This window comes from Nelumbo lutea, chromosome 1 (genome assembly GCF_056320005.1).
Source record: "Nelumbo lutea isolate HS-2025 chromosome 1, American lotus-T2T, whole genome shotgun sequence".
NCBI classification, from domain to species: domain Eukaryota; kingdom Viridiplantae; phylum Streptophyta; class Magnoliopsida; order Proteales; family Nelumbonaceae; genus Nelumbo; species Nelumbo lutea.
The window spans coordinates 181,679,931-181,738,132 of NC_142684.1; the positions used below are offsets into that span (position 1 = coordinate 181,679,931).

Sequence of the window (58,202 nt, forward strand, 5' to 3'; positions counted from 1 at the left end):
ATACAGAGAATGGCTAGTGAGTGAGAAATTAGGCCTTCGGGGGTTAAGGATGTTAAGGCAATGTATCAAAGTGAGAGCGAGTGACTGAGTGCCGGATGCCAAATGCTAAGAGTCGAATAAATTTCAATATGAGGAGAATCTTTATTTATGGGGGGGAGATCCTGATATCATAAAATGTAGGAAATAAAGATGCTTATCTCTTACCGGGAAAGGGAATATTATATTTGTTGTCAATCATTAAGTGTACCATTGGGGTTTCGTCACGTGTTTCATGAAAATTTCCTAATGATCGATTTTCCTTTTCCTCAAGATCCTTCATCACTTACGTATGCTGCTACCTCTTGCGTGGTTTAACTCCACGTGGCGTCTTGCTATGTCTTTTGTTATTGTAGATTTCATGTGCCTCCGGGCGCATGCGGGCCTCACCATGGGCTCGGCTTAGGCTTCTCTTAATCTAGATCACGAGTGAATTTATAAGTCATTGGTTTACCACATGTTTTAGTAGGCATAGGTTCATCGCACGTTCGAATAGGCTTGGGGCCCTTGAATGGATTTGGTCATCGTTTCCTTTCGTTCAGGCACTGAGTAGGCCCGATGGACCACGGGATTATCGTGATTTTGCGATAAATGTTGAAGTTTATCGTAAGGTTTATGTGCATTGCCGGTTTATTGCAGCACGGAGGTTGATTATGGATTGTTCGCACGTAACTTTGTAGTATTAGTTTTGATGTTTGATATTCTATTAAGGTCAGCACCATATACATACAATGAGAAATAGCAAAGAAGAAAGAGGAAAGAGGGAAGAGAGAGAGAGAGAGAGGACAAAGAAGAGAAGATACACAGCCGCTCTATTCGTTTGTTTGTGGCATTCGAATGCAGAAGATGATGAACAGTGTCCATTTCAATTAAATTAAAGGTATTTTTTAGTAATTGTAGTGACAAAGTGTTAAATCTGAAAGTTTAAGGGGAATAAGTGTAACTATCCCAAAGAATACGGTGGTAATCTGTTATTCACCCTAAATTAAATTATAAATACTAGTTTAGGCTTTTTCATTCCCCACTGTTCCTCCGTCTGGGAACGGAAAGGAGTAATAGCGATAGAAAGGCTCTAAACAGAGTCTTCCCGACGCTTTCTCTCTTTATTTTTCCACGCCCGCAACCACTCCGTCTCAGAAACTCTATCGCGATTAATATCAGGTAAGGAACTTCTTCTTCATTTTCCCTCCATTCTTCTCTGCAACTCACAATCCAAATGCGTCGTGTGTTTGTTTCTCATGTTGCTTCTTTCGTTTCCCTTTTTTTCAAGATAAACCCAGAGAGAAAGCTAGGTCCTTTAAACTTCGAGTTCATTCTCTGTTCATTAAAACCCTAAGTAAGACCTTTCTGTTCCCCTTCATTCTCTCGTGCAATCTCCGGGTTGTTTGCCTCTCTGCAGCTTGTAAACGAAATGCTTCTCCCATTCCCTACCTTTCAAGCAGAGGAAGAGGATAAACCTTTTAAGGTTATTGATAATGTTTGGATTACACGGTTTCCTTATCTTTCTCTATCTTTCTGTTAACCTTGTCAGTTCAGTTTCTTTTGAAACAGTTTCGTATCTTCGCCTTTCTTTGGAGGCCTATTGATGCAAGTGTTCCTCTGGTTTTGACGGGTTTGTGATGAAATTTTTGTAGTATTCATTTATTTATCTATCGATCCTAGTTGAGTTTCATTACTGGAAGCGGGATACATTTCATGTTTGTCTAAATTTCGTTTACTCCAACGAGAGTTGGTTTTACATGCCGTGTTTCCTTTCACCACAGGCAAACGAATATATTTTTATTCTAAATATGATACACTTTCTTTTTTTTTCTTCCTTGTTTCCTTTCCTGAATTTACCATTTGGGGGGGGGGGGTGTAAGCGTTTATTTAGCTTGTAAATTCTTTCGTGAGGATTCTTCTTTAAGTTGAGTTTGTACTTTTTTTTTATGTACGAATTTTATAAATATGGACTTATGCACAGAAAAATATGTACAAGTATAGCATCCCATGGGTTTTTCGGAGCCCCGTTTCAATTTACAATTGATCCCTATTAACTCTTTGCTTGGCTAGTGAATGAGCTGGTCCATTTGCAGATCTTTGTGTTGGGAGCTGGAATGATCAATCTTCAGCCTACCAAACACCACCTTATAGTCTCCTTCAATGATCAATTTATCCAGATTAATTTCTTTCGCCTTTTGTACTCCCTGAAGAAAGGCATAGAGTTCAGACCCTGGTGGAGTTCCCAAAGGCAATAGGACCTAAAAACAAAGCTCTGATATGACCATCCTTGTCTCTGAAAAACCCTTCTACTTCTGATGGACCTGGATTACCATTGCTACTTCCATCAGAGTTCAGATTAATGAAACAACCCTCGGGTGGTTCCCATTTCTTTTGAAGAGGTTGCAGCAACTTATGAGCTATACTTACGTTTGTTTTCCTTTTCACCATTCCATTCTTTTGTTTATTGTTATGATCTTTTTTTTTTTTTTTGCAATTTTCTCTAGTGCTGGTCAACGTGACAATTAGGAACAACATGTAGTTCTCTAAAATAGTATATTAAAGCAATAATGGTATGTTTGTCTTTAATTGAACTTTGGCACTGTTATTTTCTGCAAGAAAAAGAAATCATCAAAGAAAGCTTGAGATTTTGATATTTAATTATTAATTTCTCCTAATCATTGGGTGGGCATTAAATTTTAATTAAGAGCAATTGATAAAACTGTCTATTCCTCTCACTATCTAGTTTTTCTTCCCAGGTGATTAGAGACTGGAGACGGAGAAGAAAAGAATAATCTATGGAGGGAGACGCAGGAAAAGATTTGGAATGCCAGAAGATTATGGATGGGAAGGTGACTAGAAACAATGGCCCAGCAAAAACTATTCCTTCTTGTTGTATGAAGGCAATGACTTCGGCTCCTGAGCTTGAAGCAAAATGCCATGCAACAGTAGTTTCAGGGTGGTTCTCTGAATCTCCATCACGTGAGGCTTCTTTTTGTCGCTTATGGCTTTCCCTTTTGGCAAACATATTTTTTAAGCATGATAATTTGTGGAGGCATGGTTGTTTTCTTGATTTTTGTCACCCTTTTGCTTGATTGTTACAGGGGAGGCTGGAAATTTGCTTTATTTCAACAACCCCATGTGGCCTGGTATGAATTTTTTCCATGATGATGTTCTTAACTAGTGTCACACAGTTATATTTTCATATGCATTGTTTTGGTTATTTGCTCAAAAGAATAGTTTTTCTGTATTATATTTTAGATTTTCAATATAGTTGCTAGTTAAATCTTCCATCAGTGCATGATTTTATTCCTATGATGTCTGTATGCCTGTAAGACCTCTGTTGAAGTTAATGTTACTTTGTTGCAAAGAATTCCAGTTTTCATGTTGTGGTGTCCTCCATGTGTTGTGACTTGTGAGATTTGTCTGTAACCAGAAGCAACCTTTCCTGAACATGTAAAATGCTTGATACTAATATGTTTCTTTGTAGTTTTTTCTCTTTCCTGGGGAAGGAAGGAGATGAGTGACATGTTCTTCATGTGATTATGGTCACTTATTTCCTGAATATTGTTCGCTGACCTGAATTTGATGAAACAGTAATTTGTTTGCTATTTCCCCTTATTCCTTTCTTATCATTTGCAGGGGAAGCACATTCTCTAAAAGTAGAAAAGGTTTTGTACACTGGGAAGTCAGAATTCCAAGAGATTTTGGTTTTTGAGGTTTGCTCTTCTCAGTCTTGAGTAGCTGAACGTGCATGTTTTATTTTGACTCTTGTGAGAATTCCTTTTGTGGTCTGTTTTCTTGTTATCTCTGCTAATTCTGATTCTCTCTACTGCAGTCGTCAACATATGGGAAAGTGCTTGTGCTTGATGGGATTGTTCAGTTGACTGAGAAAGATGAATGTGCTTACCAAGAGATGATTGCCCACCTTCCCCTTTGTTCAATTCCATCCCCCAAAACTGTAATTTTACTGATTTTAGAACCATAGGCTTTTTTGTTCTTTAGTGATGTTTATGGGAGTATGAATTTTAGGCTGTTTCCTTCTGTTAAATATTTGTTTAGAGAATTAATTATTTTTTATTAGTAACAAACCTAGAGAATTAATTATTGATATTTTTTAGATCTGTAGCATTTAATGAAGTATCATTGAAAGATTTGTCCAGATAATTAATTATCTATTGTTTTTTAGATTTCTTGCATCTAGCAACATGTCATTGAATAATTCCGATCAATTATTATTTAGTATTGCTTATTCTGTTGTAAAACTGGTGGTGAATAAGTAGACAAATGGTGCAAGGTGCCAGCCGGCTGGTTGGTAAGGTCTCCTGCTGGTTGTAGCGGAGACTTTGGATTGAATCCTGCCTGCACCTGGGTTGGGGGGTTTATGGGTTTCGGGGATGGGCTACCCCCGTTGTATAGCCCCTTGAATAATCTTCTGTAGAAATCAAACCTCAAGTTTCTAAGAATATATAAGGTAAAACAAGAGATGTTGTGTACAGTTAAGATGGGTTTTAAGGCTGTATTTGCAAATCAATATGGAGTGAAGGGCGTTTTGGTAATGGCTAAAGTAGCTTAATTGATGACTTATTGCTTTGTTTTGTATTTGCAAATCAATCTGAATTTTGGTGTTTTCAAGCTATTTCAAATTTATTTTATAGCTTGTTTGTTTTTTATGAATAAGGTTAATCTTTTTGAAGGGTCAATTTGGTCCATGGAGTCTTCTTATTAGAGAGCTTTTAGAAATTTGAGAAGTTAAAGATGAAATCACACAATTTTTCTGTCGGCCAATTTTTCAACGACCAAAATATGTCTTTGCATGATTTTGGTGTCATTGGATAGGTTATTGAGTTTATCCAATTAGAACACTATCATATACATCCAACATGCTTTGAGAGAGTTGTAGCCATCTTATTGTCACTGATAGAGTGTCATTCTATTGCTTTATTTAATTGTAGTAAGTTTAGTGCAGTATTACTAGAGTTATTTGAAGAGTTAGAGACTTGGAGTCCTTATTTAAGCACTCCAATGTGTTACCCAATGTTTTAAAAGGCATGGGAGGCATACGCCTGGAGGCGCTCCCAAAACGCCCTAAGGCGTATGCTAGAGAGGCATGAACACCGATGAGGTATATGCCTCATATGCTTTTTTCATGAGGCGTGCTAGAGGCGCACGCCTCATGCACCTCATGCACATCTTATATAAAAAGACAAAGAAAAAAGAAAAAAAGGAAAGGAAAGGAAAAGAAAAGAAAGGGAAGGGAAAGAATAAGAAAGAGAAGAAAAAATGAGAAAAGAAAAGGAAAGGGAAGGGAAGAAAAGATAAGGAGAAAGAAAGTGGTTTGTCCCCCTTTCAACTAATGTTATGCATCTTTATTCTTCTTATTATAAAATATTTTTAATAAAAATAAAGAAAAAATAGATCCCCCCTTCCTCCTAACCTCCCTGCTCTTAAGGAGGCTTACGCCTCCTTGTGTTCGGGAGGCTTATGCCTCTTGCGTTCTGAACTACGCCTCACACCTCTAGGTAGTGGAATGCCTCGCGTCACGCCTCCGTGTTTTAAAACATTGGTGTTACCTATTGTTTTCTCTTAGCTTTAAAGTAATTAGAAGTTGTTTTGGGTCATTTTTTGGTCTAAATTGGATTATATGAAGAGATTTCCAAGCCTTTGTTTTGAATCTATAAATAGGGTTATCGTAATTGGAATTAAGAGTTGATTTAGTGGAATGAAAAGTTTGTTTTGAACTTACCTGTGCATAAGAGGGTGGTGTTATTTTTATCTCTTTCTCTATAATGATGCAATTTCTTCCCTCGTGCATGGCTCATAATTTGATCCTTAGGTCCCCTTTTTTGACCCACTATGTTTGTCTTAGTAGAATTTTTCTCCTACATGTCATGCATCACTTATATCAAGTGCACCTAGCAAATTTGGCTAGGAAAAACTTGAGACAGTTGCAAAGATTAAGAGAACAAGATGAATGAGTCTCAGCTTTGCAGTTTAAAGACTGTAGAAACGTAATAACGGAAACAAGTAGATAAAGGAAGAGAGTGAGAGATTAATAATAATAATAATAATAATAATAATAATAATAATAATAAAGTAAAAGCCAAGGAGAAGGTTCAGCAATGCAGATGGGAAAAAACAATTGGAATAAACAATTTGAAAATTGCAACAAGGACAATGGGACCATTATTCATGACAATGGAATGAACCAACCTATAAATTAAAAAAGGATAACTATGATTCTTCTTTATTATGCTAAGAAAAAAATAAAAATACAAAATAGAAATTATCAATACTGTAAAATGTTTAAAAAATTGTCAAACTCTTTTTATACACTCTCGTAGCCCTAACTGAAGCTCCAGAGTCCCAGCCATCCGTCGTTTGCCCATGAATACTTAAGACCACTTGAGCCCATAATTTATCCCTTTCCAAAGTCAATCTCCAAAGCCATTTCCCCAACAGAGCTTCAATTTTTTTTCTTGCAAATTACCTAAAGCAAGCCCACCATCATTTTTGGTTTTGGTAACTATATTCCACCTGGCCCTATGATCTTTTTTCTCCTCTCCTGGTTCCCATAAGAAGTCTCTCATTAATTTCTCCAAAATCCCTCAAATTCCTCCAGGCATTTTAAACACCAACAAAAGGTACACTGGCAGATTTGCCAATGTAGATTTGATCAGAGTTATTCTGCCTCCCTTGAATAGGTAATTTTTCTTCCAAGATGCTAACCTCTTAGTGAATCTCTCAATCATCGGGTTCCAGAAACTCTTTTTACTTGGGTTATCCCCTAGTGGTAGCCCCAGATAGATCAACGGCCATTGTGCGATCTCACATCCCAAAGTGTGGGCCCTATCCTCCACCTCACTTTCACTCAAATTAATGCCAATCACACAACTCTTGTCCAAATTAACTTTAAGATTAGTCACCTTTTCAAAAACATTGATCACTTGCTTTAGGTTACTCACCCTTCTCATCTCCTCCCCACTACAAAAAAGAATTGTGTCATCAACAAACTGTAAATGTGTTACTGGGACCTTATTCCTTTCTACCCTCCAACCTTTCACCAAATTTCTAGAGTCTGCTCTCTCAATGAGTTTTCCTAGGACTTCAGCAATTAGAGTAAATAGGAAAGGAGAAAGGGGGTCTCCTTGCCTGATACCCCTGGTAGCCTGGAAATGATCTATCACCCTCCCATTCACTAAGATGGAATAGTGGCAAGTTCTAATACATCCTTTCACCCACTTGCACCATTTCTGCCCAAATCCAAAAGACTCTAAGACTTCCAATAAAAGTGACCAATCCACCATATCATATGCCTTTTCAAGATCCATTTTGCACACTAACCCCTTCTTCCCACTTCTTTTGAAGTCGTCCACACTTTCGTCTGCAATCAAGATTTGATCCACAATTTGTCTACTCTTCACAAAGGCACCCTGATTTGGGGAAATTATCAAGGGTAGGACTTCTCTAATCCTCTGAGAAAGCACCTTAGTAATGATTTTATAAAGGCTATGTACCAAGCTATTGGGTCTGAACTCTATGGGTGATAGGCATCTCCCATTTTTGGGATTAGAGCCAAGAATGTGGAATTGAGGCCTGGATTAATCACGCCCTTTCAAAGAATTCAAAAAACACTTTTTGGATGTCATCCTTCAGAATCTCCCAGCAGTCTTGATAGAAAGCCATCGTAAAACCCTTAGGACCAGGTGCTTTAGATCCATTCATTGAAAACATGGCTACCCTTATTTCTTCCAATTCAAAGCTTCTCTCTAACCACACCCTTTGACTCTTCCGGTAGTCTTGGCCATTCCAAACCCTCAATCTGTAATCTGCTCGACATAGGCCTTCTAAAGATTGATTTAAAATGGTCCACAAAGGCCCCTTCAATCTCTTCCTGCTGAGTCAATATTGCATCATTTATCACTAGCTTGGATATCAAGTTCTTCCTCCTGCCATTGGCTACAACATGAAAAAATTTTGTGTTACTATTTCCCTCCTTTACCCACTTATGTCTGGACTTCTGTCTCCACCTAATGTTGTTTTCTTTCCTCAAGCCTCCCAAATTGGAGAATATTCCCTTCTTTGATTTTGATTTTCAACTCCTTTAGCTTCTACTGAAATTTCATACCCTCCCAATTAGCCCTTGGACCACTTGCTACCCACCATTCTTTCACTTCTCCTTAAAACCTGGATGGGATAACCACATGTTCTCAAATCTGAATGGGATAGGTCCTCTATTCCTAGGGTCCACCTTATTAATCAAAACTGGCTAATGATCAGAGATGACCCTAGGCAGTGTCCTTGACATTAGATCTCCCCAATATTCTTCCCAATTAGTAGTAAACAAAATTCTGTCTAATTTTGAACAAATTGGATCAACTTGGAGATTTGACCAAGTAAAATGTGACAAATTCAGTTCTTTGAGCTCAAACACATTGACAAACTCATTGAATTTCCTCGTACTTGTAGTGTTTCTTTGCCGCATCTTGTTACAATACTCAGTGAATCTAATTACATTAAAATCCCCTCCTAAGCACCAAGGACCTTCCCATAATCCTCTTATGTCTCCTAGCTCTTCCCACAACTCACTCCTCTGCTTGTATCCATTGGGGCCATATACATTAGTTAATACCCATTCAAAACCATTGCCCACCTGTTTGAATTTAACATAAACTGAAAATTTTCCAATCAATTCTTCAACTCCTTCAACAACTTCAGTTTTCAACAAAGTCACTATTCCTCCAGAAGTTCCCCATGAGGGACTCATTGCTCAACTTATGTTGTTTGCTCTCCATACACTTCTGGCCCACTTACTATTAAATGTCATGAGCTTAGATTCCTGAATTAGGTGTATATCTGGATTTTCTTTTCTCAGTAGCTCCTTTTTTAGCACCCTCTTTCTTGCATTCCCCTCACATTCCAACTCACGATCTTCATATTGCCTTCTTATTCTGTCCCTAACCTGATTTCTTCCTATTTTTCTCCTTTTCTACCCCTACCCTTTCTCTCACTAATTTTCTTATCCTCTTCCACATCTTGCCTCAGCCTTTCAACTTCACTCATCTTTCTTTTTCTCACCTTCCCTTCTTCTTTTCTATTATGAAGGTATATTTTCAGCTCATTCAGATTTCTTATTTTACATCCCAATTTTCCCAAAAAATTCAGTCAACGACTCTTCTTTTGCTTCTTCCAATTCAAACTCCTTTGATTCCTTCTCTTCTGTCCCTTCACTCTTTCTGTAATCCATCTCGTCTTCAATATCTTTATACCCTCTATCCCCACTTTCACTTTCCTTCTTTTTATCCCCTCTCTGCTCTTTCTCTTGTATCTCAATTTCATCATGGGCAAACGGTAAGGAAGCAGCACCGGAACCTGGAGTACAAGCAGCAAGACCAGAGCTAGAGTTAGTATCAAAACCCAAAGGCACAGACATACTTGGACCTGATTTGAAGTAGATTCGACACTGGTCTGGACTTCACAATTCACTCCCAGAATATAATTTTGTGAGGAATTTTCTGAACCTGATTTGGACTCACAACTACTTCCATCGCTCTGTCGTTTATCCCCCTCTGTTACGCCTTTGTTCAAAGTTTGGATATTGATTGATATTATCTTTACCCATTCCTTGCTCATCGTTTATCCCTCTCTTCATCTTTCAGCATTCCACCATTATTAGGATATTTTTTATTAGAGTTTAAATCCTTATGTTCTCCAACGAACAATTCAACAGCTGCACTAAGCATGTCCTCCATGTCTTTTTTCTCCATCATATCTTTCCCAAAGCTGTCACTCTCTGTCTCAGATTCTGGTTCGTATTCATCGTCTGAGGATTTGCATTGAACCCAGCCAATGTCCTCTTCATTCTCCTCTCTTCCGCCTCTGAAATACCTCGGATTTGGGCATTCTTCTCCCAACTTTCCTTGGTTCGCTGCATCAGATTTGGATACTGGGATCCATTGTAATTTTCTCTTCACGTCAACATTGTTTCTTCGGTTGAAACAAGAATCCTTCTTTTGTTTTTTTCTGTGAGGACGAAGATAGATCATCCATAGTCTCCAGTTGCACCCAAGTGGACCCGACTCACGTGACCTTTAAAGGTGTCACATGAGTCGAGTAAAATATATGGACCACTTCCCCGGTTGGACCTCAATTGACCCACTAGGACGCCAGTTGGGTTAGACCGAGACCTATAAACAAGTTTTTCTCCTTTGGGTGGACCTAACCCTTGGTCCGACCGGGTCACCCCTTTGACTACCTTTGCGAAAGAATGGCCCTCAAATTTTCTGGATTCAAAAAAATTTGAATACTTTTCTTCAAATGGCCGAATATTTGGCTCTGGCCGTTCAGCTTCCAAAGTGGGAATGTCTTCATTCCCAGAAAAGTTTTCCTTCCCAAATCCGCACACGTGTCCACTTTTCTTTCCTTGTTCATCGACAATTGTAACCCACTTTGCCACGTCACAATCGTCTCCAAGCTTCGACCTTCCATACCAGAGCGACGCTTCAAGTTCTGATGCTACCCAGATTTTGTACCAGTAGCCGTCCGCATATAGATTGATGGATCTTGGAACCTTCTTGGGTTTCACACCAGCGACTTTCAAGTTCACTGCTCTCAAGTCCACCGTCTCGAAGGATAGGAAAGCACCAACCAAAGCTGTTGCTATTTTTTGGAGAGTGGTTTTTTGCCATAGATGAAAAGGCAAACCTAGAAGCTTCATCTTGAAGCTCCCGTCACCCATTGTTACTTCCTTAGCCGATGGGCACCAGTTTTTAATTGTTACAGGTCCCTCACTTGTTTCTACAGTTTTGAAGTCCAATATCTCCCTTCCCCCCACTTCCATTACAGCCTTTTTTTCATTGAAGGGGATTAGTATCACAATATGAGGAGTACCAATTTTGGAATTTACCTCCTCGAGTAAGCCTTTCCAGTCGTTTACTTCCTTCTTTGCCGACAAGATTAGTCTTCGCTCCCAACTTTTTTTCTCCCCCTCCAATGAGATCTTTGGTTCTGGTATTGTTAGAGATACTGCCATTGAATCAGTATTTTCTTCTAACCCCAACATCTCTAATTGCTTCCTTCTCTTTGTCATTTCTTCCTTTCCCAATATTGCTGTCAATTTTTCTGGTTCCTTTATCTCTTCCTTTCTCACAGACATTATCCAATGAAGTTCGTTTGCTATCGTACTCCAGCCTTGCAGACTGTTGCCTACTGGTATGATGATCCTCTGTTTTTTTTTTCTCTACTCAAAACTTTCCTCCAAAACAACGAACCAGCCATTGGAGTTTCTCTTTCTCTCAGCAAAATATTCCCTCCTTAATTGCCTAAGGGAACTCTTCCATGACCTACCCCAACTTAGATGTACTGCTCCATCTAGGAAGCTCTGGAACCATGATACAACTTCACCCACCAGTAGTATCGTTCCTCTTCTTCCTTCCCTTATCTTTATCGTAAGATTCTTTTGGTATACAATTTCTTCCATCAAGAATCCTTTTTCTCTCGGCTGCAATCACTTTTCTCCATTTTCCAGTTGTTGTGTATCCTTCGTTCTTCTCCATCCCAACTTTTGGCTTTTTGTTGGTCCCAGTTGTCTAGGGTTCTGGGAGGGGTTAGCAGTGGATCAAAAATGTTCAGCACATTTTTCCTTCTTCTAACACTTCATTGTTCTTTTCATCTCTGGTAATTGTTGTTGTTGTTGTTATGATTTGCAAATACCTCTTCCCATTAAATGGGGAAAATCTTCCTTAATTCTTAACAAAGAGCATAAACAATATCTAAACGAGCCACACCCTTGAGTAACAAAATAGATTTCAATTAACTATAGGTAAATGTTGTATCACATGTATTGATAAAAAAATGCAGTATCATATGAGAACCAATGACCAAATTACCAAGTGGACTTTATTGGATTTAGGTCCAGCTGAGGCATGCTGACTTGAGTTTTGACCTGAGCCCCGTTCAGAGTTTGAAACAGCTGCTGAGAAAAGATTCTCTAGTTCTGGCATCTGAACGACCCCTGGAGACCTAGCATCTATGTGTGTTTTTTTCCTTAAGAACCATCAAGTAGATTCTTTTGCCCATCCAAATGAATTTAATCCTTCAATGGAAGAAGGTGTAGGCTTACGTTTTGTGATTGAAACTGATTTTTTAGCCTACCATTGGCTGGAATGAAAGTGCAATATTGGTAATACCTTTGAAAACAATAGAGGTCTTGAAAGGAAAATGAGGAATTTGAATGTGGAAAAATCGCTTTGTGTTGGTACAGCGACAGGGATTTCCCTCCCTCATCTCTAGGAGACAGAGTGCTCTGTTTTCCCAAAAAAGAAAGTGACTACCTCTCCTTCGCCTGTGCTCTCTCCTCTCTTCTCTACCTCAGGTAAATCCCTCAACTCTGTCAATTCAGTTTTGGATACTGATAAGCGCTCTGTATCTCTTGCACTAGTCTCTTCCCAACCAAGAGTCGAAAGCCCCTAGTCTGAAAGCCACAATGAGTCTACAAGGGGGGGAAGTGGGTGAGGAATCACGCAGAGAGACAATAATTAGGGAAATCTTAGAAAGTCTCTTGGACGAAGTGGAAAGGAAGAATTTGCAGAGAGGGAGCCTGGAGGGGACAGACAGGGTTGTGGTCGGAGGTAAAGTGAGAAGGAACAAGAAGCTTCCTAGGAGTGAGGAGAGTGCTTCTTTAGGGAAAGAGGAAACTTTTGGGGAAGAGTCAGTTGTAGAGTTTGTGAAAAAGTTGGGGTGCAAGCTGAAGAACCCGAATGACCTAAAAACCTACATGCAAAATAAAGAGGACAGCGAGATGAAGTTCAGAAGGCTGAGTGAAGTGGAGAGATTAAAAAAGATATTGAGGGGGACAAGAAGTTCGAAGTGAAAGGGATTAGAAGAAAAGGGTCTAAATAGTTCTTGGAGGGCTTAGGGTTAAAGCCTTTAGTTTTCAATGAGAATCCTAAGTTGGAATGTGAGGGGGTTGGGTAGCTTTAGGAAGAGAGCAACAATCAAAGAGGTAATTAAGAAGTTCAATCTGGATGTGGTTATGCTTCAGGAGTCCAAAAGAATGGATTTTGATTGCAGCTGGGCAAAGAGTGTGTGGAGTTCTAGAGGTATTAAATGGGTGGCTGCTCCTTCGTGGGGTTCCTCGAGAGGAATTGTGACCCTGTGGAAAAAAGAGATTCTCTTTGGTGTGGAGGAGCTAATTGGAGATCACTCTGTCTCCCTGAAGTTCAAACAGGTGGCCGATAGGTATGAATGGGTTCTAACAAATGTGTATGGCCCCAATGACTATAGGCAAAGGGAGAAATTATGGGAATAATTGAGTGACATTAGAGGCCTTTGGGATGGACCCTGGTGTGTGGGAGGGGACTTTAATGTAGTGAGATTTATGGAGGAAACCAACAACCCCAGACAGAGAGTGACAACAAGTATGAGGAAGTTCAACCAATTTGCGGACTCTTTTAATCTCAAAGAACTTCCCTTCCTAAATAATTTCACTTGGTCCAACCTTCAATCTCAGCCAATTTGCTCTAAATTGAACAGATTTTTGTTCTCAATTGATTGGGAGGATCATTGGGGCAACATTTCTTCTAGGGCTCTCCCTAGACTCATTTCAGACCACTGGCCAATAGTTTTGGTCAAGGAGGAATTAAGAGGAGCAGGGCCTACCCCTTTCAAGTTTGAAATATGTGGTTGTCTCATCCAGGTTTCACTGAGAAAATTAGAGAGTGGTGGGAGCAAGCGAATCCGGTAGTTGATTGGGAGGGAATGAGGTTCCACAAGAAACTCCAATACCTAAAATCTCAATTAAAGGAGTGGAATAGGCTGGAATTTGGAAGATTAGAAGAGACAAAGCAAGTTCTGGTGGAGCAAATTGAGGATTTGGACCTGAAGGAAGAGAGAGGCCCCTTTGGAGAGGAAGAAAGGAAGTTGAGATGGGTTTTAAGGAGGTGTTGGAGGACATCCTGATCAAGAAGGAAATCAGTTGGAAGCAAAAATCTAGGTGTAAGTGGCTAAGGGAGGGAGACAAAAACACAAGGTTTTTTCATTCAGTGGCAAATGGAAGGAGAAAGAAGAATTACATCTTTAACTTGGAAGTTGATGGAGCAGTCTTGTCTCACCCGGCTGAAATTGCAGAGGCCCTAGTAAATCACTTCAAATCTATTTTTTGATGGCCTATGAATGAGAAAGTGTGGTTGGAGGGTTTGGACTGGCCGACTCTTAGTGCAGAGAAGAGAGAGTGGCTAGAAAAAAGAATCGATATGGAGGAGGTAAAGGAAGCAGTTTTCTCTATGGATAGGACAAAAGCTCCGGGTCCAGATGGGTTCACAATGGCCTTTTACCAGGATTGCTGGGATATCTTGGAGAATGATCTTGCTTCGGTCTTTGAGGAGTTCCACAGGAGAGGTGTGATAAACCCGGGATTGAACTCAACTTTCATTGCCTTAGTCCCGAAGAAGAAAGATGCCTCCCAACCAAAAGATTTTGGACCTATTAGTCTGGTGACTAGCTTGTACAAAATCATTGCTAAGGTTCTGTCTCTCAGGATAAAGAAGGTGCTCCCCTCTATTGTTGCACCCAACCAAAGTGCTTTTGTGGAGGGAAGACAGATCACCGATCAAATCCTCATTGCAAATGAGAGCTTGGAGATGTTGAGGAGTTTTGGTTTTGGTGACAGGTGGTGCAAGTCGATCTGGGGTTGTGTTAGGACTTGCCATTATTCTATCCTGGTGAACGGGACTGTGGTGGACTTCTTTCCGGCGTTGAGAGGTCTAAGACAAGGAGATCCTCTTTCCCCTTTTCTTTTCACCCTTATTGTTGATGTGTTTGGGCGAGGGACTGTGGTGGACTTCTTTCCGGCGTTGAGAGGTCTAAGACAAGGAGATCCTCTTTCCCCTTTTCTTTTCACCCTTATTGTTGATGTGTTTGGGCGATTGATCCATAGAGCAGACTCAAGGAATATGATAAGAGGGTGGAGAGTAGGAAGGGAGGAGGTTCCCTTAACTCTTCTTCAGTTTGCAGATGATACTATCCTTTTCCGTGAAGGAGGGAACCTCAGTTGGATTCGGAATCTAAAGTTGACAATACAACTTTTTGAGCAGATTTCTAACCTCAAGGTAAACTTCGACAAGAGTTGTGTGGCGGGAGTGAATGTGAACGAAAGAGACCTAAGGGAATCTGTAGATGAGCTAGGTTGTGCTATTACGGATTGGCCCTTGACTTACTTGGGCCTCCCTTTAGGAGATAATCCTAAGAGTGTCAGCTTTTGGGCTCCGGTAGTGGAGAGGTTTGAGAAGAGGCTAGCGGCCTGGAAGAGGAGTTATCTTTTTTAGGTGGAAGAGTCTCTCTCATTAAATCTACCCTAGCTAACCTTTCTGTTTACTTTCTGTCAGTGTTTAAGATGCCCTCAAATGTTTCAAACCTTTTGGAAAAATTAATAAGGAACTTTCTCTGGGAGCCTGGAGAGAAGAGAGATCATAGGGTGAGTTGGGAGGTGGTCTCTAGGTGTAAAACAATAGGAGGTCTAGGGATTGGTAATTTCAAGAAAAAGATCATGGCTCTTTTGGGGAAGTGGTTGTGGAGGTTCTCTTTGGAAAGGGATAAATTGTGGACTAAGATTGTGGCTAGCATTCATGGGTTGGAAGACAATGGCTGGGATCCTGGAATCTTGGCAAGGGCTTCAGCAGCTTCTCCTTGGAAATCCATCCACAATCTGCTTCCAGTTTTCTCCCCTTGGATCAGGTATGGTCTAAATCTGGTAACCGAATAAATTTCTAGCAACATCTTTGGGTCGGGGATTCTCCTTTGAAAGACAAGTTTCCTTCCTTGTATGCTCTTTCAGACTTGAAAAATGAACCCATTTCTTCTTTCTTAGTCTTTTCAACTTCCACTTCGGGCTTTGGTTGGAACCTTGGCTTGTGTAGGGCAATTAGGGATACGAACTTGGATAGCTTGGTAGCTCTGTTAGCCTCCCTTGAGGGTGTCTTCCTAAACCCTGCTAAGGAAGACACCAGATTTTGGACCCTTTCTAGCTCTGGTACCTTTTCTTGTGCTTCTTTCTTTGAAACTTTAACTCAGCCTCCTACCCCCCTGAGGTTGTCCTTTCTAGTTAAGGAAATTTGGAGAATACCTATTCCTCCTCGGGTGGGTTTTTTTTTGTTGGGAAATTTTCTTAGAAAGAATCAACACTTTAGACTTGCTCCAAAGAAAGAGACCCAACTATTGTTTACTTCCTAATAGATGTGCTCTTTGTAAAGCTGATGAGGAATCTGGTTACCACCTCATGGTCTCTTGTAAGGTTGCTAAATCTGTTTGGGAGTGGGTTTTCTCCCGTTTTGGGTGTTCTTGGTATCCTCCGGAGACTGTCCAAGGTTTGTTTTCCCCATCTCTTTTCAGTTGGCCTAAGAAGCGAGGGAAGACTATGTGGAGGTGTATTAGGGCAGCGGTTTGCTGGTCTTTGTGAGAAGAAAGAAACTCATGCTTATTTTCTGACAAGGAAAAAACTTTGGAAGACTTGTTAGACCGAATCCTTATAAGAGCGGTCCACTGGCTAAAATCTTTGGAGTCGTTTTCAGATTGTCCTATGGATGACTTGCTAAGAAACTGGAAAGAGATTGCTTCCACTGCAAGATGCAAGAGGACACTTTGTCCGTTCTGGTCCCCTCCCCCTCGGGCTTTATAAAGCTGAATTTTGATGGCAGCAGTGTAAGGAATCTAGGGCCCTATGGGATTGGAGGAGTCTTCAGGAATGAGGAAGGGATTGCTACTGCTTTATTCTCTGGCCCTATTGGAGAAGGTGACTCTCTTAGGGCTGAGATCCTTGCAGCGCTTGAAGGAATTCGAAGAGCAAAATATCTAAATATTAGCCGTTTGATTCTGGAAGGTGACTCGAAGGTGGTGGTTAATTGGTTGAAGACAGAGGATAGTGGTTTGTGGAACTTTAACAATGAGAAAAAACAATTCTTATGGCTGGGTAGGGACATAGAGATTCAGTACAGCTGGGTGAAGAGGAGTGCCAACTCATTTGTGGATGGGTTGGCCAAGCAAGGAGTGACTAGGGAGGCTGTTTTCTGGGCTAGTTTTTAATTTTCTTTGCTTCCCTTGAGTTTTCTGTTTTTTGGGGAGCTAAGTTATATTATCTCCTTCTGTATTCCTTTCCCTCTATTCTCTTAATTTAATGAAATTGATGTTAATGATAAAAAAAAAAAGAGATGCAAAAGAATGAGTCTCTGGTGGCTTGTGCTTTTCCTTTTTGCTCATTTGGATGGATATTTTCACAAGTTTATAGGTCACAAAAGGATTTCAACAGAATTTTCTATTAAATTGTTTTTTTGGGCTATGAAGATATTCTCCAAGATTGAAAAATCATGGAGAATATTTCTATGGGTTGTGGTCCAATCCATACAGTTGATGGTGTAATAATAACTAATTATCTTTTTTTTTGTTTTGTTTTTCTTTTCTTTTGTTGTGGTAGTGTGTTAAAAAACGGGGGTAGCCCTTCCCCAAACCCCTAGATCCCCTAACCCAGGTGAAGGCAGGACTTGATCCCAGGTCTCCACTACAACCATTTAGAGACTTTACCAGAAGGCTAGCTGGCACCTTTTTTTGATGGATAAAAATAGATTTTATTAAGGAATAGAATAAGAGTTACATCAAGGCTAGCTGGCACCTTCGCGGTAACTTGTTATCTTTAATTAACAAATAGTTTCTTTTGGATGATAAAGGCCAATGTTTTTCTGATAATGTAAACTTTATAAACCTAACTTGTCAATTACTTCATTTTTTACTTACCTGGAAACAAGGAAGTTCTATCCTATTTTGCAAATATTTTGAGAAATGGATTGTTATCAAAGTGTTATAAAAATCTGAAGTTGTTTGATATGTTAAGATGAGTGAGTTCTGTACTAAGCCATACTGGAATTGTTCGATGCAGGTTTTGGTTGTAGGTGGTGGTGATGGCGGAGTTCTTAGAGAAATCTCTCGCCATAGCTCAGTGGAGCACATTGATATTTGTGAGATAGATAAGATGGTCATTGATGTATGTGAATGAACTTCATTACATGATTACCTTGACATTTTTATTTGTTATTAATTTTATTATTATTATCTTGGTCTAACTGCTGTGCGTTATATGTTCTAGGTGTCCAAGAAGTTTTTTCCAGATTTATCTGTTGGATTTGAAGATCCTCGTGTCCAACTTCATATTGGCGATGGTATGCTAAGGCAACGATTAAAATATTGATACACTCTATACCCAAAGATGGGTATTGATGCATATTGGATATGACTGATACTCCCTTTTTTACTTTTTATTTTATAAGGAATATAAGGATGGGATTTATCATCTCAAAGTTAACTTTTAAAAGATACATGTATTGGTTGTAATTATTTGCATTCTCCTACCAGTTCAAATTTAGCTGTTTGCCGTTACTACAAATTTTGGATTCCTACAACTGTTGAAAACCTGAATTGTTTTATCAGAATTTAGAATGCATGTTGAAACTAATTGATGTATACAACATGAGAAACGTGTTTGAATCTGAGTGCCCACTTAGTGTAAAAAAGTGTAGGAGATTAGGCCTTTATCCACTCCACCATCCCACCGCCCAGACAGCCAGAATCAGCTTTGGATAATGACCCATACTTTTTTTTTTAATTTTTTTATGAATAAATAATGGCTTTTACCGTCGATCTCATGTCAATGGTTTAACAGCTGCAGAATTTCTACGAAATGCACCTGAAGGAAGGTATGATGCAATTATAGTTGACTCATCGGATCCTGTAGGTATGCTATTATTTATATTTCATGTCTCATTTTTTGGTTCCCTGGTTTGGATAGTGCTTTTTATTTCCCCCCTTTGTGCTTCCATATGTTTGGGAGTTTTTTTAGATGAGGTTCTTTTATTAGTTTCAATTCCATATGGAATGCTTGATTTTTGTGCGAACTAAGTTGATTAATCTCGGAATCTGCACAACATATTTGAAATTCTAGTGGCTGCACAACATATTTGAAATTCTAGTGGAAGAAGTACCTGTCAAAAATAAAAAAAAAAGAACTTTTAATGGAAGAGCTAGATATGGAGGATAAGCTTAGAACTTAAAAGCAGTGTTGCTGTTGCATGGAAATAGATGCAAAAGTTGGAATTACATGTGTATGTCACTTGGGAAATAAGAAAACATGGACCCGAGGGCATGCTAAATAACATGTTACTACAATTGTATCTTGTGAATTCTGAAATCATATGCTATGGAAAAGGGTGTTTACTAAATTCAGTGTTGTATGGACATGGACATTGGTGTCAGATTCTGACACATCTGGTAGTCTGATTTGGTGAACTGGAATAGGTAGAGGATCACCCGTAACTGGCTGACTGTCCGGTTTAACCGGAAAATTGGTGAACTGGTCCCAGTTACCTAAAATCGCTTGGGTCTCGAATGTGTGGAATTTTCAAAATGAAAATGGCAAGATTCAAATCCATGACCTTGTTTTTCCATGCATATTGTCTTATTGCCATTAATCCGCTTCATTATTTGTGTTCATTTGTGAATCTATAATGTACATATTCCATTAATGAACATGCAAGGTTCAAAGTATTGGCACGATATGCCCCATATTGGGTGTACCGTATTGTATTGGAGGGTGCCGATACACCTTTTTTAAAGCCTAATCCCCAATCCACTTGTTTTATATGCTAACCCATATGCTTAAACCTACCCCTCAGCCCTATTTTTGAAAATAATTAAAAAAGGCATGTGGTGCAAAGTATCGATACACCCCTTCCGCCATATCGGGGTGTATCGATACCTTGAACCTTGTGAACTTGTATTTCAAAGAAATTCATAAAAAAAACTTGTATTTCAAAGAAAATGTGAGTTGGGAGGTTTGAAGTATAACATACTTGCATAATATATTATTTATTAGTATGTGTCCCATGGTATATATATGTATATGCCATGTCATCACGGTTTGACCTCCAGTTTGGCTGCTGTTGAATCTCTGACCCATGAACCTCTCCCCTTTCTGGCTCTATGTCCGGTCTGGTGCTCTGGACATTGGTTGGAATTTAATAAATGGCTGAAATGGACACTAATAGTATGAACTGTATCAGAGAAATCTGCTTCCATGCTGATTAGCCAAAATAAACCCATGCTTTCTGAGAAATCTGCCCTTGAAACTTACAGTATGTTTCTTTCCTTTTTTTTTTTTTTTTCACTCAGGTCCTGCCCAAGAACTTGTAGAAAAGCCATTCTTTGATACAGTAGCAAGAGCATTGAGGCCTGGTGGTGTTCTTTGTAACATGGCAGAGAGTATGTGGCTTCATACTCATCTTATTCAAGATATGATCTCTATATGTCGTGAAACATTTAAGGGATCTGTCCATTATGCTTGGGCAAGTGTTCCTACATACCCAAGGTAATGTTCTATCTATTGCCAAAGCATTTTTTTATGAACAATAAAGTTTTCCACCATAGGTTATTTCTTGTGAAGGGCTGTACTTCATTGGTATAGCCATAATTCCCTAGTAAAATTGAATTTACATGTTCCTGTTTCATTAGAGGACTTCTCTAGTGTTACCGAATTTGTGCCAAATAAACAAATTTTGTCATCTAAAAGTAAAATTACAAGAAACATGGTGGGTTGTTACTTTCCCTTCATAAAGCAAATTATTTCCTAAATAGAATTCCTAGATATGGGGTAAAATGAAGTCAAAACTTGTTTCTAATCTTAGAGAGGAGAATATCAAATCCATATTATACCTGTTTTGGTACAAACAGTACAAGAACTTCAGTGGGTACTTTTTTGCGTTAAAGTATACCATGGAAAATAGAATAGTTAAATCTCTTCCCACAACGAGTGCCATTTACTAGAAGGGCCTACTCTTAACTTTTTCAAGTTGGACATTTTGATCAGGGCTAATACATTAACATTATATTACCAATATAAGGATATTGCTTTAGATATGATAAGATTATTCTGAGGGGGTTTCTTTTTTTTTTTTCCCCCATGCTGCAGCGGTGTGATTGGCTTTCTGTTATGTTCAAAGGATGGGCCACCTGTTGACTTTTTAAATCCTGTTAATCCTATTGAGAAGCAGGAAGGTGCTGCCAAATTCCGGAGGGAACTCAGGTTCTATAACTCAGAAGTAAGAATCATTTTTATCATACTAGAGCTGATATTATACATTTTTTATTTCCATGCCAAGTTCAATAAACTTTCTAGTTTTTGGAATTTGTTGATGACTACTTACCTCCAGGTAATTCTTGGTTTAGAGTCATGTCTACAATTGCTATCTTTGTGCATTGACGGATATACTAAATGTAGAGAATTATTTCATAGAAAAGTTGACGTTGACTCTTTGTTTTGAATATTTACGTTAATTGTCATAGTATTGCCTTGGTGGCTTTGTCATTCATTTCTTTTGTTGACCACACTTACCTACTAGGCCACTTCCAGAGACCCACTGGATGGTTCAAATAGCAGTTTTATTGTTGTGTGGAGATCATGAAATTTAAATATAATCCTCCTGCATAGGGTTGTGTTTTAGAATTATCCTTTTCAAATTGAATGGAATTCTTGAAGTTTTTCAAGTTCTATTACTTATTATTCTTTTTGTAATAAAATTTTCATCATTATCTATCATTAGGATTAGGGATGCAAGTCGGGTTGCCCAAATTAAAGTTCAACTACATCAGGCCCAAGTCAGGGTTTGGGCCCATTCAAAATTTTAACAAAATTTCAACCCAACCCAAGTGGCAGAAAGAATTTGGACTTTGCAGCTCCACACTCTTCTCCACTTGAACTTCTTGGAGATGTTAGAATTGATGACCACGATGGTGCACTAGAAGTAGCTTTTGCCCCCTGGTAATTTTTGCAAACAAAAAGTGAGAAGAGTAAAGAAAAAAATGGAAACCAATGGCCAAGAGCCATTGGACTATGGAGTATGTTAGCTAAGGAAATGAGGTGTAAAAACACAATCGTCTTGGTAAACCAGAATACTAGATGTGCCATCAGTTATGGATGCTTTCCAAAAATATCAGATGCATTCTGTATGAAATGTGAAGCCACACATACGAATGTTTTAAAAGGTGTGTAGGTTCACACGTCTCATTTTGTAAGGATATATGTGCCTATTTCTGCATTTTAGTTCAGAATTCATTCAAAAAGGCATATAAATGCGTTCTTAAGTAGCAGAAGATATTCTCAGTCAATTGGAAGATTGTCCAGTTTGCAGGTAATGTGCCGCTGCAGTTAAATTACTAGCCAATTTTAATTGGGAATTGGAAGCTCCAAATCTGCTATCAAATTTGTCTTGTTAATGGATAATGGTTTAATAGCAACTCTTTGAATGACAGATCCATTCAGCTGCCTTTGCATTACCATCATTTGTGAAGAGGGAGGTGTATGCTCTTTGTGATTCTCCAACCTCAGCACAGGGTATCTGTGTTTTGTAGCTAATTTGTTGGTCTGCATTTTCCATTTCTTTTGAAGAGAAAAGAAGTGTTCCTATGTGAAGAAATAGCATCAAAATAGTATTTTGAATTAGACTTGCTCCTTTATGTAGATGGCTTTGTACTCTGCCTTGATGGCTTAAATATAACGTGTTTTTTCTTGTGTACTTCTATGGACTATGGAATGTAGAGTGAAGTAACCACAGAAATTGCCAAGATCTTGAACATAAAGCTAGGTATGGAGTGTTTTATTTGGTCAGATGTTTCCCAAGTCATCCGTAGTAGTCGAGTTCAAAATCATTCAGATTATTAAATGTTAGATATTGACCCAACAAGATCGTTCACATTGAACAATTGCTAGAATGTTGGATTGGATGGCTAAAAGATCCACCAGAGGTCGAATGGTGCCAACTATTTGACCAGGTGGTAATGATCGTCGAATCTACTAATTTGGATGACCATTTCTGGGTAGTGGTCCTCTCCTGCGCAATTTTGGAGGCTGAACCAAATGGTCGATTGGTCCACTGACTGGATGTGAGTCTGACTTGGTCTCTTGGGCTACTCCCTTTCTGTTTATTCTTTTAAGGGAGAATGACTGATCGGTCCAGGTCAGAATTTTTTAGCCCCACCATACAAGGGGATGAGTCCTGACCGTGAATTGATGTCAAATTTATGGGTAGGATGCGGTTTATAAGGGGGCTATTAGTAGACTATAGGGTGTTATAATTCAGGTAACAACAGACTTAAACCTCTTCTCTGTTTCCTTATTATTTCTTTTGAGCTTTCTCAAACCATCTCTTTCCAAATACGACTAATTCCTCTTTTGTCAGAGTTATGTTTAACGGAATCGTCGAACAGATATTGTTCATCCTTGCAATTTTCAATATAGTAGAGTTATTCAATGGCGGTGATTCTTACTCACTTTTTCTACCCACTTTCTACTGGCTGTGAATTGCCACCATACATCTCTTAATTCATTGCAATTCATAGCGACCAGAGGGTAGGAAAAGTGAGTAGGAAATTCGATTATCCAGAAACCGGTATGAGCACCCCTACTCATGAGGGAGAGATTGTCTGCTGCTTCGTTGTTTAGAACTTTAGATGAGAATGGTGGGTTTTTGTGAGGGGGAGGGGTTGGGTATTGGATTCTCTTTCTGATTTTGATTTGATGGGAATATCTGTAGGTGGAAACCATCCATTTACATAGCGTCTGTTTGGCATCGATGCCGTTGCTCCAGAAAATGGTGATACATCAGTGCCATGTTGGAAAATATGATGCTTCAAGAAATGCTTATCTGTTTGGAACCATTTTTTTTCATAAAAAACAGTGTTCCAATTCATGCCTTGGAAATCGAGAAGGCGTGGTTTGGAGCAATGCCAAATTCGGTGTTTTCTTAGATTGCAGCTCGTTGCTGTCAATGAGGACGTGATATGATAGTGACGTGAACTTCCTATAATGGTACCAGTGCTAAAAATAGGCATAGAGCACTAGTACCAAACTGAAGTGTTGCTGTTCCTCAAGAAACATCCTACCAGGCAGCAACTTTTCCATACTGAAAAGAAATAACACTGTTTTTATATCTGCAGCATTGATGTCAAACATATACATAGTTAACCGGGCTCTGTTTAGAATTGACTTTTGAATATGTTCTTCTGGATTGAATTTTGAAATTTTCTCATTTTCTGAGTCATGCTCAAAAGACCATAAGGGGTAAAATTAAGGCCCTGTTTGGAACGCCTTTCTGTGTGGTCTTTTGGCTGTTTACAAATGGGCAGACCGCGTCACAGTCTTTTTTCATTTGGTTCGTAACAGATCTAGCTGCCAAAAGTCGGTGTGTCGAAAAGATGGGAGAAGCCTATTTTGGATTGATTTTGGGAAGTTCCAGATAGAGCTTTTTGCATCTTTCTTGCTTTATTCTCTTGCGGAAAGACATGGAAAGATGCATGGTAGCCAAGTTAGCTTCGGGCTGCTCAAATTTTCATGCAAAAGCTCAATGTGTTTTTTGACTATTAGAACTACCAGAAGATCTTCTCAAAAAGTCTTGCCAAATGGCCCCTAAGTTTTTCAAACATTTTTAGCAACATGTGATGTCATGCTAACAGATCTGGAGGGATTGTGAAGAGAGGGGAGGTATTTTTCTGATGACATCACCCAACCCAACAGGGGAGGTTCTAATCCTATTTGGAAAGGAAAGGGGGGAGGTTTAAGTTTATAAGAAACATGAAAGGGGGGTTAAGTCTTTTACCCTTGTTTTAATTGTTTAGCACAGTCCATGCTCGAGTTCCCTAGACCTACCACACTCTGCATTCTGAGCACCCAGGAAGGGAATTTGAATTTTTATCTTTACTCTTTGTTTGCAAGACATGTGGAGAAACCGAAGGGTTTAAGCTGAAATATGAATTGCAATGCGGGAAATCAGAAGTTGGTATTGGCCCCAGAAAGGAAAGCAAGGGATGCGTGGGAAAATTGCAGCCAATAATCGCTCAGGAGACCTAGGTTTCACTTTTTAGGCCTCGTTCACATTTTGGTAATTTATCCGGGTAAATGCATTTATCTAGGTAATTGTTTACTAGGAAAGATTTACCCGGGTAAGTTTATTTATCCATGTTCTTTTATTTCCCCTGAAAATAATGTAATGACCATTTTATCCATAAAAATCCATTATTACAAGGGGCATTTTTGTCCCTTTCAAGTGTTGGCAACTTTCCCCCAAGGTGGGAAAGTTATTTACCCACTTAGGAGATGAGTATCACTTACCAGGGTAAGCGATTGAAAATAAACTTCCCTGATCCCACATAAATCTGAAAAAAGAACATGGGATTTTAGGTCAATGGGAATCAAAATTCCACTGACCAACTTTTCCTCCTCTCAAAATCTAGAAAAAGAACCCCCCCTTTATAGAGGTGTTCATTTTCAGCCCGGCCCGGCTTACAGATTCTTAGTTTAGACCTAGGTTTTGTGTTCAGACCTGTCTTGGGCTCAGTCTGCATTAGGCCTGCAAATTTCATGGCTGGACCTGGGCCCAGTACTGCAAGCCTGGCCTTTACATATATATATATATATATATTATTTATAGGGAAAAAGACTTGGGCAGCATTTGACACTTCTTTTTTAAGGACTTACCTCCTTTTTGCAAATATAAACCCAGTATTCATAGGGGCATTTTAACAGCAAAAAGGAGATATAGGGAAAAAGACTTAAACCCCTTCACATTACATTTGTTCTAAATACTGAGACCTCCCCTCTCTATGTTTTAGCCACAATCTCTACTATGCCTACCCTAGCAAATATCACAGTTTCGTAGTTCTCAACAGAGTCCGCTTCGCACCGACCCTCTTCTTCTTCTTCTTCAAAATGCAATTCCCCAATGAGAGAACAATTAAAGAAATCAATACAAAATCATTTGTTCATCATGTTTGATGGTGGGCTGGGCTTAAGGACGGTCTTGCTACTGCACAGCTTGTGTGGCTCTTGATGGTCATGGTCAAGTCAGTCAATTGTGTGGATGCTGAATCTGTTGAAGCCAAAGCATAAAAGTGAAGGGAGGTATAAGTCTTTTACCCTTATTTATACATGATTTATATATGAATACGTGTTATTTTTATGTAATATTTTACATTATATACTACTGCTTAAGGCAAATTATAGACACATAATAATATCACATAATATATAAAAATATTATATACATTTTAACATTTATAGACAGGGGCCAGAACCAGGCCCAACCAACCCCTTATCTCATGTACAAAGCCCAGCCTGAGCCCGGTCCATGATCACCCTTAGAGGTTGCCTATGTGCTCTGCACTTAGATGTCTAATGAGTAATAGAGCTGTCCATGGGTCAGGTTTAGTGGACAGAACCAATTATGTTTGTCTTGGTTCTATGGATTGTGTCCCGATTAATAAATACTTGGGCTAAGGCTGGTTCTTGCTGTTCCAAACAATTATATAGTTAATAACATATAGAAGTCCCCTGTTTTTTGTTAAATCTTATTTCTAAAAGGTAAATTTCAGATAGCATAGTAAAAAGAAAAAAACTTATTCTTTCTTTTTTCATTGTCATTTTATCAAGGTTATATTATAAAAAAAATGAAATTTTATTTATTATGATAGGTAATTTATAGATGTCAAGTAATCAGGTCCCTCTTATAGAATCGATTAATAATCTGTTTGGGACTGACCCACCCCGTCCAGAACCAGACCCAACCCAACCCATTGACAGATCTAATAAGTAATCAAACCATTACCTTGAGTATGTTTCAAAGTTCAAACAGGGACGCGCCATATCCATTCAACATCGTAGGATCTTACTAGGTTGCCTGCCCACAAAAACCAGCGCACTGTGCCTTTGGGAAATGACTGTAAAGTTCCCAACTTGTCTAAGGAAGATTTACGAACATCTTCGGCATGGTGATTGGGATTTGGGGCTGAGGGCTGATGATATCCCAAGCTTTAAGCTCTTGTATCATGTTCATGTTGTTAGAAGATGTGAGAAGATCACTTGGATCGTCGGGTTCTCTGATAGCTCTGTTGTTAAGGTCGTTGAAAGAGGAAAATACCCCTGTGAATTGTATATATTTGGCTGGACTTTCAACAATAAATTCAGGCATTGAGAGGCAGGTAGAAATGTTCAGCAGACATAAATGTGCTAATCAAGGATCAATCAAAGCAAGCTTGTGAACCCAATAAAGCATTCTCATTCTCACTGAAAAAAAAAAACGTAGAGGTACGATATTTCCTTTCACAAACTGTATTCATATTTGAAACAACAAAGTTGCAGAGCTTACAACCCGGGTACACAAAGTCCACAAATGTCATTTAAATACAAAGAAACCAAAGACTCCTTCAAATCAGTTGAGAAAGGCCTCCTTTATCACCTTCCCAACTCTCTCTCACTCTCTCTCTCTCTCTCTCTGTTTGTCTTCCTTCAAATGTCTCGCTATATATAACTACAATGAAGTGGAGAAGAAAGAGGATGAGCGCTCCTTCCTTTGTCTCTTCACACCTTTCTCTCCTAATCCTCATCTTATTTGACCTAAGCTTCAACTAAATACCATAATCAGACCCCAAATTAAGGATAAAAAAAAGAATCCTTCTGGACTGCTGTTTATATAGCACTATAGCTGCACAATTGTTACATTTCAACCCCCTAAAACCATGAATGCATCTTTCTCTTCTCCGTATTTTAGTTGCTTTTCTGTCAAGCCGAAGTGTAGCTTGAGACTGAGATGTCAGCAGCAGAGGCAGAGTGAATGTAAACAAATTCAAGACTTTTCCCAGCAGCTAAAGAGGTGATCCATGACGGGAATCCATAGGTCTCACCAGACTTGTTGAGGCCCCAAAGAGGACCGTAAAGCTTTGATATCGAAAGCTTAAGGTCCTTAACAGTTTTCCCAGAGTTGTTTGTCACCATGGTTGAGTATCTGTAGTAAGTTTTCCCCTTGGCATTCCACGATGTTGTTGTCTTTTGCTCAATAGCAATTGGGGCAGAAGATTTAGCTGTGCAAGACAAATTACCCAAGTAAGCGCATACAAAGTTTGGTTACTCACTTAACCCAAACTGGACCTACAAAGCAAGAAACATAACCACATGGGGATGTCTTCAGGACAAGGTTAACCCAATTGAAGAACTACTCTCTCAAGTTTAGGGTTGAAAAAGAATCGAAGAACAACTAATCCAATAATCCATGTCATGACATGGGAAACACAAACCCAAGTGAAGGTATGCAGGGGCACACAAAACCTACTTTTAACTGCAATGTTCTCCTTGAATCAATATTGGTACTCAATCTATTATTTAGAACCCAGTGAAATAAGCACCCACTTATCTAGTAGATTTTAGGTACTTGTGATTCCCTTGAGAAGAGTGCGGAGGAAATATACCTGGGGCAGGTGTTGGTTTATGTTGTGGTGCTGGAGTTGGTTGCTTGGTTACAGATTTAGGTGGCGGGAGTGCAACTGCGAAACACAGAATGTTCATAGGTCAATAAGCTTCAATTATACATTAAAAGAAAGAAAGAAAGAAAGAAAACTAAGAGTAGAAGAGAGCATATTTACCTGGTAGGAGTTGATTAAACCCACCACTGCCTCCACTAAGTCGTGCCAATACACCGAGAAGGGGAGCATTGTTATAGGTAGCTGGTTCTGTTTGCTCGTAGTTGTCCCTCTGATCAGCGAAGTTGTCATAGGCATCAGGACCACCAACAATAGCACCTGTTAGGAGATTTGGGTCGCTTGCCTTCCGGCTGAACCAAGTGTTATAACCCCCTCGGCAACTAACAAATCTAGGGTCAACCTTGATAGACACAATGGAGGATGCTCTGTGGTGCACTTGTTTTGGGTAATTGCTACCGTACCCAACCATGTAACTTGTGGCTCTTGGGTTGTCCCCAAGTATGTAATCCACCTAAAGATGAAAACAAAACATATATCCAGAACATCAAGACCAATCAATTCTTCAAGAAAAATGCTTATGCTTGCTTGCATGTTTTTAAATTCCATGCAGAGAGGCAAATAAAATTTTTGAAGTACCTGAGATTTGGCAAAGCCAAGAAGTTCAGAGGGAGAGGCAGTTCCAGCAGCACACTTGACGCTTCTTCGAGCAGAAGAGATATAGTCGGAATACACGGTGAGCAGGAAGGATGCACCGGTTACAAACTGCATGTTGTTCCACCTTTGGCGGAAGAGAAGGCCTCCAGGGCTCCTCCGCACATTCCGGGTCCCCTTTCCAAGGCATGAGCACATGAAATACTCCGCCTTCTGTTGGTATCTTTGGAAGACCGACGAGTGGCGGCCACCCTTCCCTTGCATGAGAAACTGCAGAAGAACCAGGGTGGTCATTGAACCAGTTATGGATCAATATATAATGGGGTAATACAAATTGCAAGAACCAGGATTCCCATCCTTTTATTGGTGGCTTCTTTTCTTCCAATAGACATAATCCATAATCCATAAGCAAATTGATATCATATCAGATGACATGTCCATACTCCATAATCCATACCTTCGAAACAAGAACTTGGACCCCAGCGTACTTGACATCCCATCCAAACTCAGTCATGGCCCAACCAGTCCCACCCAAGGAGTCACCATTGTTGCCCAGGTAATTGAGGTAATACACATCATTGGTTGCCCTGTAAATCCATGCAGCTGCCCAAAGCAATTCATCCTACAAACAAACAAACACCAGACTCACAACCAGGCTTGGACAAATCTCAGTTACAAAGTAAATACTAAATAACGGAATATGTCTGCGAACCGCATAGCCACTGAAAGATCGGTAGTATTTCTGCGCCACTGTGATGCTGCTGTCGTATTTGCCTCTGTATCTGTCAGCGAAGTCGAACAGCTGAAAGAAAATAAACAACAGTCTTGTGGTTATTTTTGTACACAATTTTTTTAGTGGTCCTCGGAATGAAAAAAGAGGTCTTCTACAGTTGTACCGTAGGGCTGACAAGGATCATCGGGTGAATTTATGAGAAATGTAAAGTGTACCACGATGCCGTACAAAGTGCACAGTATACCATTGACCACACTCCACACACAAGTTTTCTGAACGATATGCCAGATATGTGGTGTGAGATGGATTTATGGTAAAAAAGAAGAATAATTCAATATGAACACGTTAGAAAGTGGAAACCATAGGAAGATGATTCCAGTCTGACGTCAGAAGAAAGATGGCATTGAGGAATGTAGTAAGGGTATTTGAGTCAGACCAAATTTATCTTTTTCGTTTAGTCGTGGGATGTGACGGTATTTTCAGAGTATGAATGGGGGTATAATCGTAACATTAAAGATAGTAATGTACACTGTACACTGAACTGACTACTGTGAGTTGGCAAGTTGCCATGCCACGCCGTACGATCCCACCGACAGATACATACGACGCAACTCTATCCCACCTTTGACGGGATCATTCAACTGACGGTAACAGATTTAAAGTACAGATCTCCACCGTCAATATTCCGAGCCACCGTAGATTTATTCCGACAAGCAGTTCCGGTGTTCGCCGGAATATAGCTCACCGATGACCTGAGGCGCAGACAATTAATAGGTGGGTGGGTAAACGACATCGCTAACTTGCTCTGTGAGTGACAAACGGCAATAAGTGATAAGTCTGCACATGTTCGTTAGTTAGTTTTTACTTTTAGATTTTGACCGAATCCACGTCAGGTGGATGGACCGGCTTTACGCTTAACGTGAGCGCAGGTTAGGGGTGAAACAGGAGTGTCCAGAGAGCACGTTAGACTGTGCTAGGATGCGTACGATACGCAGCAGGCTAATGCTCCAGGCCTCCGGCAAAGTTGTGAAAGCAAGAAAAGAGGAGAATCTAGACCTGCTTAGCATGGTTAATGAGCTCATTGGAGTAAGACGGGTTGTAGCGTCGGAAGACGATAGAGGCTGCTGCCATTGCCGCTGCGGTCTCTCCGGCCAGGTCGGAACCGGGGTTCTTCGCATCAATCTTGTAGGCCCGGCGATCCGTCGTCATGTCCTCCGGCCTCTGCCAGCAGTAGTGGTCGCTGTTTCCGTCACCCACCTAAATTTGTCAAACACAATATTAATGATTAAACAAAAAGATTAGTTCGTTAAGATTGGAGAAAAGGACATTTTCAACTGAATCAGATAACACCGATTAAAACTAACAACAATATTATAATCAGATTTCAGTCTTAGTTGCTGTCAAAACTAAAAACTCCATCTAAAATTGAAGTTGACAGAAGGAAATCTTGGGGATTGAAATAAACACCAATGAGAAAGAACCTGAGCAACTTCCAATGAACATAATTAAACAAATTAACTTTTTAAAATTCATACAAAAAACAAAAATTCTAGTAAATTTGAAAAAAAAAATCAGTGGAAACAAATTCCAATAATTACAATTCACCAGGAAAAAGAATGATGATAATTAAAATACCTCTCCATAGAGGACATATGGTTCTGGGTGGGCTTTAATGAGGTAGTCAGTGCCCCATTTCACAGCAGCAATGGCATGTCCAAGCTCTCCATTTGCAGCAATTTGCTTCCCATACTCAACTATGCTCCAGGACATCATGGTAATGGTGAAGGCCATTGGGAGCCCAAACTTCACGTTGTCCCCTGCATCGTAGTACCCTCCTACCAGATCAACCTGCATTTTATAGCAGAAGATGACTTGTTAATAAGTAAGACCAACATTATAATCTCATAACCAGAAAGAAATGGAGGGGAAATATATAAAAACATAGATCTGGATTATCAGGTTGTTGGGGTTAAGTAAATGAAAATAATGAATTCAGTTTGCAACAAAACATGAAGACCCAAATTGTCTCCAAAAACAAAAGAAATACTTGCAATAGATGCAGATTGGTAAAACAAGTTAGTGCAGAAAAATACATATTCGAGAAATCGAAAGGGGCTAGAATATACAGAGCGACCCATCTTACATAAGGAAAACAACCAAGTTAAAATGAATTTTCCTGTCATGTTCATCTAAAAATGCAGCGGCAAGAGGCTATGAGAAGTGAAAAATATGTATAAAAAAGAGGGACTATAATGGAAAATAAGGAGAAGGATGACAAAAGAAGAGAACTTACCCCACTAGCCTTCCCATCTTGCAGACCGGAATTGGCTCTCCACTGAACTCTCTGGTTCCTGGGTAGGTAACCAGACCTCTGCGCTTCAAAGAAAAGAATGCCTTTACTCAGGGCTTGGCCATAATCATGCCCAGCAAAAGCAAGAGGGAGCCAAACAATTAAGGCATGCACAAACAGGGGAGTTATGGAAATGCATCTCCGAAGCTTCTCCATGTTTGTAAAGCAAACAAGAGTTACAGGGAGGCAACAAAATCCGAATGCAGAAACTTGATCCGCTCAGTGAACAAACAAGAGAGACAGATCTATTCTGCAACAGGTGAGGAAGGATCTAAAACCCGAATGAGGAACCCATTAGAATCCTCTTTCAGGAACACCACAGAAGAGAAGATTGTAAGATTGTAAGGGGGAAAACGACAATGTTGGTATGATTTATCAGCAAAAACTTCTGATAAACCAACCAAAAACCGAGGTAACGAGAAACAGCGCCTCTGAGGACGGAGACACAGGAAAGGAGAGCGTTCGGAGAAATGCGAAGAACACAACCTTCTATATATGGAGGAGGAAAGGAAGGTCCCAAGAGCTCAGAAACTTGGCAGAGATAAATAAATGTGTTAATTTATTTTTTGCTCACGAGGAATTTTGTTTTCTGGGGGACCCAGAACCGGAAAACGGTTGAGAGAGAGTGTGTCATGTACTCGTGTGTTCCGTTTCTATTTTCTACCTTTACAGAAGCGAGAGGGGTTGGTAGGGTTTTAATAAACTTACAGACGAGAGAATTTACTGCTGCTGTCTTATTAAGTTAAATAATTATATACCGCAATTTTATCTAACGACGCTGCGAAATTCCAAAACAGGGAATGGGGGAAAAGGAAAAGAGTTGCAGCGAGTCAAAAAGCTTATCAAACCGTATTTCACTCTTTCTTTTTGGTGTCCACGTCGAGGTCCCATGTAACTTTGTGGGGTGAGGGGGTTTTCTTTTGCTGACACGATCTCTTTCCTCATGCCACGTAGATGGATGACATGGCAAATTTTGCATCACAAAATGAAATTCCACCTGTAACATTTGAGGTCAATGTCGTCAAGTATGACTCCAGCAGTGAATGTGAATGGGAACTTTTAGACTTGATTGATGGCTTAAACCTTTTGTTTTTGAAAAGGATTCAAAGAAGTAAGGGTCTGTATGGTTTGCGGTTAGAATCAGAATCAGAATTGGAACTAAAATTCTTTAGAATCCGAATGATTTCTTCCTATAGTCTATCTGGTCCAAAGAGTGAGGTAAGAATAGGAATAAAATTTAGAATCAACTGGAATGGGATTTCATTCTTAAGAAATGGGAGAGAATGACTATTCCCATTTTGCCAAAAATGAGAATAGGATTTGGATTCTTCCCAATCAAACAGTTGGAATTGAAATGACACCTCTATTCCTATAAACCAAATGGGCCCTAAAGGTTGGAAGTGACAACAAAATCATTATGGATATTATGACTGGTAAGGTGAGTTGATTATTTGAAAAATAGTGACAGTTTATTACTATATAGGTGTTTATTCTAAAATGAGATTTGATAACTGTTTATTAAATAAATGTTTTTTTTTTAATGTGTGACAGTGTGAGAGACCATCATTGGGAAGAAACATTATTTTTAATATTTCCCTTAATATCCAACCATTTATTTACTGTTCAACTTATATATTACCTAATAACATTGAATGACACCAAATAAACGTTTATGATTTGTTTTATTTGTATGTATTGCTTTACTTTGGGTGGATATGAGTTAGTGAGAAGCATTGTATGCTTGAATATAAGGATAAGGCAGGTTATGTTTTGAAAATGATTAATAAAATTTTAAGGTGATCATTCCTCCATCTGAATAAAATTTGGGGCTTGAAAGAAATCTATAGCTCGAACAGCAAATTATATAGAAAGCATATATATGGACTTTATATAAAGTCAATCTTGCCCTGATTTTTCTTGTATCTATTAAGGTATAGTTTCCAATTCAAAACTTCATCTCAGCCCCCTAAAAACTCTTTGTTAGTAATGGTTCACTGCTTTCGTCCACTGGCATAAAAATCAATGTTTTTAGAATCAGATCAGACCGGACGGTTGGATGGGAAAAATCAGAATCAGTCACTTGATCAGTTTTGTTTTATCTCAAAATTGTTATTTGGCAAAAAACTGTTGATTTGGTCAATGAACCATTGATCTACGTGGTCAAATCATTAAACCATTCAATCTGAAAATGATTTTTAACCATTTTTTGAGTTTTTTAAATTTTTTATTAGAACAAGCCATCCATTCGGACCAGACAGTTACCATTCAACCCGAAACAATTCCCTATTCTATCCGATTTTGAAACCTTGATTAAAACGAAAAAAAAAAAAGGGGTTTGGGATTGAGATAAGAATAATGGACGTGAAACATATCTTAACCGAGCATGGAGCGAAAGTCCATAAGCAATAGGAACAAGATACGGGGTGGGGACTAGGGATCTCGCACTTTTGCCCTTTTCTTCTTTTTCATCTTTGGATTGTTCTCTTTCTGTAGACTGTAGCACCCACAAACAATACAACACTGGCTTCAATTGCAAGCTTACAAGTGATACGTATCATATATAATATGATAAATTAAAAAAGACAAACTATCATTTAATACAATTATAATAAGAATTGATGATCAGAGATGTTTATATATTATTTATACATCAGATGATGGTGTCTCAACCATGTCGTGTCTCCTCAAATGTGGCCTACTCACTCGTCCTTCATCTTCCTTTTTAAAAAAAAAAAAAATTTACACTCCCTTCTCCTCAAAAAAAGTTTAACAATGGTGTATTTACTAATATTTGTATTTACTTTTTATTGATAATATATTTTTATATTTAATAAGTTATATTATCATTACATTCAATCAATATTCACATATTTTACTGAATAATACAATAAATATATCATAAATTTTGCCAAAAAATTAAAAAAAGACTAAATGTAAACCTGGGAGACTGGGATGGGACCATAGAAATTGTCAAATGGACATCCTTGTGACATTTGGCTGGCATATATAACATGCTTTATTCTCAATACGCCATGTTATTAACATTAATATAGAAATATTTTATTTCCATTTTCCTTTCTTTTTGTATAATCTATGTGTATTATTTGGCCGAGTCAGCTTTCTCACGTGTGTTGTTTGTCTCTTGCTTCACTCTTTGGCATTTGTATCAACCAGTCTTTAATAAAGATACAAACGCCCTTTAATCCAAAACTTGCTTAAGCTGAAATGAAAAGCGTCCAACGATTGGACCTTGTGATCCATTTTATATAGTTCATTTTAATGAGTTCGAAGTTGTAAATAACAAACTTTAGTTTCTTGGGAGTCGGGACCATGACAGATGGTTGGTGTACATATTAAGAGTAACACCTTCAATGAAATAGTAGTAATATCCCAAGCTGAAGATTGAAGCCCAAAAGTTGTTAGAGGCAAAGATTTTCTCAGGAGGTAGAAAGAAAGTTCTTCACTTGCTCAGAGTTCTGAATATATAAAAGCAAGCGTATATATAATAGCTAGATTGATTTGCTGGTCACTGAAGTTTCAGGTTTTTTAATTCAAGAACTCGTGTAACTACAGCAATTTTGATGGACAGACTAATCACTAATCACAATCTTAATAGTTATATATAAGATAGGGTAATACACAGTAGTGAAGGTGTGTATTTTCCGGGAAGTAGGGGGGGTGCCCACGTATTTTGGGGAGATGTGCCCTACAGACTACAGTTGGCGGACACACGGACTCACCAATCTGTGCCGTCCAAATGTCAAGTATGTTTCGTTGGATAGAGTAGAACCCCACTGATTAAGCTGACTGGATGATTTCACCCATGTGTAATTGTGTGTGATGATATAAACAACAACGTAAACGTTGCCGGTGAAGAGGAGCCGAAATTTCGAAAATAATAAATAAGAGAGAGAGAGAGATTTCTAGTTTGGTGACGGATAGATGAGTTGAGACTTCACTACTTCAGACTCCGGCATCATCTCCGCTTTCATTGCTGAAACCCCTAGAGAAAATAACAGAAATAAAAACGAAATCCGGCGCCGGTCCCTGTTCCTTTTGATGGTTGTATGATTTATATATTTTGGGAATACCTTAAAATATATATATATATATATCTTTTATGGACCTTGAATCCAGTCAAGGTCGCTTGACTCTTGAAGAGTAAAAGTAAATTAATTGTAATTTTATTGATATCTGCCTAATAAAACTTGTGACTCCCTTGTTTGTGGTGCACTTTGCACTAATACAAATGTGTGAAAGTGCAAGTGAAAAAGATAGAAAATTTACCGCCGGGGGTGTGTATGAGGCTGGAGATTCACATGCACCCTAAAACCCTAAAAAGAATGAAATTTCTGTTTTTTTTTTTACTTTGGGTTTTACCTAATTTTTGTTTTAGGTTTTATTTCACTCAATTGGCGAATGAACTTGTAAATGTAACAGTCAGAGGCCCTAATGCTCAGTTTGGAAGGAGTATAAATACAAATTTGTAGAGTATAAAATTTTGTATTTTGTATTATTTTCTAAATATTTGCACTGTATATATTTATATTTATACTCTTTCCAAACTGAGTCTAAAATGAATTTCCAAGAAGAGACTCCGATGCTCAAATCATGAGATAAAATCCACGATTTACAAGCATAATAACAATTAGAGGCCCTGAGGTGATTCCCAAGAATCTCTGATGCTCAAGTCATGAGAGGGAATTGGAGGTGAACGACAGCAATGAAAGCTATAAAAGCATGAGAGCGCAATGAGAGCTAAGAGTGCTTGAGTGCTTAAGATTGCATAAAAAACTTTTACCTTGGAAGGCAAGACTTTATATAGACATGGACCAAGGTGTTGGAAAACTGCAAGGCGGGATTTATCCACAACAAAAATTGTGCCAACATGATCTGTGTTCACACCTCACGGACATGGTGGGTCCTAGTCTCATGATGAGATGTATGAACGCATATCATGTTGGAACCGTGTTAGTACAGTTTTTGTTGTGAGCAGATCTCACTTTGGAAACAACGCCTCCGTGTAGTCCATGTTTCCCATTGCTGAAGGGGTGAAAAGCTCAACCTGTTAGGCTGTCTCAGATAACATGTGATTATAGTCGGCATGTAGACTTATTTATGGGCCATACTTGGGCTTGTGTTTTGCCAAATTCTGATGAATTGGCTCGAAGCTCAAACCCAATACAGTATAAAATTGAGTCTAAAGCCCAACCCATAAACAAGTCTATTGATATATCGGTTGAACACATATCTGATCCTCAACTTATCCTGAACCATCAGCGCAAATAAAATTGTACTACAAACAAACTTAGCCATTTTAAAATAACAAATTAAACTACTCTCATAACTCAAGAAGGTTAATGAAAAAGCCATCTGATCTTTTCCTTGTGGGACAATAATTTCCTTTGATTATTTATCGAATAATTTGCTGAAAGTTTTCCTTCAATCAAGGCCCAATTTGTTCTTCAAAGTGAGACCCCAGCTATCGCATTAAACTAATAAATGCGACACCAACGGTGGATAGAGCAATGGAGCATCACCTTTCTTGGTCTTTGGTCAAGAACCCCGTGGCCCCTGCTTTTCATTTTAGAATTACCTTCGGTGCATCCTATGACTATATGGATTGGTTTGGTTGCACTTATATTTAATTTGTTTCTCTTTTCCGTCTTTATTCAGCCCCGTTTGAAGTGTGTTTGGCTGTTTATAAATCGGGTAGATTGTGTCACAGTATTCTTCCGTTCAATTTGTAACAGATCTAAACCATTGATTTTGGTCAACTGGCCGGTTAACCGTTTGAACTGTTCGAACAGTTTTGACTGTTTTTCAAAATTTTTAATTTTTTTTGTCAGAACGGGCTGACCGTTCGGGTTGAATGGTCAGACCATTCGAATCAGTAACCGGACTCCTAACCGGTTCAGTTTTAAAAACCATGTTTTAGATTGATTTTGAAAAACTCCAAATAAAGTTTTTCTCATCTTTTTAACTTTATTCTCGCATGGAAAGACATGAAAAGACGTATGGAAAGATGCACGATAGCTAAACTAGCTTCGGATTATTCAAATCTTCATGCAAAAATTCAATAACTTGATAATCTTTAAACTGTCTGACCCATCAGAACATTTTCCCAAAAACACTTGCCAAACAGCCCCTCAATAAAAGTTAAGACTTAGGAGGTGTATAAATATAATTGCATAATTAACGAAAAAAACAAGATAAAGAGGGACAAGGGGAAAAAAGAAAAAAAAAAAAAAAAAGGGAAAAGAGAGTAGAGAGCAATCAACTAACAGAAAACTACAATATCAGATCGAGTTTGAGAAGACCCCAACTCCTCCGACAACTCGACAAACAGCACTCACGGCTATTTAATTTTATGCATTGATTTATTATTATTACTATTTATTTATTAAATACACAACAAAAAAAGCTCACCGACATACCAAACGGAGGAAATAGAGACAGAATTGCGATGGATGCATACGTAATCGATACTAAATGGGTAATGGGTCTATTGTAATTTTGTAGCCCTCCTCTTTATTATTTATTAGTTATTACCACGTATTTATACAACTATTTTTCTATATTTAATTAGTTTTTTTTTGTTTCATGGAATAAATGAAAAATAAAAAAAGAAGAAGTAATTAAAGAGGATTCGAGATCACTCTCTTCTCTTGCTTTCCAACCGCAATCAATGCGCTCTCAGCACGCTCTCTCTCTCTCTCTGACTTTAGTTTGTTTTCGGGGCTTCGGGCTCAAATAATTGTTATTGTTTTATTATGTTGAAAATTTGAAGTGGTAATTGCCTAACTGGTAGGTAGGAGATCCGACTTATTGGCCACTTGGGAATTGGGAGAAGAAGCATTCCCCATTTGTACAGACTACGGAGCCAAGGAGCCAAAGAAAAGAAAGAAGCAATGCCCCGCAATGACCGGTTGGCGCCGGTTCTTTAACGTCCACGACAGCTCTGCTCTCGCAATTCCCGCTACGGCTGCCACCGGCTGTCGGCAGTCGTATGTGGTGGCATCCACGTCCACGTCCACCTCCACCAAGAAACTAGAAAAAAATTTCCCTCTTTATTATTTCTGTAAGCTAAGCTTGTAGTGTGGATGCGGGATGCCCCCAGCCCCAAACAAGGAAGGCAACAACAGACACTAACCAGTAATCACTTTGAGACTGCGTTGTCAGCTGTGGAGGAGGGGAAGCACGAGCACCCCACCATTAACATTTAACATTGTGCAGCTGATCTCAGTTGTACTTGTCAACACATGGTGAATTGTGATGGTTAATTACAAACCTACATTTGCGTGCTTAATTGCACTTGCACGACGAGGTGAATGACTTCCGTTCCATGGTCTTCCTTCCATTTGCTAGTTTAGCAAATCTAGGTACATTGGAAGCTGGAATGTACGTGATGTCAACATTTTTTACTACAGACTACTACAGTGGCCTTCTTTTCGTAATAAAACAAAGTAAAACCCAACCAATCTATAATATAACTGACACTAGTAAATTAATAGTTACCGGGCTTCCCCTTCTGGTTGGTAATTTCAATTTGTCCCCAAATTGGCCTGAATTATACTTAGCCCTAACCCGATAAACGAAAATAGCCCCAGTTTGGCGCCACATCGGTAGGTGACTCCTCTTCATGGGTCAAATGCATGGTGGCAACCCCTAGGCCTAGGTCAAACCCGGGGGGGGGGGCGCTGAATGGCTGATTACAAAAATAAAACTTAATTATCATCTAAAGCATCCAATGTTTTGTGAGATACTGAGTGAGATCTGTCGTTCTTGCATGTATGATTTATGAATGGAAGCGGATCAGAACCACAAAGTAATTGGAGTGAACAACTCGGTTTGGGTTTTTTGTTTGCTTATGGTTTTAGGTTTCAATTTGTGCAAACTGGAGTAGGATGGTAACACAAATTACCAGTAACCAGTGTTTGAATCATTTATTACATGGCAATACGCATCCCTAATGGAATCGATACAAAGCCCTGAAGGCAAATCCCCTTCCGTTTCTTGTACGCGTTGTCTTGTTATTTGAGTTCTTCCCAATCCCAATACACTTCCCTTATAACCAACACGCTATAACAACTTAGAACATAGGCAATGAACACCGAATCACGAAACCAATATTTTTCTCTTCCTCCTCATAAACCAACCCAGTCCAATTTTGAGAAGCCAAACAAACAGAGATAAAGAAAAGGAAATCTCGGTAGAATTCATGGATCAGTCTTTTTCTCTGCCATTCAATGACAGAAACGGGTTTGCTTGCTTGGGTTAGTTTTTTTTTTTTTTTCTTTTTCTTTTCTTCAGATCCGAATTCCATTCCGAATATATACTTCCTTTATTATGTTCAAACTTCCAGTTTAATTTCGACAGTTGGACTAGCAAAATAAATTACTAAATAAATAATAAAAGCTTCGACAATGAGTCACAAGCATTTCACAGGTGATACCAATAAAATCCTTTTTTAATAAAAATAAATAAATGCTAAGTACTGTTTGTGAGGTAGCCCTCACAAGATCACAGTTCTGCACATGTGGTGGACATGCCCAGTGATTTTAGAGTGGGCAAAAATTTTGAATTATTAACGAACTACCAACTTGTCATCAATTTGCCAATAACACAAAGGAACATAGAGCTTTTTGTCCATCACATTTTTTTTTTTTTTTTGCTTGGGCAATAACTTTTGGTCCACCATATACTCCATTATGTGACATTTAATTTTAAAACAAGTTTCAGATTCAACTTATCTAATCAAATACTTTATTTTATTCATAGTCTGAGCTCATTTAATGTCGGAGGGGATGAAATTTTAATTCTTGACAGGATGAGTAGCAGAGGAATCTAAAGATAGCCGTATAGGTTGCAGATTAGGTGGCAAATGCTAGGGTTCCTTATATTTGCCATGTCATCATCGACTTTCAACCATATGCTGTACGTCACACCTCCCCTAATTTGACTGTCTGATTCAGTCTCTCTCCCATGCATATAAAAAGGAAGACCACATTATTTTATTTTCCATTTTACTCTCTCAAATAAACAAGGCAAAGCAAAATTTGAACTGAAACTCAGAGTAATGCATTTTTACCAATACAAATGACATGAATGCATCCTATTCTAGAATCTCTCAACCAACCAACCCAGCTTTTGCAGCAACGAGTAAACTAACATCAGATCCTTAGAACTGAATTTTGACTATAGCTTATGAACGAATTGGCCATGTACATATTGATCCCATTGATGAAAGAAACTTCTGTTTATTTGCCCGAAAAATAAAAAACACCAAGTCTGAACCTACTTTTGACCAAAAATGGTCCCACTTTGTGACAAAAATGTGGGCCTAAAACAAGGTTTTTGTGATACTGAAAGCAAATTAAGGCATTTCGGTCAATGACCCAGTAGCTGAGCTGATCCTGCATAACTGCAGCTCTCGTGGTAAAGTCAGGACCTCATGTGCACCTTATTCTTCTGCTCCCACCCTTTAAATCTTTTTGTAATGTGTAGTATGTTTGTTATTGCATTTTTTTTTACTTATTAAAACATACCTTTTGAATTAAGTGGTCTGATGTTGCAAGAAATTTATAATTTAGATGATAGATAACCAACAATTTAAAGGGATTGTTTGTTTGTTTGTAGTGCAATTTTATTTGCACTAATATAAATATATGGAAAGTGCAAATGAAAAGAATGCAAACTCTGGTTTAATTTTGTTTTCCCTTTTACACGATTCTGCTTCCAGTTATATTTTTCATTTGTATTGCAATCCAGCAAAATAAGGTAGAATTTGAAACAAAAAATAATCAGAAATTGCATTATTATAGTTTTGCATCAATGCAAATAAATCATCCAAACTAGGCCAAAATGACAAAACAATGGCTAATTACAAATAGGGGTGAGCAAATGGGTAATTCTACCTAGAATGGAATGAAACCAACCCCAAATCGACCCTGCCCAATCTATTACCATGTACAATCTGGTTACAAATTCTTGAAACCGACCCTCACCTAGGCCACTTCTAAGGTCTAGCTCTCTAGGGGTTTACCTTGCTTGAATTGATCCAAAAAATTGGACTTGGTTGACCATCTGAAATCATCCTTGGAACCAAACTTTACCTTTAAATACATCTCAAAAGAAATTTGAGGATGTGAAAATTTTGAAACCAAGCATTCATGATTATAAAGACTGGTCTTACTCGACCATTGAATCACTTTAAATGATTTGATCATTTTTATTGATGAGGGCGGATTTGGCCCTCATCAATATAAATTTAAATTATAATGGAAAGTTTTGAACATTATTATTATTATTGATGAGGGCGGATTTGGTCCTCCAAAATGACATTATGACACCTGACACCTCATGCCAAATAAGTGTAGCCTCTTGACAACTAGACAGCTCGAGCTCGCCACTTACAGGTAGCTCGCCACAGGCAGCTCACCCTCATATAGCCTAACAATTTAGACAATTCAGTATTGCACAGGCAACTCGCCACTTACGGGCAGCTCGCCTCCTAGCTAGGCTAACCACCGTGTGACAACCCTGATGAGCTCACCACCGTACCCCACATTTTATGAGATTGTGACTTGTAACGGCTATATTAGCTCACCCACTCCCCGAGTCAGGCAGAAATGGGCAACCTTACCAGTTGGTGGCTTCATCCCCACCTAACACGAAAGCAGGTCCCGTCACAGCGGGAATCCGGGAATTGCTCCACCAAACCCGCGAGGACTCCAGTATATAAAGGCCTCACCCCACAAGGGCAAGTGGAGAGAGGTAATCCCTGCTCCCAAGCTCTCTTATTCTCTTATATCATTTTCAACTCGCTACTAAGTGATGACTTAGCCATCGGAGTGGCCTCGTCGGGTAAACACTCCCGGGTTCTTTGATTTAGTTCTCGTAGATCCCTCAGCTCTCGCTGCCTACAAAGATGAGCAGATCATCACCAGCAGGGAGTAGCCAATTCAGTTCCCATCATTACTGGTAGCCAGATCATCTTCTGTAGGGAGCAGCTGGGTTGCGCTACGCTAGGGAGCTCCACTTCAGCCTCCGAGTCATCCGGCACTTGGGAGCATACGAGGTGATGAGGTACTTAGTCAAAAAATTGATACGTGACCAGAAACAGTCACATCAATTGGCATCATCTATGGGAACATGCTACAAAAAGCTAAGTTCTTATCTTACAAAAAAGCTAAGCCCTCTTCTCCCAAAAAGCTAAGTCCACACCTTTTTAGAGACTGAAACTCTCGCTTTATAGTTTTTATTTTTTTTTATGAACTCAAAGAAACTGAAGCTCTTGCATTACGAGGCGGATGCAGCGCAATCATAGCTCTAAGGCGCCCACCTGGCGGCCTGCGTGCAGCCTGGTAGCCTAGCACATGCGTCGACCTGGCGCGACCTAGCACGGGCACCGACCTGGCAGCCTGGCACATGCATTGACCTGGCGCGACCTAGCATGAGCACCGACTTGGCGGCCTGGCCCAAGTGCAAATTGATGAACTAATAAAAGACTACCTCATCACTTAAGACCCAGTTGCCTCTTCGGCATGGGCAAAGTTCAGGAGTGGAATATGAGTCGCTCCCAAAGCCTAAGGGTCACAATACTGCTTAAGACCCAGTTGCCTCTTCGACATGGGCAAAGTTCAGGAGTGGACTATGAGTCGCTCCCAAAGCCTAAGGGTCACAATACTGCTTAAGACCCAGTTGCCTCTTCGACATGAGCAAAGTTCAGGAGTGGACTATGAGTCGCTCCCAAAGCCTAAGGGCCGTAATACTGCTTAAGACCCAGTTGCCTCTTCGGCATGGACAAAGTTCAGGAGTGGACTATGAGTTGCTTCCAAAGCCTAAGGGCCACAATACTGTTTAAGACCCAGTTGCCTCTTCGGCATGGGCAAAGTTCAGGAGTGGACTATGAGTCACTCCCAAAGCCTAAGGGCCGCAATACTACTTAAGACCTAGTTGCCTCTTCGGCATGGGCAAAGTTCAAGAGTGGACTATGAGTCACTCCCAAATCTTAAGGGCCATAATACTGCTTAAGACCCAGTTGCCTCTTCGGCATGGGCAAAGTTTAGGAGTGGACTATGAGTCCCTCGTAAAGCCTAATAGCCATGATACTGCATAAGACCCAGTTGCCTCTTCGGCATGGGCAAAGTCCAAGAGAGTAGACTACAAATCGCTCCTAGAGCCTAAGTGCTATAGTATCGAACTGGCAGAGACCTCGGCACCTTACGAGCAGCTTGCTTCCAAGGAGCTCCCAGAGCTTAAGAAATTGAATCAGTGCTTACAAGCTCATCGAATTACGGGCCAAAAGGAGAAATCTACTCCCTTCGTCGAGTTACTTTCAGCTTGGGAGTGGGGGGCAAATGATGAGGGCGGATTTGGCCCCTCAATGACATTATGACACTTGGCACCTCATGCCAACTAAGTGCAGCCTCTTGACAACTAGACTGCTCGAGCTCGCCACTTACAGGTAGCTCGCCACAGGCAGTTCGCTACAAGAAGCTCACCATAGGCAGCTCACCCTCATATAGCCTAGCAACTTAGACAACTCGGCACTGCACAGGAAGCTCGCCACTTACGGGTAGCTCACCTCCTAGTCAGACCGACCACCGTGTGACAACCCCGAGGAGCTCACCATCATACCCTGCATTTTACGGGATTGTGACTTGTAATAGCTATATTAGCTCACCCACTCCCCGAGTAAGGCGGAAATGGGCAACCTTATCGGTTGGTGGCTTTATACCCACCTAACACAAAAGTAGGTCCCATCACAACGGGAATCCAAGAATTGCTCCACCAAACCTGCGAGGACTCCAATATATAAAGGCTTCACCCCATAGGGGCGAGAGGAGAGAGGTAATCCCTGCTCCCTAACTCTCTCATTCTCTTATATCATTTTCAGCTCGCTACTAAGTGCTGACTTAGCCATCAGAGTGGCCTCACTGGGTAAACACCCATGAGTTCTCTGATTTAGTTCTCGTAGGTCGCTCAACTCCCGCTGCCTACAAAGATGAGTAGATCATCACCAACAGGGAGTAGTCAGTTTAGTTCCCATCATTGCTGGTAGCCAAATCATCTCCTGTAGGGAGTAGCTGGGTTGTGCTATGTTAGGGAGCTCCACTTCAGTCTCCGAGTCATCGGCCACTTGAGAGCAGACGAGCTGACGAGGTACTTAGCCAAAAAATTGATAAATGACTAGAAACTGTCACATCAATTATTATTGTTGTTGTTGTTGTTGTTGTTGCTAATCAAATTTTAAAGAACATGTTAGTTATTCTTCAACTGAGGGGGCAAAAAGAGGAGAAGGTTCCATGGATAGACCATGGAACCAACCCTTGAAGGCTTGAACTTCCAAAGACAACATTGACCCTGAAATTGATCTTGACATTGTGGGTTCAAGTCCCAAAAACCTGCAACTAGACCTATTCATGAGCTAAGTTCATTAGAATTTTGACAAAAGTCAAACCCATGCCAGAACAGCCGAACCATGAATAGTTCTAGACTGTAGGTTCTATTTAGAATTGAACCAAACGGACCCATGCTGACCCCTAATTACAGCACAAATAAGGGTTGGGTGACTTTTTATTCATTGTTCCTGGGTGATATGTGGTCATAATCATGGGTACGACTGTAACAATGTTATTGATAAGAACTAATATTATGAAAATCATAAATATTACCATAACTTTAATTATAACGAAACACAGATCAAAATCATCTGATTTAAGAAAAAAAACGAAAAATACTTCTGTGTTATCCGTCTTCAAAATTAAAATCAAAATATGTTTTTGTATTTCTAGCTTAAAGAATATGTTTTCATCTGATTATTAAACATCACGTAATCTGAATTATATCAGGATTACAAAATTAATTAGTTTCTATTAAAAAAACCATCGCTTCAATGTTTTTAAAAGGATGAATTGTATTTTTAAATAAAACCGATCAGTTGAAGAATGTATTTTTGTTTTTATGCTGATATGACAACTACAAAAACATTAATTCATGTTGTGGAGCAACAATTTGGTAGCTATTGGTTTATTAAAATCTAGATAATAAAATCAATCTATAAATATTTTCATTAATCCAAAAACAGTAAGACTCAGTTTGAAAGAGGTGCAAATACAAATATGTAGAGTACAAAATCTTATGTTTTGTATGCATTTTCACTGTACATATTATTTGCATTTGTACTTTTTCAAAATTGAGTCTAAAGTTTTAAAAGCATGTATACATCATGAAGAATTTTAACACTGACGCCTTATTTGGTTTGGAAAAATAAGGTAAGGAAAGGTGTGAGGAAACCTATACAAATCCTTTCTCCCCACTTTTTCTTTCAAGGCAAACACAACCTAAAAGTAAATCCCCATGTTCAATGCATACATAACATCAAAACCAACACCTGCAATATTGATACATGGGATCATGCATGAAACCATTATGTATATGAGTGTGAAATAAGGTTTTAAAAACTGACTTGGAACTGGAACCTTTCTGACAATCAGTTTCTAGGTAGATGGTTGACCATCCGATTCTAACAGATGGCCCATTCTGATAAAAAATAAAAAATAATAATTAAAATAAAAACAGTCAAAAAAATCATTAAATGGATCGATGATTTAACCTCTTGGATTAACGAATCATTCAACAATTTTTAGCCAAAAACTGAATTTATAATAAAACAGAACCAATTGTCTGGACAGTTCCTGGCCCAAATGGTCCAACTGTCCGGTTGACAGCGGTTCAAAAAACATTGGTTTGAAATGATAATGCAAACTTGCCACAATCAACTACATTTTAAGCAATAAGGTTAATTTATCAAATTGATATACAGAGGAAGATGAGCGGTGCAAGGGCAGGGCCCCCTGATCTGATCTCAGAGAAAGGAAAAACGAAATTTTCGTAAAATTATTAAAGTGAGATATGAAAATTCATTAAGGCTTAGTTTGAAAGGAGTATAAATAGATATATGTACAATAAAATATAATATTTTGCACTCTATATTTGTATTTATACTCCTTTCAAAGTGAGCCAAATGGAGTCTAACAAAAAAAGAAGAAACAAAAAAGAGAGAGATAAAGATTAACTTGATGGATTCAGCTGTAAAGCCTACGTACACGATATGTAGTGGGAACTCGATTGATTAATAATTAATTGTCTTCTTCATTATCTGTTACAGTTTTATAAAAGTAAAAGCCTAATAGTAGGTGTTGGGGACATGGCTGAGCTGGCCATGAGGCCTCTGGCCATCTGTCGGCCATGTCGTCATAGTTTAGTTGGGCTACGGCATTGCCATAATCCCACCGATCATGTCAGTTATGCCCGTCACGGATAAGTCCGTCGAGTGGATAAGGATGAGAAGATAATTCCGCCGAGGAATATGACTTTACCCCCTATAACCTCAATGGGGAACTCTGCCCCGATTTCCCTAGAAACCTACTTCGATCAGGATACAAACCCTTTGGCTATAAAAAGGTACTCTATGCTCGAGGTAAGGGACTCTTGACTTCTGGCACCCACACTGCTAATTAGCCCAGACCGGCATCCCTATATTTCGGCCTGACCATCCACCACCTCTTATTAACTTGAGCGTTGGAGTGCTTACCTGGGGGTAATTCCTCAGGTCTCTGACTTCTTCCTTGATTGCAGATCTCGAAGCGCGGCCTCGTCCTTGAAACTCAAACCCAACCTGCCAGCAAGAATTATCTGATTGCCATCCTCGGTTCGTGCACTACCTCGGATTGAGCAACATCAATAAGGATGTTTATGGCTTGATTAATTAAACTGTGAATCTTTTTTCAAACCAAATCAATGATATTGGGTTTTAGAAAATTAGTAACCGAAATCGAATTGAAGTTGATCGATTTGATTAATAATTGGTTTGGTTCATCGATTTTTTGATTTTTTGATTTTTATAGTATTATATAATAAATACAAAATATTATATTATAAATAATAAATAATATATTATGTATTATGAATATAAATATATACTCATTTATAACCACCAGTTTTTTATATTGGTTAATCAAAACAATCGAATTAGTTCAATTAACCAAAATTTTTTATTCAATTTTAATGGTTAGCTTCGATTTTTCAATTTTTCTTGCTCACCCCTACCCCTACCTAAAAGAAAGAAACCCAACATCACAAAACAACCATGAATAGTCAAATAATCAGAATGACACACCTCAAAACACTCATCAAGAATCAGTTTGATATTTGAGTGAGGAATTCTTGATATGGCGATGAATAGAACATACTCTCTGTAAGTTGACTTGATGAACGAACTTGCAAAGCCGCCTTCTATTCTGAATTTCTGATTTTCTTCATGGACGGGGATGGGGTCCATTTGAAGCACGCCATGTTGTATTGTAATTAATACAAAATTCAATAATAATATGGTGATGGCGCCGTGGAATTAGCTAGCTAGGGCCCTTAGGGGCAGGGGTAGCGTTAAATCCATCATAGCTTTCGCCTTTTGTTTTCAACTTCAACTGGAATGAGTGAGTAAGAAGCCTAGTTTTCAGTTCATCATCATCAGCTGAAAGCCTGAAACAACAAGCCGGGCGGGCGCGCATGTTTTCTCATTTTCTCTTACCCTGTCGTTTACAGGACAGGAGGAAGTTTCCAATTGAATCCGTTGTAGGGGTCCCTGTCTCTGTCTCGTTTTTTCTTATTTCAGTTTTTCTTCAATCTCCATCGTTTTGAGTTACGAGTTACGACTTTGTGACTCGCCCCCAATTCCCAACCCTAAATTGTGTACCTTCGCCCTAATTATATACTGCTTTTATTATATATGTAATTGGTCTATTGGTAAGTGAAATGATTAGAGAGGAAACGTTACAAGTAATATATACAACTTATTTAGAAGCAAAATTAATTAAGACGCTCTGCATTCCTCAAGTCAAGGCCTCCACCTCAACCCCAACTGGTCCATTAACTCATAACTCGTGATTCACCATATTATATATATATATATAATTATTTGCGCATGCTCTCTTACTCTCCTTGTAATACTATTATGTCGTGAGTCGTGACCCAACTTGTCGTGGCCTAGAGTCTAGAGAGTAGAGACCTGTTGTTCTTTCTCTCTCTCTCCAGTCTTGAATAAAAAAGGGGAGCTAGGATTATAGGGCAAAATTCTTAAACTGCCCTTATGGTTTAATTAATTGATTAATTCTATCTTTACTATTTACACATTGTGGTTGTCTTTCTTCCGTATAATAAAGTTGCCGTGGTCCTCAATTACAAAACCTAGGTAAGTACAAAATCACATTAGAGAAGTAAACTTTACAAAAGACAGATGTTGTACAAGTGTGTGAGTTCTTCAGGATCCATTTGGGCAGAGTATAAATACAAATATGCAGAGCACAAAATCTTGTATTTTGTATATATTTGTACTGTACATATTTATATTTCTACTCCTAAGCTAAGCCTTATAGATGCCTTACATATGATATGTGGTAGAATCGTAGAGGAAGTGTTAGTTGTGGCCTGCACACACTAACAATTGGTCCTCACTATGTGATCCTACTCATCGAATCAACTTAGGAATTACCACCTATAGAAGATGCTAGAATCTCTCATTCCATACATGTATGATCCCTTCTCTCCCATAAATAAATGTACTTTTTGAAGGGAAGGGAAATCAATCATATGGATGGCCAAACCATGTAGGGTGGTTGGGTGAAAATTCAAAAAATTTATTTCTCCCTTCCGATAATCATATTCATAGTTTTAGAAAGACTGCATTTTTCACGAGTCATTCTTGAAACAAACCGAACCAGATTTGAAACCAAAAGGAGAGAGCTATACCCGATACGGAATCCACCAACATAGCTCCCAACGTAGGTGTTCAAGCCCAAAGAGATCACCAAATTCCGCCTCCACTGAAGATGACACAGCTTGAGATGAAGCAGGATCAGTAAAGTAGTTCTTCAGCAAGAACTGCAATCCTTCAGCAAGGATCACACAAGGGAGTGTGAACACGATTTATATCTGATTTTTCTAGAAAAATCAAAATCAATATCTAATCTTGATCAGTCCAAGAATTAGAGATTGAACAGGGTAGAGCGACAAGAACAGAGGGAGAATTGGAAGCAACAAAAGTGTTTAATAGAAGGAATTTTCCCTCTATTTATAACCTTTCAAAATCAACTTCCTAATCCTATTAGGAAAGAGTTCTTTGATCCAAATCTTTATTTGGATCTGAACTCTTAAGTGGATTAGACTTATCTTATCCTCTTGCTGATCCAAATCCAGATCTAAACCCAGATTCGCCCATTTTAATTAATCACACTAACCTAGTTCTAAATGGGCCTTAAGCCCATTAAGATATCAGACTCACTTTCCTTTTAATTACTGGCTAACTTGACTCTCTTTGTATGGCCTGTGACCCTAACATTGATCTCCACAAAAGCCATATGAGTTTAGCCCAGCATCTATTACAAGGCCTGTCCGAATTCATTGTTGAACACAGTGAACCCCTGAGCCCATTAGTATGGGCTCTTAGTATACCTAACATTTACACTAAATGGTCATTGGGTCCAGCCACCTTATGAAGTCCCAAGTACTATGCTCTTAAGTGAGATTAGCCCATCAGGTATATAAGCCCTAAATGGTCTTACACTTAACTTCTCAGCCCATAATAACCAAACACTGCCCAACAAGAGAGGACCTCTCCCTTGGCTACAAAGTACAGTGCCACACTCTCTACTAAGAATGGATCTCGGGAATTAAAAACTTTGCAAACATTTTTCGTAAAACATAATATATATATATATATATATATATATATATTGCAAAACAAATCTCAAATAAGTTTGAAATCCACTACCGGTGGTTTAGGTTTCCATCAGAGAGAGTGTTGTCCCCGATTATTCACTTTGTCCGATAAAGGAGTTGATTTTGTTATTATGATCACCCATTCAGGTGAATTCTCAGGCTGCCCCAACATACCTAGGTTTTGACCCCCGATAAGAATCTCACTGATTAGCATATCAAAGACAGCCCAATCTGACACCTAGTGTAGTACCATAATCGAGTCTAGGGGTTAGGTGTAACTTTTCAGTTTTTCCCATCTGTCTCCAAGGTCCAGGGCATAATTGGAAAATGGTCCAGTTCAGAGTTAAAAGCAAACCCACACTACATATGCTTTGGGTCTCACCCTGGTAACTGAGACAAGCCACCCCAACCGATTTGGCAACACGTTAGTGTCAACCTTGGCAGGATAAACCTCCCTAGGTCTATCTAACGGTTGTAAATATTCTAAACTAACACAAGTCTCATAAGTATCCAATTTAAGGGTAATTACATAGAAACACACCAGATATAATATAAATCAATTATGTACTTTTATTCGTTTAGAATAAATGTAAAAAATGTACATCAATCTAATTGGAGCTAAGGCATACACTATCTAACACTTCTAATGAGATAGTGGATCCTTATTTCTCCCTAAATTTTTGTGACTATACCGTAATCTTCTTCATCCCTACTCTCATTTCCTTCTCAACTTTAAAGCCAGGACCACCACCACCACACCTTATAATGTTTAAAAAACTAATACAGGGACAATGTTCAAAGTATTGGAAATGCCAAGTGTATTGGAAAGACAATCTTATTTAAGAGACATATCAGGATACGCCTTGGATATGCATGCTTATCGAAGAAAAACTAAGATACGCATAGATACGCTCGAAAACACTATAAATACTTTAATAAATCCTAAAAATACATCAACAACACTAAATATAAGCACTAATGAGGTGCATATACATTAAATTAATATATTTTAATGGTTTTATGAAGAAATATATTATAATTAATTATAATTTTATTAAAAATCCTATTCTTAATTATAATTTATAAATTATAATTCTTAAGTTTTAAAGTTTTATGGGATGGAAAAAAACCCAACTCTCCTATCCAACCATTAAACATGCATTGGCACAACTTCTAAGTGAAAATATAATTAATAATTATTTATTATTTAAATAACTATTATTTATTTCCAAAATTTATAAAAATAAATAAACATTATGTAATATATTCAAAAAATAGTTATTAAAGAAGAAGTTTCAATTTATTTATGGATATGATAGACCATCCATATAATTATAATATATTCAACCATTGTGATAGAATGATAAAATATAATTAATTATTTAATTTTTAATTCTAAAAATATAAAAAAAGTAATTATTAAAGAAGAAATTTCAATTGGTTTGTGGATATGATAGGTCATCCATAGAATTATAATATATTCAATTGTTGTGATCAAATGATAAAATATAATTAATTATTATTTATTTTTTAATTCTAAAAATATAAAAAATCAAAAAATATATTAAAGAAGAAATTTCAATTGCTCTATGGATATGATAGATAAATCCATAGATCTAAAACAAATTTAGTCTTACAAAGGAAAAAATTACGTTTTCATTTTTTTTGTTAATTTATATTTTCCCAAATATCTTCATGAAATTTCCATAAATCTACTCATAACACACAAAAAAAAAATTGTGATTTTGGATGTAAGAAATGTAGACCAACATAAATCTAAATATTCAAGAAAAAAAAGAAATCACAAGATATTGTAAAAAAATTGAAACAAATACCTATTTTGTCATATTTTTTCAAAATTTGAAAAATCTTAAAAAAATTAAATACTTGTTTCTTACAAATTTTTGCAAATCTAGCACTCGAGAAATTTGGGGGGGGTGAAAGAAGGCTTATTTCAGGGAAAAGAAGCTTGATTTTCTCCCTTATTTTTTTCCATTTTTTTGTTGTATCTTTTTCGCCGATACGCTACTGGTATGCCCCAATATGAGTCCGATACACATGAAAAAAGACAAGACACCCGATTTCCATGTGTATCCTGTATCTGTTTTTCAAAGATATGATACGATACACCCTATATTGGGCACATCGAATTGAAATTTTAAACCTTGTATAGGGATACAAACGATATTTGCTTGTCTGATCAATTTCGATCTGGTTGGTGATCCAAAATATAATTTGTTTATAATCTGGTCAAATATAGATCCACCCCTATATCTGATTCAATTTGATTTAAATGTATACTTAAAATGTGTAATACATCTGTTATGTAAGTTGATTTGATTATCACATATTTACTAATGAATCAAGTTCAAGTTTCATACAAGTTATTTTCAAATTTCTAGGGGTGCAAGTTAGGCGGGTTGGGTCGGGTTTATGGTCAACCTAGGCCCGACCCTAAAATTTGGGCTTAAGGCCTGAGCCTGAGGTTAAGCTCAATCTTCCCAACCTGAGCCCAGCCCGCATTCTAATTTGATGCACTCAAGTTGGGCTCGGGCCTGGTTCAAGCTCAGGTTAGTTAATGAATCCATTCTGTAAATATGTATGCAAATTTTACATATATATATATATATATATATATATATATATATATATATATATATATGAATATGTATAGCTGGGTTGGGTTCGGGTTACCTAAGGGCTAGGCCCAAGCCCGACTCGAAAAATAAAAAACCCAACTTCATGGGCCCGAGCGCCACTTGAGGACTGAAAATCCAAGCCCATCCTGTGTAAAACTTTGGGCTGGGCCCGTCCAAGTTGCACCTCTACAAATTTCAAGTCATTTGCTTAGAATATCTAATATCAAAGTTGTATTTTGTTTAATATCATTTATAATTTCCTTCGTTAAAGCTATTCAATTTCCTATGCCATTCCAAAATTATTTTGAAACTAGTATAAATCCATATAAGATTCCACTCAAATTTCTTAGAGAATAAAAGCCAATTCAGAGAGTTCACTTAATAACTTAAGCTTCTAGGTTGAGGGTTCATTGAGTTGGTATCTAAGCTTATTTTGACTAAGTGGTCTAGTAAAGCTATATTCAAAAGCCTATTTGGATATTTCTATATCTGATTTAATTTGATTCTGTTGCAACCCCTAAGGCTAGTTTAGTTAAAGATATTAGTTAATACTATATAATCAAATTTAATTTTAAAGACCTACAACAAAACGAAGGCAAGTATTTGCTTGATATAGTATAGATTAGTCTTAATCACCTAATCCATAGGATGAAGAAAACCAAGAGTTGTAACATAGAATCAAATCATTGGTCCATTAAAATTCATTATAAGTCCTCATCTCAACCGTCAAAGTGGGACTTGTCTGGTAAATCAATAACATTAATGGTAACTCTATAAACGCTTAAAAACACGGTTATCCTTGTTTATGTTAATATGTTCTCTCCCCTCTTTGCTTTCGAACCCTTAGAATTTTATGTTTTTCACTTTTAAAAATTAAAATTAAATATGGGGCTTTTTTATACTTACCCACAACCACTTTGATTTCGTTTTTAATAGAAAATTAAATGTAATAACTCCCGTGTAAAATTAAATATGGAGCCTACATGAGTCTCTTAAGCCTTGTTCAATTTTTAGGAAGTGGAGACAGGTATAAGTTCCATGGAAAAAGAAATAAATTTATATTCATTTTCTGATATTACTTATCCCTGCACATCGAAAACTGGTCATTGTACACCTTTACGAGGGGAATAAAATAACACTGGAAAGTACTCCTATTGAGATAAATGCATTTATCTAAATAAGTCATTTACCAAAATACAAATGAGGCCTTATAGTGATGAACCTATAACCAAATTTGGTAAATATCTTTCAATTATTTGATATTATCCTAACAATTTTATACCAGTCATCTGATATTCATCTAAATTCACTTGGATTCTAGTTGTAATGCTTTTTTCTTTGAATAATGTAAAAGAATACAGACATATATAAGTAATGAGTAAAGATATAAATTGACATTATAATTTAAATTTATATTTTATATGGCCTATGTCAAAACCAGCACTAGTATCCCCTTTATAATAGTATAAATTAATGAAATTTGTTTATAAGAAAAGGGAAAAAACACTAAGGCTCATTTGAAAAGAATACAAATATAATTATGGAGAGTGCAAAACCTTGTATTTTGTATTATTTTATATGTATGCATATTTTATATTTTTATATCTATACTTTATATGTATTTATACTGTATTTTATATTTAGTAGTAATTTAGCACATGCATTGCACGTGAGAAATTTTTTTCATATTAATTACTTGAATTTTAGATATACCATAGTTAAGATATAAATTGAAAATTAACAAAAGTAACAATATGATTAAAAATAAACTTAAATGCTTGTGCATATGCATTGCTCATGGAAGTTTTAAATTACAATAATAATTACTATTATTATTATTATTATTACATTATTATTATTATTATTATTATTATTATTATTATTATTATTATTATTATTATTATTATTATTATTATTATATTTGGCATTATATTTCTATCATAAATAAAAACATTTTTATTTTAACAATTATTTTTATTTAATATGATGAATATATAACATTAGAAATGTTCTCACATATTTTTGACAAAATTCTGTACATTTTCATATTTTGTGTTCTATCTTTTTTTAATATTTATTATTCAATTATGACATATAAGTTTCTATGAAAAGTTAGATCATTGACACAACATTTAGATAAGAAAATAGTTTTGCTTTAGGATCAATTTTAAATTATATTTTTTCATCTACATTATCTAAAGAATTTTTACTTAACACACTTAATTTTTGTTTGACATAATTAATATATAATTTTTTATATATATTCTTTTGATTACTTATACTTTTCATTTTTTAAAGATTTCTTATTTAACTATCATATTATTAATTAATCCATTTGACCCAAATCTAACCCACTACCCAAAGAGGAAAATAGTTTGATTCTTGTTGACATTAAATTCTATATTACATTTCCATCAATGATAAAATAATTTCTTATTTATAATACTTATTTTTGTTCAATATAATGAATATATAATATTAGAGATGTACCCAATATTTTATTTTTTATAAATATATAACATTAGATATGTGCCCTAATTTTTTTCGATTTTTTATTTTTATAATTCTTGGTATTTTCTGTTTTTAAAACTTTATTAATTGATTATGACATCCTTCCATTTCTAGGTTGATTTTAATTTTGACATTCCATTTTCATCATTAATAAAAATACTTCTTACGTTTCATATTTGTTTTTGTTTGATATACTAAATATACAATATTAGAGATTTGCCCAATTCTTTTTACTTTTTTGTATTATATATTTGGTTTATTTTAACTTTTTTATTATTTAATTATGACATTATTTATTAACCCCTTTGACCCTAAATAGTTGAATTGCATACCCACCATTGGGATGAAAGAAAATGCTTTTGTTTTCAACTTACTTTCAAAATATTTAATTTTATACTATTAAAATTAATGTTATAGATTTAATTATAACCGTTGAATAATCGATAAATCAGAAATGAAGAAGTTTTGCAGATTTAGAACTCATGTCATCTGCATCCAAGATGCAAAAGTTTTCTGATAGAACACGTCATATAAAGATGTTAAAGGCATTTCAACTAATGGAGTCCAAACTTTAACAGGCGTCTAGACTCCAAAACTTTTAAATTTTGTTAAACCCACCCAATCTCCTTTTGATTGGACTCTCAACCTTCTCTCTCTCTCTCTCAACAATAGGTATATATACCTATTGTTGCAACTCAGTTTCAATTGTTTCTTTTATCAATATATAGTGTGGATTCAATGTTGCAAGAACATTCATTCCAAGTCTTTGATGACAAGTAGGATTCCATTGATTAAATTAGAAGTAAATTCAAAACCCTAAAGGTGGGGAGGTGATTATATAGTAAACTAACAAGGCAAACTTGGGGGAAGTGACAAATAGGTACCCTAAACTTTCAATTGCAATACTTTTGAGTATCCTAAACTTTAAAAAATAGACACGTAGGTCCATCCGTTAGTATTCCGTCAATTAAACATTACATAATGCCAAAAACATCCTTATCGTGTATTTCTGAGATCATTCTTAGGTAACCAAATAATATATTCTCAAATGGATAACAAATAATATATTCAAATTTTCCGATGACAGCATTCTCTAATGATGATTTTACTCCATAGAATGATTTCAAAAATACATGAGAAGGGTATTTTTGACATTATGCAATGTTTAACTGACGGAATGCTAACGGATGGACCCCAAGTGTCTATTTTGAGAGTTCAAGGTACTCAAGTGTTGTAATTGAAAGTTTAGAGTACCTATATGTCACTACCCCGGATTTGTAATTCACCCAAAAAAGAAAGAAGAAAAGGCCAGCTAGCAAAATTTTTCATTTATTATTATTTTTTTAACTCGGTATGGTGACTCTTGAGTAAAAAAAAAGGGAAATTGTCTAAAACTCACAATGCCACTAATTTGATGTTAAACAAACTAACGGGTGTTAATATATTACCATTTTAACCTTCACAGAAAAATATAAAATATATACAAAATAAATTAAGGGTGTTAATACAATTCCCTTTTAATATGTAGACATGAAAAAAAGGAAAAGTTCAAAAAAAATATTTTCAAATATAAAATACATAAAAACATAGAAATTATAAAAAATATAAAAAACTATAGAAATTGCAAACAAAATAAAAATTTATTTTCAAATTATAGAAACTACAGAAATTGAAAAACAAAATCAGAAAATAAAAATTATAGAAAAACACCAAAAATTATAGAAAAGCACACAAATTGCAAATAAATAACAAAAAATACAAGAAAATTTATAGATTGTAGAAAATAGAAAATGTAAAAAAAAAACAGAAGTTATAAAAAATATTGGAAATTATAACAAAACACTAAAAATGCAAAAAAAACTAGAAAAATGAAAACTGAAAAAGACAATTTTTCGTCTCACCATTCAAGGGTAATTTGGTCATGAAAATTGTTATTTATGCTGACATAGACCGGAAGGTGAGTTTTGGAAAATAAAAACTTACTGACATGGTGAATTTTAGACATTTTAAAATGTTGTGATGAATTTAAAAGAAATGTTGAAAACTCATGGTGAATTTTTAGACAATTTCCCTAAAAAAAAAACATTTTTATCAGTATTTTCGTTTCATTTCAAACATTTTTTACTAAAAAATGAAATATTTCCACTTTCTTCTAAGAGAAAATAAAACATGAACCAAACCA

At 37.6% G+C, this 58,202-nt stretch overlaps 2 protein-coding genes across 5 annotated transcripts; one reads left to right on the top strand and one right to left on the bottom strand.

The window, feature by feature from the left end:
* The first annotated feature begins 503 nt into the window (after nucleotides 1-503).
* Nucleotides 504-22,622, top strand: SPDS3 (spermidine synthase 3). 4 transcript variants are annotated; one of them, XM_088961229.1, is made up of 11 exons: nucleotides 504-916; nucleotides 2,775-2,997; nucleotides 3,120-3,164; nucleotides 3,658-3,734; nucleotides 3,854-3,976; nucleotides 17,939-18,043; nucleotides 18,146-18,218; nucleotides 18,719-18,790; nucleotides 20,224-20,419; nucleotides 21,020-21,149; nucleotides 22,360-22,622. In XM_088961229.1, the coding sequence occupies exons 2-11, from the start codon at nucleotides 2,814-2,816 to the stop codon at nucleotides 22,456-22,458; spliced, it is 1,104 nt and encodes a 367-aa protein (XP_088817355.1). In that variant the 5' UTR covers nucleotides 504-916; nucleotides 2,775-2,813; the 3' UTR covers nucleotides 22,459-22,622. The 4 variants fall into 4 exon arrangements, with proteins under 4 accessions (XP_088817355.1, XP_088817353.1, XP_088817356.1 ...); XM_088961227.1 differs by lacking the exon at nucleotides 504-916 and adding an exon at nucleotides 935-1,197; XM_088961230.1 differs by lacking the exon at nucleotides 504-916 and adding an exon at nucleotides 1,053-1,197 and having other exon boundaries at nucleotides 22,232-22,622.
* Nucleotides 22,623-27,192: 4,570 nt separating this feature from the next.
* LOC148879635 (endoglucanase 19-like) lies at nucleotides 27,193-32,757 on the bottom strand. Its single transcript, XM_088961224.1, has 9 exons — nucleotides 32,031-32,757; nucleotides 31,373-31,585; nucleotides 30,794-30,994; nucleotides 29,717-29,806; nucleotides 29,462-29,626; nucleotides 28,990-29,274; nucleotides 28,516-28,864; nucleotides 28,342-28,416; nucleotides 27,193-27,957 (listed from the first exon to the last, which is right to left on the bottom strand). Exons 1-9 carry the CDS (start codon nucleotides 32,241-32,243, stop codon nucleotides 27,659-27,661), a joined length of 1,890 nt encoding a protein of 629 aa, XP_088817350.1. The 5' UTR covers nucleotides 32,244-32,757; the 3' UTR covers nucleotides 27,193-27,658.
* Nucleotides 32,758-58,202: the final 25,445 nt, after the last annotated feature.

What these genes read in the sequence shown, in the direction of transcription:
- LOC148879635 (XM_088961224.1), bottom strand. Translation starts at nt 32,243, where the DNA reads ATGGAGAAGCTTCGGAGATGCATTTCCATAACTCCCCTGTTTGTGCAT. An exon ending in AAGATGGGAAGGCTAGTGGG is followed by an intron (nt 31,586 to 32,030) that starts GTAAGTTCTCTT and finishes TATAAAATGCAG; the next exon opens with GTTGATCTGGTAGGAGGGTA. An exon ending in TCATTAACCATGCTAAGCAG is followed by an intron (nt 29,807 to 30,793) that starts GTCTAGATTCTC and finishes ATTTTCTTTCAG; the next exon opens with CTGTTCGACTTCGCTGACAG.
- SPDS3 (XM_088961229.1), top strand. Translation starts at nt 2,814, where the DNA reads ATGGAGGGAGACGCAGGAAAAGATTTGGAATGCCAGAAGATTATGGAT. An exon ending in AAGAGATTTTGGTTTTTGAG is followed by an intron (nt 3,735 to 3,853) that starts GTTTGCTCTTCT and finishes TCTCTACTGCAG; the next exon opens with TCGTCAACATATGGGAAAGT. An exon ending in TCAGGTTCTATAACTCAGAA is followed by an intron (nt 21,150 to 22,359) that starts GTAAGAATCATT and finishes TTTGAATGACAG; the next exon opens with ATCCATTCAGCTGCCTTTGC.